The sequence below is a fragment of the Cyclopterus lumpus genome, chromosome 23, assembly GCF_009769545.1.
Source record: "Cyclopterus lumpus isolate fCycLum1 chromosome 23, fCycLum1.pri, whole genome shotgun sequence".
In the NCBI taxonomy this organism is placed as follows: domain Eukaryota; kingdom Metazoa; phylum Chordata; class Actinopteri; order Perciformes; family Cyclopteridae; genus Cyclopterus; species Cyclopterus lumpus.
The window spans coordinates 4,575,967-4,648,055 of NC_046988.1; the positions used below are offsets into that span (position 1 = coordinate 4,575,967).

General features: G+C 42.7%; 1 protein-coding gene across 2 annotated transcripts; it reads left to right on the top strand.

The window, feature by feature from the left end:
- The first annotated feature begins 3,505 nt into the window (after positions 1-3,505).
- LOC117726250 (monocarboxylate transporter 2-like) lies at positions 3,506-25,812 on the top strand. Of its 2 annotated transcripts, none has more exons than XM_034526421.1 (5): positions 3,506-3,722; positions 12,337-12,582; positions 17,631-17,774; positions 18,809-19,612; positions 20,043-25,812. In XM_034526421.1, the coding sequence occupies exons 2-5, from the start codon at positions 12,366-12,368 to the stop codon at positions 20,321-20,323; spliced, it is 1,446 nt and encodes a 481-aa protein (XP_034382312.1). In that variant the 5' UTR covers positions 3,506-3,722; positions 12,337-12,365; the 3' UTR covers positions 20,324-25,812. The 2 variants fall into 2 exon arrangements, with proteins under 2 accessions (XP_034382312.1, XP_034382313.1); XM_034526422.1 differs by lacking the exon at positions 3,506-3,722 and adding an exon at positions 6,559-6,660.
- The last annotated feature ends 46,277 nt before the right edge of the window (positions 25,813-72,089 follow it).

A 72,089-nucleotide genomic window follows, 5' to 3' on the forward strand; every position in this document is an offset into this window, starting at 1 on the left:
GTGTTAATCTGAAAGGATAACCACCAAGAGACGTAGACTGTGTACATCTAAAATAAAACGGAGCAGGCTTTGGTACCTTGGCTTTAAACTCACTTATGCACTTTTATACAAATCCCTATTAGGTTATAACAATATATATATATATATATATATATATATATATATATATATATATATATATATATATATATATATATATATACTACCTTTGTAGTGGCCTATCAGACAAGTCAAACATATAACTGAATACATCTATATTTTTAAAGTTATACAATTAAACAATTGTGGCTAAACACACCTACCACGATAGCATTGTACCTAGCTGAGGCTAACTCCATAAAGCTACACTCCTGCATGTGGCCTCATGGTAATCGTACAAATTGTAGATGTGTGCCATTTGTTCTCTCTTTTCTCAATAATGTCAAACAAACTAGGAGCAGTATAAAGCATTATCTTCCATATTAATCATTAATTATTGATGTAATCGGTTATATTTTGTACTTGTCTAACCCTATATGACATTCTGCCAGATCCAGGAGTCCATGCAGGCTGGCTATACCAAGAAGAGTTACATATGAAATATTTTAGAATAAAAACATGCTGTGATGATGACATTTCCACCGGTAAACACACAGGTATCTGTTTAAACTGGCAGTGTACTGTAACTAACAGATATCTGTCACGTTCATCAACGTTAAAGACACAGACTGGACGTTCCCATGCAAGTTTTTTTCCTTCACTCAAGTCATGAATGCAGACTATATGTTAAACTCCTCCGAGAGTTATTAACAATACTGTTACTACGGTGGCCTTATTGCACTGGTTGACGACAAGCATCCTTTGTCCGAAGTAAAAAAAGAAATAAGCAAGAAGCACTATTGTTGTGTTTTGATGAAATGTGTGTCTCATAGATGTGTCATTCTTCTCAATGTGGAAACGTCTCTGAAACAACATCGAGGCCGCCATGAGACACTCTCGACTGGAACCAGCGTGACCAAAGGATTGTTGTGCGAAGAGCTGTTTTAGGGCAGGGTGGTGCGCCATGTGAGACACAGTGTGTTTACATGGCGGAAGAAATCAAGAACATAACCACTGAGACATAGAACATGCACAAAGAAATTAAAATGTCACTGCGGGTTTTCCAGCCTGGTTGGTCGCTCCATAATGAGAGATGAACACATGAACTCTTTTTTTGTTCATGTAATATCTAGTAAAACTCCATCAGGGAGTTAAACTTCCGCGTTTATAGGTTTGCAGGTAAAATGCTGACGCAGCAACTGGCATCCATGGCAGATTTTGAGTTACTATTGACCATGGCACTCTTATAGTCATTACATTTTTAAAAATGCATTAAAAAAAAATCCCTTTTAGATCCTATCTCTGCTCATAATGTGCACATATTTAACAATATATGCAATGCGGTATAACATTTCTTGATGCGTAACGTGACACCTTGGATTGCAGGATATATTTCCTGGTGCAGGTAATCCATTGTGTGATTTGGCCATGATTCCCTGTACACACTGCACTGTGTGTTCACGCGTCGAATGTAATGCCAAATATTCCTGACAGGATGGAGGAAGAGAGAGAGCATACCACTAAAGTTATATTCAGCAACTTTGCCATACTGAAGCACTTTTTTAGGGATGAAAATTTAATGATCAACCTCCGGGGCTAACGGCCAGCAAAAAAACTGCAGCGTCCTCCTTTAGTTTGGTTCATCTGTCCGAGTGAAAGGGATGCGACCCACAAGGTATTGTGGGTAAAAGGGAGATGCAAACCGTGCTCACATTGATGCTCAAATTCTGTATTCTGAACTTCATGGAGGAAGAGTTCATTCCAAAGTTACAGTTATTTTGTCTGAACCCAAACAATTAAAAGACTGATGATGATGTCTTATCATTTACATGAGTGAGACACTCCCAAAACCTCGAATACCAGTTGGATTGCTTCTGTATATATGCACCCTAGCCAAGTAACAGCTCCATTGCCTTCTTAATTTTTGTATCAGATTTCTTTCTATATTGGTGACTTCATATGACACCCGTTGTGTTATTTTGTGCGTGCAGTTGTTCCTAAATGTCTTCTTCTTCTTCACATTCGTCAAGTCCCTCTCACCACATGCACAGGCTTCACGGTGACCTCTTCACATTAATCCAACGGGATTGAGCTCAAATGACCCAGATTGAGTTTTCCGCCATGGGATGCCAGCGGCTTTACGCACGCAAAGGACATCTGACGGCGAAAGAGTGAAAGTCAACGTACAGAAAATCAACCTGAGCGACGTTTCAATCGCTTTCAGTGCCTGAAGTTCAGCTGAACGTTTGACTTGTTTCAGCACGTTCACCCCAACATGTTCAACTTCCAGCTCCACCATTTAAACTGATTTTTTTTCATTATTGTATTATTATTATAATAATAATAATTATTGTTATTATTATTATTATATTATTATTATTAGGCCATTGTAATCAGAATAATAACATTACAACCCTTTAATTTAATTTGAGACTTTTGATACTCTTTATTCCTGCTGTGTATTTGTGCGAGATTTATGTTTTGGATATTTTCTGTATATCTTAACATATTGACATAATGGTGTTTTTAAAATATTTTCTTTCCATCTTTAACCGATACTTCAATCGCTTTTATCTCTTACTCTTTAACTGACAGCGCACCTATACTTTCAGGAGATACATGCCAACTTAATCAGCTCCTTCTGCTTATTTCCTATTATTACTAGTATTCAGAATGATAAATAATAATAATACAGAAATGTCATGTCCTGTTTGATGACATCTATCAGATAAGTGCCAGTGTTGTCATTGACTTGACACGTCAGAACTATGGGGGTAAAACAGTACCGGTGAGGCCTGCACGGGAGTAGGGTTGAGGAACCGTGCATGTACCGAGTACCGAGTACCGAGTACCGGGTAACGAGTACCGGGTAACGAGTACCGAGTACCGAGTACCGGGTACCGACTACCGGGTACCGACTACCGAGTACCAGGTACCGAGTACCGACTACCGGGTACCGAGTACCGACTACCGAGTAACGAGTACCGAGTAACGAATACCGAGTAACGACTACCGAGTAACGAGTACCGAGTAACGAATACCGAGTAACGACTACCGAGTACCGAGTAACGACTACCGAGTACCGACTACCGAGTACCGACTACCGAGTAACGAGTACCGAGTACCGAGTAACGAATACCGAGTAACGACTACCGAGTAATGAGTACCGGGTAACGAGTACCGGGTAACGAGTACCGGGTAACGAGTACCAGGTAACGAGTACCGACTACCGAGTACCGACTACCGGGTACCGACTACCGAGTACCGAGTACCGACTACCGACTACCGACTACCGACTACCGGGTACCGAGTACCGAGTAACGACTACCGAGTACCGAGTAACGACTACCGAGTAACGAGTACCGAGTAACGAGTACCGACTACCGAGTATCGAGTAACGAGTACCGAGTACCGAGTAACGAGTACTGAATGCCGCTCCGGTCTGAAGTAGACGCGCACGCGGGCAGCGCCGCCCTCCACAGCCTGTGGGAGCGTCGCGTCACGCAGCGGCTCACTCAGGAAATTCAAAACACGAGAGCCTTCCACAACAGACACGCATCTCTCTGATCCAAGGTCACGACGAGCCGGCAGCCTGCACGGGACGCACGCACGCGCCTCTTCATCACAGCCGCCACACAAAAAAGGTAAAGTAACATTTTAATGTCTTTGTTTATCGCTGATGCCGCGGAAAGACGAGCCGCCGCTGCCGGTGATCGGCAGGATTAACCGGGGCTTTCCGCGTTGTCGCGACGCAGAGATGAGCTGCGATGAATGAGAAAAATAAATAATTAAATATGTATATAAATATAAAACGAAAGGGCTTGGTGTGCTGCGTGAGTGGATGTTTGAGTACATTCTGTGATGCGTTCAGGAGTATTTTGGAGAGATGTGTAAATCCTCCTCCACGCTGCCATGCCGTCTATTAACGGAGGAAATCATTGGAATAAGATCTTCTTCTTCTTACTAATTATTTACAGTAACTTAGTCTGTGGGCGCCCGGGTCGGTCCATGTAGGCCTCGGGCACTCCGACTGGCTTCATCCGGTCCTTACATCAGCAGCATCATCGGGCTGCAGCGCTGAGGAGACACTCTGCTGTTGCATCCCGGCCTTGCCGACGAGTTTCTATGATGGGAGTCCAACTTTTACAGGTTTCCTTCAAATGCCAGCAAATAGTGAGTTTATCTTAAAAAAAAAAGAAAAAAAAAAGAGGAAGAGAGTTTTTTTGAGTCCAGGTCAGGTGGTGAGCTCTAAGAATGAGTCCACATCACTGTTTTCCACTGGAACATGTATCACTGCTCTCTGGAAGGCGAGTCAGATAATGAAATAAACCATCAGCTTTTCATCAGCCTCTGCTGCTTCTCACCTAGTTGGCTGTGGAAGAGCATCTTACTTTAGGCGAGCTAAGCCAAAGTCCTTTTTTTACCAAAAGTAACCATGATATGATGTGAGTTTGGGCTAAATGCTAAAACAGAATGTAGAAAACAAAAGAGTCTTTAAGTCAGAGGACCCGACTCGGTAATGTTAGCAGAACTGTGTCATCGACCTACATTTAGCTAACGTCTACTATCAGCCTCCATAAGCTATTGGTCAATCTGTATCACCAACATGCTGGAGTATATTGATATTAGTTTTATTTTCTCTCTCAAATGTGACACAATTTAGCTTTATAAAGTAGCCTAAACACTTTTTTTAAAGAAAAGATATACTCCTCTCATGTCTGTACGCAACATACGAGGCTACAGCCAGCAGCTGGTTAGCCTAGCTTAGCACAAAGACAGGAAACGAGTAGCGTTACAAACGGACCTAAGCTAACATGATCCACGTGCCAGCACCTAACCTCCCAAATGACCACGTTGTATCTCCTTTGTTTACCCTGTACACAAGCTGAACTGTAAAGACGACACTGTGTGGTTTTATGGGTTTACGTGCAGGACTGTTTCCTGGCCAGGTGCAGTCGCTTCCTCGAGCTCAGCCGACCTGCTCGGTGGCAGCTTCATGATAACCGCACACACGTGGTGCCGATCTTCTCATCTCTGGGAAATGTCTGTTTGTGTATATTCATGGTTAGGGGTTGCTCCTGGTGACCTCCAGGTTTTCCAGTATCTGGCTTTTGGCCCAAAGATGAGATGGTTTGCATGTTGTCCTTCTTTTGTTTATGCCCTGTTCTCCTTGTTATTTATGTACTTTCAGTCTGCAGGTGACCGGCACATTCTTTGGTTGTGTTGGTCCACACTGTGTATTTCCTTCAAAAGCAGTGGCCTCTCTGACCTTAGCGTCAAACACATTTGTTTTCCTTCATGTTTCATCACTCGGGTGTTAAAGGTCCACATTTTTGCTATATTTTTCTGGTGAAGTTGTACACACATCGTATATATAATGAATGATACTGACAGGGTTGTGCTCCTGTGTACCTTGAGGATATGAATACATTTCTGTGGGTGGTGTTTTTAATGTTTGTATCAGGTTTCAAGTCCAGGACCTCCTTCCATGGTCTCTGGGGGACGTTTGTTGTGGACGCAAACGTGCTGAGGCGTGCAAACTAAATCTGATCCAGAACAAGGCATTGCACTCCACTTTAAGAACAAGTTACTCACTTAATGACCAGGAAAGTGTAAAAGAACTAAACATCCAAATTAGGTTATTAATGATTTATGCATCTTAATTGAATTATTGTAATGAATAAGTCCATGGGTGAGATGCTTGTCAACCTTTAGTGCACTCATAAAGGTTGTCCAACAATCTCCCAACTAACTAACCTTTCTAGCTTTGTTTGCTCTAGACGAACAGCGCCGTCATCCTGTTGTGTAACATTCAACAGATTTCCTTCCAAATTGGAAATTTGAAGCTATATGTCTAACACACGAGTAGATACAAAGACTGATAGACGTGCATTTCCAATACGTGCTTTGTTTTTAATAGAAGTTACAGTGATGTCTCAAAATGAACATGATGTAACATGCTACATATATAAGCTCATCTGTCATCATTAGGATTTCAGCCAAGGAAATGAGAACATAAAGGGCCTAGTGTTTGTTTTTTACTAAATGATTTCTATACTCTTTCTTTTGCCAATGTTGCCTTTATTCAACAGTTGACTGTAAAGAGGCAGGCAGGAAACAAGGAGAGAGAGAGAGAGAGAGAGTGAGATAGATAAGGGGGGGTCTGACATGACATGTCATGACAAAGCTCTAACTTTTGATTGACTATTTTGAAGCTTGGATCTTATCAAAGAAGAAGAGCTACCGGCCATATAGATATATCTTTGAACGTTTGCTTCTTGGCGATAACTACAAATAATTTGCAGTACAGAAATGCCAAACTAGGGTTTTTTTTTTTTATAACCCGTTTTTGTGTCATTCAGCACTTCAGTTTAATCTCCATAATCTGAAGGTGCTCTGTTAAATACCAGATGTATGGCATTTGATTTCCTACATAAGCACTCGTGCTCAAAGTGTTGAAACGAAGATGTAACAGAGACCAGCGCCTCTGACCTTCATGGTGCGTTCAGAGGCGGGGAGAGAAGCGGGAGCTTTGGATTGGATGTTGAATGTAGATGTTGGCAGGCCCACATGGAAAAAGTGGTAAGGATGGACTGAATCCCAGCATGCTGTTGTGTCCACAGTGGAGGTGATGTAAGGGTCCTTGGTTGTTTTTTTTGTTTTTTTTTTAAACGGCCAAGGAGCACCGCGCTCCATAAAAGTGCTTTTTTTATGTCAGTAAATCACAGGTTGGGAGAATTATTTCGTTCCGGCTTGCCATCCAATTTTAATGGTCAGGTTTTAATGCTTTGCGGAAATTTATCAGACCATTTTAAATTTTTTTTTCTAATCAAGGTTTCGTCTCCATCAAGGTTTAGGGCCTGACAAAAAAAGTTGAAATATTATAGTCTTCGTATATTTCAAGGGAAGACCCGCTGTGTGTGGCCTTTTTTCTTCTTCTTCTATTTCGTTTCAGAAGCCATTGTTTCGGTGGCATTTGCTGGTGCTCAAGATCAAGGGCAAGTGTGTTCACGGGGGGTCACGGGGGGCCGTGAGTTTAGATGCTGATAAGAGGAATGGAGCGTGTGGTTCAGTCAACACCCAGAGTTTTCCTCGTTGGGTTAATGATGAATCATTTGTACAACAACGTGAGTAGTGTTACTCCAAGGTTACCTTCAAGCTATTCCTGCGTTGCCATAACTTGAAGACTCAAGTGCTCTCCTGGTGGTGTGTGGGGGGGGTGGGGGGGGGGGGGGGCAGGTGCGGTGTGAGGGTCATGCTGGTGGCAGTAGAGGTCATTACATCACCCGTGTTGATCTGATAGGCAATTAACTGGAACCGTTGAATACTTTACTTCTGTTCAAGGTCTCAAAGAAGTAATTTCAAAGATGCATATCGTAAAACGTACGTTCTTGCCCCTCTGACTCTGGTTGAGTCGTGTTCTCACCTCAGCACCTGTCCATCAGCTAACCTTCGGTCCCAGGGAGCTTGACAAAAGGCCACATCAAGACCTTATTACTGAGCAATCACTGGCCAACTATCAGTGAAAGTAGAAACAAGTGAGTCCAAATAGCAGCTCAGAAGTCAAAAGGAAGCTTTAATCAGTGTGGAAAATGGAGGGGAGGAGTTTTTCTGCCTCTGAATGGTACCTTTGCAGCTCTTTTCTTCCCGTCTTAATTGCAGTCTCCAAAAAGTCTTAACTATATTGAAAACTCTGTGTAAATGTCCCAATTTCTCTACAAAGTTAGTTAATCATTTAGCACCTTCATCTCAACCGCTTATCCCATTGATTACTTACTCATTTACTTAGTTAAGTTTTATTCTCATGAATTTTAACCCGGAGCAAAGGAAGCTTTCAAGTGATAGCACGTCCGTGAAGTGAAGCCAAAGGCAAATATCCACAGGGTTGGGTGGATATTTAAAGATGTCTAATCTCATCTAATCCTCAGGTAAACCCACATATACAAAACAGAAACAGTCAAACTTAGGGACTGCCTTTGGAACAGAGTCTTTGCAGTCTGCATCTTTGGGGGCTTACAAGGAAACTATAGGCATGCCGTGTTTGGACACACGCTGATTGGTGCTGTTGTTTACAGGTTGTTGTTTACAGGTTGCCGGTCCAGCGTCAGCTCCACCCTGGCTTCCAAATGTGACAAAAACGGAAGTAGAACAAACATGAAACCTAAATGTACGTTTCATAAGAACCAATCGGTGACTTAACATATCTTGGTTGCCTCCGGCCTCTCACCTTGACAGCCACACCCGTGAGCGCCTCTTTTCCTTAAACTCACTGGAAAGCGAACACTGAGCCCTTGTGAATTAAACCCGAGACCCTGTGCCGGTCTACGCTAAGAATGCAGTCTTTCAGGCTCTGCCAAGGTACTTACAGATGTCCTTGGAGGTCACACACACACACACACACACACACACACACACCTTTAATGTCTTGCTGTGAAGCGCAGCCTGATTAGCTTTTGCCAGTTGGGATGATTTGATAATAGAAACACTATGTTGGTCCCTGAACTCGCGCCGTCTCTTTGCCGCTCGCTCAGCTTGAGTAGGCTCAACAATATGAAGCCCAGCAGTCATCTCAAGTACATGCAGGGGACGCCGGACCAAACAAAACAAACTCGTGCTCGACCCAGCAACACACACGGATAAGCCTTTAATGTGTGTGTGTGTGTGTGTGTGTTTATTGGCGCGTCATGGTGGCTCGCTCAGTCTCACGGGAGAGACACTCCTTCCTTTCCTAAGAAACGTCTTGTATACATGTAAATCTCCATTGTTTCTCCTCTCCTCTGAGATAGAAGGGTTTCCTGATATTCTTGTCGTCTCAGACGATCCCTTTGAAAGGAACAGTGTGTATTAATTCGCCGCAATGGAATATCATATTCATACCTATGTTTTAAGCAGTGTATAATCACCTGAGACTCGTCGTGTTTTCCTGAGCTTAGAACAAGTCATTGATCTCTACATGGGCAGTGTGTCCTCTTCCACAATGATTCTAGCCCAGAACACTTTACACTGGCTCTAGTTAGAGCCTTTATGCATCTTTACGTCATCCGAAGGTAATAAACGGGCAAAATGATTGAAGACCAGAGACAGATGGAAGCTTTTATTTTATTTCGTGGGTCGGCTGTAGCTCAGTGGGGAGAGTGGTCATGAGAGTGGTCGTGAGAGTGGTCGTCTCGTAACCACAAGGTACCCGGTTCGATACCCGCTCTCCCCATAGTTGCATGTTGAAGTGCCCTTGAGCAAGATACTGAACCACCCAGTTGCTCCCCAGGCACTTCACTGAAGCCCGCTGCTTCTTAATAACTAAGGATGATCAAATGCAAAGAAGAAGTTCCGCACGGGGATAAATAAAAGTTGACTTTTCTTTAATCAATGAAGCTGTCTGCACAGGGCGCGTCCCGTGTCACGCGTCCCAAGGCGTAGCCTCTAGTCTATTTTCTTACATTTTCATGTGGAAGAAAATAAAAATTCAATTGACAAGGTTGAATAATCTCGACGAACAAGTGTTGCTGGTTTCATATTTAGAAGCCAATAGTGGGCGTGGACAGATGAGTGGCTCCCAACAAACCAGGCCGCAGATGATGGATATCTCCGGGCCCCTCGGTGTCACCGGAGTTCAGGGTTTTAATACACCTGTGGGGTGATCGCAGCCTGTCAGCCACTCCTCAGTCCGGGGGTGTCAGGTGAAGGACACGGAGGCCCATGGTGAGGATCTGGGTTTTCTCAAACAAAGAGGAAGTGTTGACATTGTAGAAACTTGTAGAAAGGGCGACTTTGCTCCGTTTGACTTCTTACGTACTTATATGTGGTCGGTCGCAAACCGAATACGTCAAGCTTGAGTGAAAGTGCGCCTCGTCCCCTCTCCTTCGCTGCTATTTTATGGTCAATCTGTTTTGGAGCTTCATATTCCAGCCCATCAACTTAAGCTGCTTATGAGTTCTGAGGTTTGTCCGTGCATTGTCGTCACGTTGAATCAATCAAAACCAGTATCTACACGACGAGTGCTGCTGCGGGACAGCCTGTAATCTGATTAGCGTGGATTAGGCCCACTGTATGGAAAGGCATAATCTCCAACTTTGATTAAAGGGGCAATGCAACGCATGTCCACAGAGTATTATATTTCCATTCACCAGGCCCGTTTCAGTTTAGTTTAGTTGGTATTTAGTCATAATAAAGATACAACCAGGTATAATAACTAATACTATTGTTCCAACGCAACATTTACTATAATGTGTAGGCAATCACAACATCAGAGAACCAGACATTATTTTTGTTTGCCAAGCACTTATTGATGGTTTGTAGGAATTAATAATAAAAAAAATGTCATTCATCGCGTTAATTTCTTCTGTCCCATTTCTCCCAGTGTGTCCATGCATACATTCATAGATGTCTGGGTGACTCGATTCTAATGAATTTCTATGTAAATAAACATCCCAAAAATGACAGCACAACGTTTAAAAGATTAGCAGTAATAATGAATATTTGTATAATTACAATAGATCAACTGTGTAATGTGAAAGAGGTCAAACACAGAACACAGTTCCTCTCCGAAATGTCAAAGTGAATGACTCAAACCCACGGTTTCACGGTTGCCCTTTCCAGCCTCCATACGGGCCAGCGACTGCTCTTCATTTCCTGTGTTTCTTCAAGCCGGGTAAAACTCTCGAGTAACAAGTTTAGTGAGTGTGTCATCCCGCCGATGGCTTCCCGTTGACATGTCCGGATCATTTATTGATGTCGGTGGCTGGTGTTCATGAGTCAGTTAAGGGTCCATTTTCCTTAAATGAAGCTTGCTGCTGGAGGCTTCCACCAACATGTGTTGGCTCCTGTTTGTCAGGAGCCCCAAAGCAGCTTAGCTTTACAGTCCTTTACATTACATTATTGTCTTATCAGCCTTACATGATAGCAAAAGGATACGAATAAAACAAGCAATCTCCTCGGGCTGTGGGACATTTTAACATAATCCAGACCACCTTTAGCCAATAAATCACATCCCATAGTCATTTTTCATCAGCCACACTGCAGCCCCACACTGACATTGTATCCCCTCTGATTTGGAGCCCAGAAGAGAAGGAAAGATGCCTTTTAAAATGTAGCCACATGAGCATGGATAAGGAATTCTGATCTATATTGTTGCAAATGAAAAAATAAACTATTTAAAAGGGGTGCTCCAGTGATTTGGTTTTTTTTTTTTACGAGAGCACTTTCATGGAGTTGGAAGACACAAATTGTTTAACGGCAAAAAAATTGAAGCAGCAGAGGCTGAGATTTCCTGATTTATAGGTTGAGATTAAAAAAAAGGACAGGTCTTTAAATTCCCATCATGCAACTCTAATGACATCAGGCTGCAACCATGATTACACAATCGGGGGGGGTGTTTTCAACTTGCTCCACAGCAACACAAAATACTTCATATATTCTAAAGCGAGTAGTATAACCGTAGCGGGCCGACTGAGCTTGATGCGTGAAACCAGCGAACGGCCCCTGTGACCTCCCTGTTCTGCTACAGCTGTTGCAATCAGCAGTGGCGGTTATTAGCGACTGCATCTCGCTCTGGCAATCTCAAAACGATTGTTCACTTGTGATGCTGCAGCGCAAACAGGAGGAAACCTGTTGATTTTTCCACTGGATGTTCCTTCATGTGAAACACACAAACGCTCCGCTGACCACGAAATATGTCTCCCTGCGCATCCGATCACAAAACTGCCATTTAAAAAGACACGTGTAGCCACGGCCTCAGTATGCACCACGAGAGCTAATTATACAGCTGATTGGAAAGGTGACGCTAATGAGGTTCGAAAGAGCTAAAACACAACTGCTACACATGTTGTCCTATGATGTGTGTGTGTGTGTGTTTCTCTCCTTGAGTTAGCTTGTACAAAAAAGAAAGTATTCTCCACGTGTAATTAGTGTGTGTTTTCATTGTACACAGCAGCAGCACCTGACAGCCTCTGCCTTGTTTCCATGACTTAAAGGTGAATGCTGGGTGGGGCTGGTATGGTCTCTTAGTGCACGCGCCCTGAAAGCAATTATTAAGAACTGTGCAGGATACGGACCTGTGGAATGTCCTTCTCTCTCATGTCGTATTACTGCTGTCAGTTCATCTAAATGAAGGCGCGTCAGTATTTACTACCTCCTGTAGCAGCCGTCATGTGTACTGTCAATATGAGCCGCACCTGGTGGTCTGACGTGCGTTGTCAAAGACAAACAGCATGCTGCTGGTAATGCTGGTTTCCTCTCTCCCTTTCCTGTCTGTCGTTGCAGTGAATAGTCAGCGCTGAGGTGGGCCAGTGATGCCACCCCCGTCCGCAAGTCCCCCCGCCGTGCCCCCACCAGACGGCGGCTGGGGCTGGGCTGTGGTGTTGGCATCTTTCATCTCCATCGGCTTCTCGTACGCCTTCCCCAAGGCCATCACCGTCTACTTCAAGGACATCCAGATCATCTTCGATGCCTCCTACAGCCAGATCGCGTGGATCTCCTCCATCATGCTCGCGGTCATGTATGCTGCAGGTGAGTCATTGGTTGGTGTTCACTTTATGGTATTTTTAAAGTTACTGACTCTTTTTTTTTGTGGAAGCAAATCTAATCTAACTTCATACTGCAGTTATTTGTTGACATCTCTTAAGCCCCGCCCCCCGCTGCTACTTTATCAAGCCATCAGAGCAGCCATGGAACCCACACTGTCACTAACAGCGCTCACTAATAAATATGATCTGAAGTAATATCAGAAAGAAGCAGACAGCATGATCCACAATATGCGTTTGAAGGGTAACTCCAGGATGTCCACGCTGTGAAAACAGGTTTAAAAACCACCACATCGCCTGTCAATCAAGACCGAAGGCAATGTAATTAAGGAACAAAATCCTAGTCGGCCTTTATTCACCGTTACAACCATTAAAAAGCAAAAGCACCGTGTCTACATTCAGTGTATGAATATATTTATAGCCTCAGCTCTCAATGGATTCTTTTTTTTTAGGGGAATCTCTTGAAGATTTCATTTCGCTGCACATGTCGTTGGGGATTATTTCTGTTGCAGGGAGGTGGTGCGTCGTTTCCCCGAGCAGACGCTGTTGTGATTTACTCAACAGATCTCGCTGCACTCACACACTCTGTGTGTTGTTAGAGGGATAGAGGCGGGAGGCGGTCGTGACCTGGATTACAAAGCGCCGCGTCACAAGATGCAGACGCAGCGACGCAGGCTGAGCCTCCTCCGGAGGGCCAGAAAAACCACCGTGTTGCTGGAGCAACACATGGCAATTCATATCGCTATCAAAAACAACCTGTTGGTAGGCTGGAGATCAAATGGGAAATTGGCATTTATTATAAATGCATGCAAAACAAAAGATCAGCGCCTTTTGTATGAATTCAGAGGGGATTTTAAATGTTATCGCGACAGCTGGTCTCGCGTTGTCGAATAAGAACCTTTTGAAGGCCCAGAATGTGTTTTTTCCGGCGGTCATTTTCTCCACCGTGTCGCTCCATCACCTGCTGTATTTCACGCTGTTGGCTTCAGCCGCGCAGCCGTCTGCTCGGCGTTGCCGCGGCCGCCATCTGTCCACGCTGTAATCCTCCTGTCACTCGATCTCGTCCCCATCTGTACCGGTCCAGCGCAGTACTGGAAAGCTCAATTCCCGCGTTTTGGAGCGCAGCAAAAGCAATTAAGTAAATGCTTCACTCTTATCTATCTTTCAGTTGTACTTGTCAGTATGTTGACTAGCTGTGAACAACAACAAGCATCCAGCTGAACATCCTCTGTTGCATCAGACATTGTAACATCGCCTGTCGCGGAATTTCTTTCTCTCATCCTCTTAATTTTATCTTTCAAATGATCTTTTAGTTGGGGACCACCACTCCACTTCAGCAAGATGTTTTCTTGGCATGTCACTTCATTCAAGCCATTCCTTGTTTATTTATACACAGCACAGCTCCGCAAAGACAGCTATTGTAATATTTGTGTCCTGCTGTTGCTGTTATTTATATATATATATAACAGATTATTCTCAAGTTGAGAGCGCTCAGACTTAATATTCTCTTTTTGGAGACGGCAACAGTATCTTGTGTGTGTGTGTGTGTGTGTGTGTGTGGGCCGTGTCACGGTTCTGTGAAAGTCCTGCTACAGCCTTCAATGGCCGCGTGTCATTTATCGTGTGGTGACGGCGTCAATATGCGCACTCACTGAGCGAGCGGCTCTTGTTACTCATTCATTCATATCGATTGCACTCATCAGCTATTCATTAAAACATTCGCTCTCTCGTTCTGCCTCTTACGCTGATGAAGCAATCACTGTTTGAATGTTTACCACCTCTCGAATTCCCCACCGTGTGCGTGTGCGTGTGTGTGTGTGTGTGTGTGCGTGTGTGTGTGTGCGTTTACACAGCTCAGTCACAATTTGTGAACCTGCCTGATAACGACCCACAGCCTCAGACACGCAGTAATATTAATTCCATCTAAATTGCAGAAAGTAACTTTTATTTCTCACGTGTGTCCAGTACAAACCTTGTGACTACAACCTTTCACACAGATTGACTGACAGAGATTCATAAGATTCATAAATCAAATAAAAGGGGTATGGCATCTTTTAATCTCAAATTTAAGATGAAAAATGATGAGGCAAGTTTTTCAATCAACAATCAGGCAATTGGCTTGAAGTCGTCTTATGAGACCTTTTAGACAATCTTCCCAAAAACTCGCCATCGGGGCAAACGGATGTACTCATAACTGGCCACCCAAAAATATTAAGACCGATTGCTGCAGCAGGATGTGAGATTAGCTGTGGACAGACGTAGGAGTGCACACTCACATCACATCGCACGCACACGCATGCAAACTAGCAGCTCGAGTGCGTGATCATTAGCCACAGCTTCATCTCCTGCACGGTTGGTTCAGTTCCCGGACCACGATTCAAATTTCAGAGGTTTGAGAGCCGTTGTGTAGTTTTAGTGTTTAGCGTGACGGCCTCTACAGGCAATGGAGTCTTTATTCCCTAACGATGTCAACAAACTGATTCCCCAGACTCTAAACGGTTGCTTAAGATCAATAATCCATAATAGCTATATGACTTAATGATATATGATAATGTGCTCCTACTATCGTAAAAGAAGTTGGGTATAAGCTCATGAGTGAAGCGAGAGGAGGCGGTTTCTGAACTGATTCAGTATCACTTTCAGTAAAGCAGGCTCGGGCGCGTTTCACTTCGACCCTTCGGCGCGCCGCAACCGACCGCAGCAACCGACCGCAGCAACCGACCGCAGCAACCGACCGCCGCAACCGACCGCAGCAACCGACCGCAGCAACCGACCGCAGCAACCGACCGCAGCAACCGCCGCTCGTTCCTTCCGGCAGCGCAGCGAGCGGCGCTCTGTCATGACGTGTTTTAAGCTGCAGGCGGCGTTGGATCAGCGCCACTAATCCAGAGAGCGAGAGAGAGACCATAGAGACAGAGAGAGAGGGACTTGACCTTGGGCGAGGCAGCGTGAAAACACCTGCGTTCCATTCACTGTCATAAACACAGGTAGAATGCTGAGTGTCAGTATTTTTACATTACCGTGTGATTTAAATGATTACGTGTCTTATGAAGTGACACACCCACAGAGAATGATCACGTGTGATTTAGGTCTGAACTCCACCTCAAAGCCTCATGTCGACTTGTCTCAACTCGTATGAACTCTCACCACGATGTCTGTAATGGGCCGGCTTGTCGCCGCGTCGTCTCGCTGCAGAGCGCCTTTCAGAAGGAGTTTGCTTCCATTGCTGTCGACTTTATCCTATTTGAAGTGTGATGGATAGCCGGTTTCCTCGCGTCATCCCGAGCTGCGGTGGCCTCGTGGCTGCGGCTCGCATTAAAGGGATAGAACCGGTTCGACACATTTCTATATGTGTCGTTCCCTTTTGGGATCCAGGTGGTTATATTTAGTTTGGGGTTTTGTCCACTGTGTAATGAAGTCTGGCCAGGAGATGATAAGCCTTTTTCAAGGGAGGTAATGTGCAGGCTCAGGGGCTTCCTCATCCCGAGCCCGCGAGAATACCGAGCGCTGCGGCGGATGCAAATGAGGGGAACTTTCCTCCAAGGTCGGAACAAAAGATTCACGCGGAGCAAATTAAGTCAGTTGACTCGTCGCCCCGTTGTGGCTCTTCAAATTGCACTGGGCCCGGCAGAAATATGATACATCTTCTGGCTGGTAATGAAAGTATTATTTCTGAAAAAATACATCTTTCATTACTTTTCTCCCTCCCTGTTCCATTTACACCTCCTGTGTCAATTATAAGATGCAGATAAGTGCTTCGACCAGCCACAGTATTCATATGTAATGTACAAACTGATCAAATGTTCTCACACACCGCAAATGGAGAGATTTATTAAACAATGTAACGCGGCACAAATATGATATAAAACCCTTTTCTCTCAAAGGATTCAGTCAGCCGAGTCAAACCTGAATGGGTTTGGTCTTTCTGCACATCATGTGTTCTGTGGCTGTAGTTCTCATCCCCACCAGTAATGCCAACATGTTACAGCTGCACGCTCATTTCTTTATTTTTATTTGCCAAGCAGGCTGCAAGCAAAGCAACTCTGATGTACGCGACTTAACAGTGACTGAGTTAGTTAGTTATCCACCAGCTGCTGCACCGTGTCGCTGCTAAAGAGACACACTTTGTGATCAGTTTCGTTGCCCCATAGTTCATGAAACTGCACACAACCATAACAATCTAGATTGATAAATAGCATTATAAGTAAGAGGAAAAATATATATATTTTTTGATTTTGGGGTGAAATGCCCCATTTTAAATACGGATTCAGAAATGTGATCATTTGAATGGGTTGTAAACAAACCCTGATTTCTACAGATAATCAAAACCGCCCTTTATGAATACCCTCCTAATGAATTTATAGCACGCAGTCCAACAATTACGGTTCACAATTTAGTAAAAGCATATGCGCGAACACCTCTGGTACAACCTGTCAAAGTTGAACCAGGTGGCAGTTTGGCTAATAATATTACAGTTGACCTTTTTGTTTTCACTTCAAATGAAGTCATTTAGATAATATAGTTAAACTGGGGATCTGGTCACAATCTAATTAACCTCATTCAAGACCTTTTCTGCCGGCTCGCTGTGACAGAGACATCTCTGGCCCAGCTTTGCAGCTTGAATACAAATGCGACGAGCTACAGAAAGAATAAAGTGCTTTGTCATGTGCTCTTTTTCTTGGCTTGTTTGTGAAATGTATGAGATGCAGGTTGCACTTTTACACATCATCTCCAAACACAGACTTAGAGATTGACCTAAATGTTTTTTTTCTTCCAACAGAGGCATGTTAAACCACATAGAATAGAAACTGACAGCCTCGTGTGAAAGTCTGTCCGTCACTTCCCTGAAATTAATTTGGCACGAGACGATGGGAGTGCCGTGTTCAAAAATTGAAACCGCTTAGCTGCTGCTATTAATAGAAGCGGGGCTCCCGCTGGCGTGCAGCACTAACCAGATTAAATCATTACGCACTCACTTTCAGTTATCCTGCCTACTGTAAACATCCGACATCTCATCTTTTCCCTTTTCTCCAGGTCCCATCAGCAGTATACTGGTCAACACATACGGCTGCAGGCCCATCGTCATGATGGGGGGCTGTCTCTCTGCCACTGGCATGATCCTAGCTTCCTTCTCTAACAGCGTGGTGCAGCTTTACATCTGCATAGGAGTTATCGGTGGTAAGTCCATCTAAGTCCACTTAAATCCATTTCAAGTTAATTTGATGAGCCGCTACTTCTGAGTAGCAGGTTAAAAATAAAAGTGTTGTTGCAGGAATAACTTTTCACTTGCTTATTCAATATATTCTGTTCTTGGCTTAATTGTATGATACTGTGTTTTAACATGATTATAAATGCTACTTAAAACTTACCTTTAGTCGGGCTTGGCGAATGGCAGGCTTCCTCCACCAAAATATGTTTGTTAAAACGCTGAAACGTGTCATCTTTTAGGCATATTTCAGATATTTACTGTAGATACAGCACAACTATTATTCAACAGCCCATTTAAATCCAAATGATATTACTTTAATCTACCATTTAATTATCAATACTCACATGTAGAGAGCAAATGCCATGTTTGGCACCAAGGCTCTTAAGTAGGGCAAAAATAATTAAATAATAATATATACAAATATTGCTTAAAGAAGCCTTTATGGCATTTAATTTGAAAGAGGTAACGTAGGCACAAAGGCAAAGCCTCTGGCTGAAGCCTATTCAATAGAAAGCTACTTTCAGATTTACTCCAATTTATTGTTGGAACAATTCTTTGCATTACAAATTCTGAATCTTATTCAGCCAACTTTGTATAAGTGAGAGTGGCTCTGTTGTGAGGCTGCATTGAGGAATAGTGGTGCTTTGAGCTAAATGCTATCACTAGCATACTCACAAGGGCAATGCTAGCATGTATAGCGGGTATCATCTTTTTCAGCATCGTAATTTTGCGTTTAACATTTTCAAATAAAGTGCCTGCTGATGGCAACCTCATTAGTTTTGCAGGCACTTTATCATAAATCAAAGTGTTGGACAATATTTAGAGCCGTGGTGCTCGCAAGGCTAATCAACCTAGTTAGTTCTTACAGCAACTACGTCAGAGGTTCTAAGTTACTTGAATTATTTCATAGGTAAGTAGGAAGTCAAATCTATCCTTTTTAGCATTGGTACACTAACAGTTGCATCATTAATTAAGTCTAATGCTCTGTCATCTTTGCTAATAGGACTTGGACTAGCCTTCAACCTGCAGCCAGCACTGACTATGATTGGCAGATACTTCTGTCTTAAGCGCCCCATTGCTAACGGGCTGGCGATGGCAGGCAGTCCAGTGTTCCTCAGCACCCTGGCTCCTCTCAACCAGTACCTCTTCAACCAGTTTGGTTGGAGAGGCAGCTTCCTCATCCTGGGTGGCCTGCTATTGAACTGCTGTGTGGCCGGGTCCCTCATGAGGCCTCTGAGACCGCCGCCCAGCAAGCTCAAGAAGGATGAGGAGGTAGCCGCCATTGCCACCACAACAAAAGAGAAGCACACTGCCTGGCAAACATTCAACAAGTACCTGGACTTGTCGCTCTTCAAGCATCGCGGCTTCCTCATTTACTTGTCAGGCAATGTCATCATGTTCCTGGGCTTCTTTGCACCTATTGTCTTCCTTGCGGCCTACGCTAAGGACATGGGCGTGGATGAGTACTCGGCTGCCTTCCTGCTCTCAATTCTGGCTTTTGTTGACATGTTTGCGAGGCCCTCCATGGGGCTACTGGCCAACTCGCGCTGGGTCCGGCCCAGGATCCAGTACTTCTTCAGCTTTGCTGTGCTCTACAATGGAGTGTGCCACATCCTTTGCCCACTGGTGGAAAACTACACCGGTCTTGTGGTGTATGCCATGTTCTTTGGCTTTGCTTTTGGCATGGTCAGCTCAGTGCTCTTTGAAACTCTGATGGACATTGTTGGCCCTCAGAGGTTCTCCAGTGCAGTGGGACTTACCACCATTGTGGAGTGCTGCCCGGTCCTCCTTGGTCCACCTCTTGCAGGTACGATCACTCTGTCTGAGAGCATATTTCATTCCATTACATGCACAGTTTTTACTGCCTGTACTTTCAAGTGTTTTTAGCTCTTCTAGTTGGTTCACAAGAGTAAAAAGCCCAGTCAAACCAAAAAAAGGTAGTGTTTTAGGAGCCTTGGTTGTGACTATTCGCAGTAGCTTGACTATCAATATATATACAAGTATGCGTATATATATATACGCATACTTGTCAGTCACAAAAGCTCACGAAGATAGTTTGGTTGCTAATTGGACAATATGAAATTATGAACAGGCCTTCTCTCAAATGGGTAGAATTAATAATAGTTGACATTTAGCCATGTTTTTAATCAATGACATCTCAGTTCTACGTGGTAATACTTAAAATGTTATAACTGTGCAGATACTTCAACATCTTAAAACCTTATGTTGTCTTGCAGGGAAACTGGTCGATGTCACAAAAAACTACAAGTACATGTATTTTTCCTGTGGAATCATTGTGATTTTGGCCAGTATTTGGCTGTTCATTGGGAACTTCATCAACTACAGACTCTTGGAGCGTGAGCGCAAGTGTGCAGAGAAGTACAAACGGACTGAGACAGAAGATCCAGACAGGGTTCTGGATCCGAAGGAGGCTGACGAGGAAGCCGAGGCGTCGGAGGAGCTGGTCGGCAAAAGTGAGAAGGACGACGAAGCTGTGCAGCGGGAAACCAACATCTAGATCCCTCTGCTCTGCCAACAGCTCACCCCCACCCACGCAGCACCCTCCCTCACGATCAAACGGAGCTCCAAGCCAAGAGGGGCCTCTCGGTGTTCCACCAGGCTCCATTCGGGGTCCCCTGACCTTCTTTGAAACTAACTGCCAAAGCAAACACTGGAGGAGGTTGGGAGGCTCAATATCTGTTTGTCAAAAAGTATCAGCTGCGACTGACAGAAATGTTAACCCCAGAGAAAAGTATAAGATTTTGCATGAGACAAAAAGTCACAAAACTGAAGGGAACAGTGTAACACTAACTGTAATATGTTTTTTTTGCCACGTTCACCTCATATCGGATTTACTGTGAATACAAGACACCAGACAACTAGTGTCCGTAACAATCAGGCTGTGGGTTTTTAGTTTCTGTAGAAACTAAACAAAATGGTGCCAACTGAGAGCTAACATAGCAGCGAATCCACAGATGTTGCAGATGCAGATAATTAGAAAATTAGTTATATTCACAGTAAAAAAATCTACTATGCTAAAAAAGAAAAAAAAGAAGAGTATTCTATATTATTGCAATTTGTTCATGGCTGATTTTAGTTATTGCCATATGCCCCAGCAAGTTCAATATTCCAAGCTGTAGCAACAAGCATCATTCCTTTCTTCCTGCTGCGTCTTCCGATATGATGTGAATGCGGCATCAGCGTGTCGCCTTTGTTCCAACAGCACCAGCAAACTGTCTGAATAGCCTCTCTTCTTCATAACACACAGAAGTCTTGGTAATCAAGGACAGGTTAAAGGAACAAGAGGAAGCAGTGAACTGATTTCTCGGTGGTTAGAAGGACCTTGCTCAACGGTTTGATGCCGACAGCAGCAGGTTTTCAGCAACACTGATCCCCATCTGTGCATTCAAAGCACGGGTGACTTGGTCCAAGCGCATTTTTGACAAATTGTGGACAGTTGGAGGCTCTGAATGGCCGGTAGCCTTTCACATCAAAGTTGCTGCTCTGAACGATGGGAATCAAACGTCACGATTTCAGGCTAACGTTCGCAAAATCACATCTGCCTTCATGGTGTCAGCTGTTGAGCCTCAAAAGTTTGTCTGATTTCCCTCGGTCGGTCAGCTCCGTGATGTGAAAAACTCCTGACGACTTGTTGATTGTGTTGCCCGCAGTGTGACTGCAGCGTTGGCAATCCCAGACACGGTTGATCCATCTGGTGATGTGTGTCAAGCAAGAGCTCAAAATCCTAATTGCACTGTGTTTTTAAAATGGCATTTGGGTGCCATAAAATTCCCTACTTCCAAAAAATAATGAACAGATGTGTTCACAGCTGGCAATGCTGGTGCCCGTGTATTATGCTGCCCGCCTTCACACTGTTACGTGGTGTAGTAAAACCTGCGCAAATGTCCAACTTTAATACTTTCGATCAAGTCATAAAATGCTTCCTGTACGTCGCCGAGTGGTCCGTATTGCACCCGAGCTCAGGACGCTGTGGAGCAATGGCCCCAAACCGCATTTTAGAAAAATGCTGCAATTAAACGAGTTTAATTATGGTTGAATGTAATTTCCTCTGTGGGCCTTAACAAGGTATTAATGACCAAAAACCATCTGCATAATAGTGGCATTTCTACACACACATACACACACAGAGCCCATGAGCAATATCATTTCTCATATTTGAATGCCGATATGCAGGGAAACGTGTTTCTTGTGGACAGCGGCGTCGCTCCATTCTGTGATACATTGCCTTAAATGTGATGTAAAGAATGCCGGGGAGTTGACCAGTGAATGGTATTCTACGCAGCTGATAAAGCTTTGTGTTAAATGTGACCCACTTATTCTGAGAAACTCACAGGAAACCAGTGTTGTGTGCTCCATTTGTCTCCTAACGTGTCCGTCTAAATGTTAAAGCTGTGAGATGTGCGTCATGTTGTTCTGTAACTAATTCACTATGCTAATGCGTTTCAAGGAATGCGACTGATGCTACTAATAACCCAATGCTAATGAAGTATACCAGTGTTTTGAATCGTTTCGTGTGCAAACAAGTGAACATATCATGGAAACAATTGAATTGTTGCTGTGACTGTCAACGTTGTCCAATATTCTGTCCATTCCAGGTGTTTCGTAGATGTCACCCTGTTGATGGGTTTTCAGCAGCTTTGGTCTCAGACGTTGACCTAATGGTGTCCGGTGCCATAGCAAAGCCAACACGTTTTAATAACAAATGTCATTTTTCAAAAGTGATCATGAACAACAACAAAAAAAAAAGGTGCAATTGTCCCTTTCCGCCCCCCGAGCTTTGAATATATGAATGTGAATTCTGAATAATGAAACTAGATGTTCAGCTGTGGCTCTCCCCGGTGTGTCCTCACCTGGTTTATTTCAACCAAGCGCTTTGTGACTGTGAAATTCCCTCTGGTTTATGCTGGTTTATGGGGGTTAATGCTGGTTATGCTGGTATATGCTGGTTTATGCTGGTATATGCTGGTTTATGCTGGTATATGCTGGTATATGCTGGTTTATGCTGGTTAATGTTGGTTAATGGGGGTTAATGCTGGTTATGCTGGTATATGCTGGTTTATGCTGGTTAATGCTGGTTATGCTGGTTAATGCTGGTTATGCTGGTTAATGTTGGTTTATGCTGGTTAATGCTGGTATATGCTGGTTTATGCTGGTATATGCTGGTTTATGCTGGTTTATGCTGGTTAATGGGGGTTAATGTTGGTTTATGCTGGTTAATGCTGGTATATGCTGGTTTATGCTGGTTATGCTGGTTAATGCTGGTATATGCTGGTTTATGCTGGTTTATGCTGGTATATGCTGGTTTATGCTGGTTTATGCTGGTTAATGGGGGTTAATGTTGGTTTATGCTGGTTAATGCTGGTATATGCTGGTTTATGCTGGTTATGCTGGTTAATGCTGGTATATGCTGGTTTATGCTGGTTTATGCTGGTATATGCTGGTTTATGCTGGTTTATGCTGGTTAATGGGGGTTAATGTTGGTTTATGCTGGTTAATGCTGGTATATGCTGGTTTATGCTGGTTAATGTTGGTATATGCTGGTTTATGCTGGTTAATGTTGGTTTATGCTGGTTAATGCTCGTTTATGCTGGTTAATGTTGGTTTATGCTGGTTAATGCTGGTTAATGTTGGTTTATGCTGGTTAATGGGTGTTAATGCTGGTTATGCTGGTATATGCTGGTTTATGCTGGTTAATGCTGGTATATGCTGGTATATGCTGGTTTATGCTGGTATATGCTGGTTTATGCTAGTTAATGCTTGGTTTTGGCTGGATGCGTTCTGAGGGTGGAACATTGTCCAGATTATCTGCCAGGACATTTATTGTAATATAAGATCCTTTCTGAAGGATTTGCACACTTCCCGTCTGGAGATGAGCTAGTCTTGATTTTGACTGCGTCTCCAGCTTGTCTGTTAGGTCAGCTACTCAGATTCATTCTCCCATAATGCACCAGTATCTCATGCCGATATTAGACATTATTTTTATATTGGCGTGTCTGTAACTTCCTTCTAGCTTTAGTTAATGACTAACATGGGAACCTTATGAATGTTAACTTCTCCTGCTTGCACTTCACTATGGATATATGCTCATTGTTCTTGATGACTCTCACTGAGGGAGATAGACTGCTGTACAATCACTTTCTACCAAATAACACTGCCCCCTGCTGGTGTCAAGCCGAGCTTCCTTTTGAAACAGAACACACTCATGTTCATAAATGAGTGTTTTTATGATGCACAAACAAGGTTTCAGTTGTATGGTTGATGCATGTGCATCAGTAGCAGTGTCTATGTGATCATAGTTTCTTGGTGTTTATTTGCTCAGTATACAAATAGAACAAAACACACAACCTTGTAATGGTTTGATGAAACTAAGGGGAATACCATTGAGTTTTGACATTGCATTACTCCCCCCTCTATGTAGACCTTATGTATTATGCTCTATAATCATCTGCAGTTCCCACGTTGACAACACGATGGGAAGGAATCAAAAAACATGATCAGTGACACAAAGTTTATGTTTAAGTACTTGAGGGTGTAATGATATAGATATATATATATATATATATATATATATATATATATATATATATATATATATAAATCATGTGGGCTCACATGATTCATTTAAGACACAGGCAACGCAAACCTGAAGCTTGATGGTATTCCCTTTACTGTACTTGATATTTGTTCCAACTTAAGCAATTCATTTCTATGTGTTTTGGTTCATAACATTTATTCAAAGAACAAAAGGAAAATTGTAATAATTGAAACCAAATGGAGATAATTGATTTGTTTGAAATGCACCGAGAGCCTTATGAATTATTATTGCATAGCAGCTTGGATATGTTATGTTTCATTTTGTGTGTACGTGTAGAAAACAGAGGTATATTTTGAGGTTCAATTGAAATGAATAGAACATACTTTCACCCCTCTTGGATTATTTCCGTACACTCGCGCGTTTGTTTAGAGGAAAATATTTAAATGTTCACTTTAGGAAAAGCTCTGGCTGAAAACTGTTTTATTAAACGCTATATAGTTCGATTTTTCTCCTGATGTGTGGGAGCAATACGCATATAGTGTAAAGGCGTCACGGTTTCCTGTTGGATTTCATGCAGTTGTCAGGTACCGCAGTGTTTATCTGATAGGAATGATTGGTTTCAAACATTCATGTCTTGGTCACAGGGCGGAGTCCAGGAAGCAGGTTGTAGCGGACGTCTCTCCGAATTTCTGTATTGTTATGAAACTGGATGTTTAAAAAAAAAAATTCTATCACAACTTCATTTCGGATTTTGAAATCAGGAATTTCCACATTCAAAAATCCATTTGGAAAAAAGCTGATTTTATTTTCTTCAATAAGCTAATCTCTGCCCCCTTAGCCAATGGGACACAAATTCCAATTTGCAGAGGAAAACGACCAGCGTGTTATTGGCACGTGTTATTGGTGGGGATTGTAGACACGGCGGTTTGCTACGGGGAGGCTGAAGGACTGTGGATAACATCTCTGTGCCTTATTGAGCTACACTGGCCATTCAAATCTGTCACTTTGTGTCACTCAAACTACGACTATTTAAGTTGAAGTCTGTCCTTTCCTCTTACCGATTGTATGATCACAGTCTTTCACTTTATGTCCATAATCTTCTGGAACTACTTCTCCAAAATGTACACGTGTAACACACGTGAACACCAGATGTAGTCTAAGTCGTTTTTATTCGCTATATATTGTGTTTTATGGGACAGGTTTGAGGTCGGCGCTGTGTACTACTGGTAGTTTGTGTCAGTCCATCACGTCCTTCCAGGAGCAGGCGCTCTGTCCCCACGGCAACCCCACTGTACGGCACTGCCTCTCCACTACCTCTGCGGCCGTCGGGTCAGAGTGAGGAGAAGCACCTCATGGGTATAGAAAACAGATTTATTTATATAGAATATGAATTCTAAGAATGGTGTCACCTATCACTGTAGCTAAATGAAATAAAGTATATATCCAAATAAGCCTTTTGCCTCATGACTGTTTTTTTCTGAACGCACGGTTTGACTGATGTTTTATGAAACATGCTGCGGGGGGGGGGCAGCTGCTTTCGCCATGTGCGCTAAAAGGTTTTCATCCATCCGCTTCCTGTCATGACGAAGCAGAAATCAGGATTTCAGATTTTCAAAATTCATGATGGGGGGAGGGGGGGTGGGGGGGGGGGGGGAATGGAGGCGTCACATTGACAGAAGTCATCAGACCCTTTCGCTGCATGTGATGCTTTGAATTCCTCTCAGGGGGCCTCCCGTTTCTACGCGATCATCTTTGAGATGTTCCTCCAGCTCGACTGGACGGAGCACACCTGTGGTCGGTCCGATTGATTGGACGCGATCGGAAAACGGCCCTTCGCTGCGTGAGGCCTCAGCTGGCAGTGCAGCACACCGAGCCAGGGAGGGTGGAGTGTGTCTGACCTTCCACATTATTCCAGACTGAGCGATAAGCTAATAAACCACCAGGCGAAAGCAGAGCCGCCATATGGTCGAGGTATAATAATCCCTTTAGCATGTCGGCACAAGGAATAACAATATCTGTGTGTGTGTATCTCCATTTGCAGTCGGCACACAAGATCACCTGGAGGGGACCGGCGGCTCTCATTACACTCAAAGTGGAACTCCTCCCGCTCTCGTACTGCTTCAGACCCGCCCGATAATGAATTCTGCCTGGTAACCAATCCCAACTCCCGGTCCCGGTGTCTGTCTCCCCCCCCCCCCCCCCCCCCCCCCTCCCCCTCCCCCTTTGCCTCATTAGCATGTGTTGCTTCGAGAGGCTGCGCGTGTCGATGATGGCTGGAGACCCTCAGGCAGAGTTTCAGGCTAGATTTTAATGGGGAGGTAAGGGTCAACAGGAGATGAGAGAACAATAAGCTCCAGTTCTCTGTGATAGACGTTTCAGTGTGTGTGTGTGTGTGGGGGGGGGGGGGACGACCTGTTGGGGTTTGAATGCAGAAGAAGTTGACCTTCAAAACGGCGTTGCGTCGTATTCCCCGTCGCGCTGCGGAGTTTCAGGTCGGCTGCCTTTGAGTCGTGTCTGTTGGCTCTCACGCGGGCGCACAGGCCAACCGCACCTCGCTAACAATGAAGTGATAACAGGGTGCATGCTGGGGGGGGATGTGGGCGAGCCCAGTGGACATGTTAGCATGCGTCTGATGATGCCGTACATCCACCTGCCCCCCCCCTCAGCCCTCAGCTCTCTGATCTCCTTCCTTTGATGAGCAGGAACATGAAACAGGACTGCCTTTGTTGGCGTCCATTGTGAGTCTCGCTGCTTGAGATTCTTCTGCCGCACACAAATGTACATTGTTTGTGTTTCCGCTGACGGTCAATTCACTTGTGGACGTTTTCCAAGATGAGGATGAAATACACGGAGCGGTCCTGCTTTCATTAGCTGATTGGCATCGGCTGTCTCATTCATGCTTTACAATCACTGGCTCATGCACAGCTGCGTCGCTATCAGCTGACTTGTGAATCACGCTGACTTGTGAATCACGCTTCTGCAAGTCCCTCAACCACCTCCTGAAGTGCAAATTGGACCTCAGTTGATTTAGCTGGGGTCCAATTTGTTCATTTAGCACTCCCTGAAAGAGGAGAGCCTCCAACAAAGTTCATCATTTGCTACAGACTGCGTCTCAACACCCGTCTCCCACATCTTTCCAACTTTGGGATTGGGCGAGCTGCGTCCAAAAGTTTCTGTAGAATTTCAAAAAAAAATCCAATCTGCCAAAAAGGATGCCCGATTCACACGGGGAATTGGCCAGGTGTGTGTAGGCGAGGAAGTCAGCAGGGTCAGGACTTCTTTCAGGCTTTTCTCCTTTTTCTCATCCTGCCCACAGCTACTTCCGTTGCTTTTTGTATGCGTACCAATGAGTGCAACACCGCAACCTCAGGACCCAATGGGCTACCGGTCCCGACTGCGGATAAGCCTCTTGGGGCTCATTGACTACGGTCCGATTAGCAACTTGAGTTGCGAGACGGGAGTTGGACTCCACATTTTAAACCACTACAAAGTTTTAAACCACTACAAAGTGAAATGATTGGTTGTTTCCACCAATGGGGTTCTGTTCTGTGGATCCCCTTCTTTTGCACTCCACACTGTTTACCTGCATTCAACCAAAGGCTGCTCCATCGTGATTGGTCAATATTACAAACGGAAACCAGAACTCTTCCAATCCCATATAGCGACCAGTTGCCCGTTCTGCATTCATATTTAGAATCTGTTAAGATTAGCAACAGAATGAATGCCCTTTAGCATGTTAGAAATCACGCTTTTCTGCAGCATTTCCACGCTGTTTCTTTGTATCTGTATCCATCATATCAAAAGGTGGACAATTCTTAGTGGCGGATGCCCGTCTGGTACAAAGCCAATGGTGTCTGTCGGCGCTGGAGGAAAACTGCTCACATAAGCATCATTTAAAACCCTCTCATCGCACTGCGCACATCGGCTGTGTGAGTCCAACCAATAAACAGCGGCCCCAAGGCGTTCTGACCCAAACTGGACCTCAAACCGTGATGCCCAACAGCTACAAGCTGCTCCGGTGTCTCAACAAGACACGCATTAACCTTCCCTGCGTTATGTTTTCCGTGGAGATCTCCCACTTTGAAGTGCTTCCATTTAACCTTCATTTAACTTTTGTGTCACGCACTCCCAGGCGCCCCAATTTGACAGCGGAAGCCTTTAGAAGTCGGGGAAAGGCCCGCGGCTATCGGTGGCATATCAGCACATCTGTCTGCTAACCCAGGTTGTGCAGTGAAGAACTGGCTGTTCGTGCTCCTGCAGAGTGTTTCTGCCACTCGCCGACTGCATGGCGCTGTGGCTCAGTGTCAGGAAGACGCTTTGAAAAGACACGGGCCAATTGTCTCATTTTGACCGGGTGTTTTTCAGCCCAGAAAGAGAGCGGAGATTCCCTCTGAAATGTGAACGATTCTTTGGGTTCCACCACCAACTAAAGGGGATTTATTTAGCTGCTAATGCTAAGCTACGTCCACCAGTAGTTGCTAACAGTCTGTTTAGTGCTGGACAGGTAGAGTATAGAGCTTTTTTGATGAATCCAGCAGCAAAATGATGCTGATTACGGCAGCGAAAATGTATACACACATTAAGATGTAAAAAATAAAGAATGCTGCTTGAGGTTGGGTAAAGCTTTCCAGATTATACAGCAAAAAGTGGACAGATTGAACAGTCAGATGATATCTTTTTGTTTGTTTGAACTTGCCGCATCACCGTTAATTAAAGGCAGAAAAAAACCTATTTTCGCAATCATCATCTTTAATTAGCTAAGGGATTTGAGACAAATTACAAAAAAAAATTGTTTGGGAGATTTCTGTACTTTTTGTCCACGCTGTTCTTAGTACTTTCAAGTGGGTGTGGCTTGGATGGGAAAAAAAGGTAATGTAGCCTCCTCCCGCTCAGTTAAATCTAAATTCTGAATGGCATTTTTGTTTGAACAAAAAAATTTAATTTAAGTTTTCACTACAATGTGTTTCCTTGTTGTTGCTCTTACTTTCCCCCCATTTTACTTCTACATTGATGTCAGCTATAGGCCAGCGTACGCTTTGCCAGAAATGTGTCAGGTTGAGAAAATTCAGTTAATTGACAATTTCATAAATGCCCTTACCGCTTACATGGCTTTCCAAACATTTTGATCATTCCTGTTTTATGGCTTTGAAAGAATTGGGCCTTCCTCATGCTTCGCTGTGTGATTAAAACATTATTTTGCGTGTGTGTGTGTGTGTGTGTGTGTGTGGTTGCTGCACTTCTGTTTTGCACCTCTTACTTTTTATTTGACATTATTAAATTCCTCGTTGTAAAACTGTACCACAAGAATCCCTTAGGGTAATATGAAGTTGCCATGTAGCATGTCGCTGGGATTTTAAAACTGACTCCAGATTTTCCATCTAATTGCAGCTTTTTTAGCTCTGTAATAGACTTATTACCCAAACAAGTCTACAAACGGAGCCCTTTGATTTGGGTTACACAAGCGTGACTGCTGTGTGTAGCATCATCGGGCCCTGGGTGGGGAAGGGGGGGGGGGCGGGAAGGAAGGAAAATCTTTTTTTGAGCATCTGAGGTTGTGACAGGATTTTCTCTGGCTTTAGCAGAGATGAAGTCAGACAGTGAAGATGTGCTTTGCTACTTTGATCTGGCCTTGCCTTCCCACTTAACTTCTGATGACACTGAACTTAGAGAGGGCACCGGGTGCGTCGAGCCTCGCCTCTGACTTTTACCTCAGGCGCTCTTAATATTGAGCCAATATGGGGGGGGGGGGGGGGGGGGGGGAATTAAGCTGCTTTAAGAGGCAGGTGAAAGGGAAAATGTTTTAGCGATCAACACATCCGGGAGTGCAGAAGCAGCTGCAGCTCAATATTCTGTATATTCAGCGCATGCCCCGAGTGTTGCTGCACACTCTCAGTCACAGAGCTTCAGCCGGCACGTAGAGGGCACTCTTTACTCGGTTTTCTGTAAGAGCACTGGGGAGTTATTTATAGAGGCGGGCTTCAAAAGAGGAGAGAGCAGGTTGTGTTGAGGTGTTTCTTTTTCCCTGTTGTGCGACAGAGAGGACAGAGAGGTGTCTTTTTGTCTTCAACTTTACAGGCCTCACATTTGACAATTCTATGAGGTCTGAAATGTCTCACTGGGTTTCAGAGCCACTGAAGGAGTTTCACGCTGGACAGTCGGGTTCTGATTCAGAAGAGACTCCATGATGAGACTCTCTGGCTTTAATGACAGTGAGCGGGAGGCCACAGTTGTGGACTCTTGTCGGTGCTGAAGGTGACATTTCTGGTTCCTGTGCAGATTGTGTGATGCACAACTCTCCGCCTGACTATGAAATAATAAGTCTTTTGATTTCAGCCTCGGTAAAGCTGTCTGGTTTCCAGTCACTGATTATCATGTTTGATTCCGGTTGATCAATTTAAGAAAGCGCCATCGTTCCTGATTAAGTTTGCCATGAATAAATAAAAATATAGAGTCCAGCACAACATCACAAACACACAAGGCCGTCGCCAAGAAGACTGGCAGCTCCCAGCGAAACTCCCCAAAACATGCCGTTCCTTGGCAGCGTGTCCTTGTTTTGTCCTCGGCGTGTGTGGTTTATCTGCATTCAGAAGGAAATTACAGCTTAATAACTAACAAGCAGGCTCTACACGTTTCCCTGAAAGTCAAGGTTTCTTGTGTTGTGAGAAATTAAGATAACAAATTAGTTTGATCTCATGTAATTATGCAAAAAAAACGCTTTTCTTTGTAGTCAAATTAAATTATTTTTCTTCAAGAGCTTGCACCCATAACTATACTCATAATTTTAGCCAGGGGTGGAAAGTAAAGTGCGTTTACTGAAGCGCTGTATACAGTGAGTACATCTTGTATACTTGCACTGTGCTGCCGTTTCAATTAATAGCAGACATAATAAAAAGAAAAATATCTGATAATATTGAAGGAGGCAGTGAGGTAGCACAGGCAGGACACACAGCAGGAAGTGTAAGGAGCAAACAGCATAACACATAACACCCGAAACAACAAGGACGCCACAAACACACCGTTAAGCACAAGAGCTACAGTATCTGCTGACACCACAGCATCAGGAAGCGGAGCAGTGGCAAGTTCATTTTCAAACACACTGACACTGCATCACACTCACAGAGACTTAAATAAATAAAGAAAAATGTGCTCAACCTTTATTTTTTCTGTTAGGAGCTCTAAAATTTCACCAAAAAAAATCCCGTTCCTAAAATTGATTATAGACCATATGTGCAACACACGCACACACACACACACACACACACACACACACACACATACACAAACACATTTAGTCTGGCTAGGAGCTTAAAAAAAACAACAAATAAAATCCCTTCCCTAAAATTAATTAGAGACCATATGTGCAAGACACGCACACACACACACCTACACACACACACGCACACACACACACACACAGAGGAGGGAAAAGAAAACAATAGATGACACACCGGTGTCATTAATCATGTCCTTCAACCCGCCGGTGCTCGGCTGCCAAAGCTGGACAAAAGTAGGGCACCAGTCTTTTGGTCTTTAATTGCAATTAAAGTGCTGACACCCAAACTCATGTCGCTGCGAGTCGCAGCAGTTACTCTGACGCCCCGCCCCCGCCCCGCCCCTCGGGGAAACGCCCCGCAAAAGGTCCGTCTCTGCCTGTCTTATTACGCCATTCTCTGCGGCTCGGCCCCTCTTCGCACGCGATTATGCACACTTTTAATTGGGAGGCGGCGTGTACACGTATTGGAAGACTTGGGGAGACGTGCGCGGCTCTGAGCTGAATTCTGATCGCGTCATTAAAGTCGTCTCCGCCCCGCAGCCGCAGTCACGACGGGGGGGAGAGTTCGCCTCGGGCTCGGGGTTGACATGCCACGTCTCCGGCCCTCTTCTCTCTATCTCTCTCTCTCTCCCAGCTTCACTTAACGTCACATCACATCATCGGTGAATTCAGGATGCTTTTTTTTCTTCTTCTTTTCCCCCCCAAAAAGCATCTCACAGGTTTGAGTTTGAGGCTCATGAGCGCCGCCTCCTGACCTGTCGCACCGCAGGAAGGCTATACTTAGGCACGTCCTGTCCACGGGGCAAGGTTACACAGGATTCATCCAGCAGCAAGTTGCATCTTTCATGCCACGACGCGAGGTCAAAAGGTCACCCGTCTGGGCACCAAGTCAGATTGTGGATGAGCAAACTGTGAGGCGAAACTGCACCGGAGACTAATGGAGCTCTGAGCTCGTAATTCATCATCACAGGGATGGTGGTGTGGGTTGTTTCAAATCTGAAGTATTTCTGTTTAACCCTTAATATTCGTGCCATGATTTTGGATTGCTGTTCAGCTTGTTTTCTGTTTTTAATTTGAAGTTCTTTGCTTCTTGTGTCCTGTGTTTTGTTTTGCCTCATTAGTTTCACCTGTTCCCACTTCTGTTCTTCACCAGTGTTTCTGGGAGGTTTGTACCAGTTTGCCGAATGCTTCCTGCTGTTATGTTGAATTAATGCTTGTAAGTTGTCTTTTGAATTAAAACATTACATCGTTTCTGCTGCGGGGATACAGCAGAAAAGATGTAATTATTTATTTTAATTCATTAATGTCCAAAAGGGCGCAACAATTAGAGTTAAAGTTCCGTATTATTTATGAAGAGTTAATGAAACACAGCTGACCTGCTTCATCAGGACTGTGGGTCAGGTTTGAGGAGATTTGAGTGACAGTCGCCTGGCCACAAATAGGCAAACGTTTTCAACTGAGTCCCGCCCACTTTAACCCACTGAGAAGAGCAGATGTTTCGGAACAACAACAAAAAGCTCTTGTGAAATAACCAAAACTGTTCTTATTTCGGTAGAAGAATGTGTTCTTATCAGAAAGCAATTGTGTCACATTGATTCAGCAAACCTTGGATAATATTCAGAGGCAGTATCGTTTAATGTTTAATAATGATTTGTTTAACCACAGGCATGGCGTGAGCAGAAATTATATTGCTATTAATTCTCTTGTTGTCTTGAAATAAGTAAAATTATTAATTTTATTGAAAATTCATTATTATAGGCAGCACCATGGTTGTGGACATTGCAAATGCATGGTTAAAGTCGGACAACTAAAACACTTAGTTAAGGTTAGGGAAAGGTTGCGGGTTATACAGTAATTACAAAAGCAAACATTAATTGCAGATTTGTGACGTGAGTTCCGGTCTCCCACATGAACCTCTGCACGTTTACTTTGTGCCTCTTTACATAAAGGCGTCCTGACATGCCACCTTCACAATAGCGGGCTAGCAGTCGAGAAAGGACAACAAAGCAAAGGCCTCAGGGAAAGCGGTTTAGCTCCGCCTCCTGGGTAAAATAAATGACATCAAGGATAAATGTTGGTGCGGTACTCGAACAGAAGGGGTGGTCGATCCCATCGACCACCCCTTCTGTGGTCGATGGGACCACAGAAGGGGTGGTCAATTCACTTCCTGTCTCAAAGAGAATTGGATTTGCCATTCCAGCATATGTCTTTGCTAATCATCCACCCCTAATTGGCAGGAGGTAGAAGCTATTCCACTGTAATGAACACCTCTCTGCTCATTATATAAATAACAATAGAGCATAGAACTTGCTGTGTGTTTGCCCAAATTACTTTGTGGACCGAACACCACTCTGCTGCTACACTGAATCTTCCAGCTCCACCAACTCTGAACGATATTCCTGGCTGAGAGCATGTGTCAACTTTACGGACTGGCCTGGTTGGTGGTGACGATCCCAATATCGACTGCCACTGTCGAGCGGAGATTTTCAGCCCTAAACGCGTCAAAACCTCTTCTAGAAACGCATTTTCATTTCTATGACGACAATAAATTGACTACGTGTCTAGCTGTCGTTGTATGACAGACTAGCTTTGCCCCAAAAGAAGGGGACGTTGGGTGCTTCCGTCTCTCCTCGACAATAGAAAAAAGAAAAGTAGCACTAAATGGACGGTGATTAGCTTCTTACAGCTGTCGGTAGCCAAGCTAGCCAAGCTAGCAAAGCAACGGAAACGCAGGATAACGATGCCCTCTGACTTGCCTTGCAGGAAGCCGTCCCTTGAGAGTCTCATGCTCTACTGGGACTTTAAGAGGACACTGCGGCCTGTGTAAAAATCAAATACTGTAAATAAAATGCTGTCAGATACAGTTTGACCAACTGGTGAAACTGGAAAAAAGAAGAACTACATAACAGCTCGAGACAATTGCGATATATATTTGGTGTGGACGAGCCCAGAGAGGGACAGCATGTTCACGGTTCCATTACTTGATCTGGAGCTATCCGCCGTGTCACTGTCGGGTTTTAACCATTTTCTCTCTTGATTCAAACCGTCCAAACAGCCTTGTTAGCGGATGCAGTCCTTTGGAGATTAATCCCAATAATCTCTGCATCTCCTGTGACTCAATAGCTCAAAGTAATTTTTTGGGGGTAACCAACGTATTGGCACTCTGGTGCTGACCGCCTCGCTGCAGTGAGGTAAACACAGCGGGACCAGGGACCAGCAGGGAGCCTTGTTAGTGCTGTAGCCCGCGGACTCGCGGCAAACTCAAAGGACCGGCACAACACAGAAGGTGAGAGAAGACGTTTAAAATATGCCGTTTGAGAGGCGCCTCTCGCTCCCCTCGAATGAGTCTCCTTTTGTTGTGGCAGAACTCCACGTGTCCACGGGCCAGAATAACATTACACTACAAACGGGCTCCCCGCAGCAAGCGAAAGCTGAGGTCTCGGAAAATCTTTTCTCTGCTCTGAAAGGCTCCGCGTGGAACACGGTAAACAGACTTTCCTCACTCCTTTTCTCTTCCATCTCACTGAAAGATGGTCACCCAGAGCTCCCTCTTCTCAGCTCTATTCTTCCCAAAGTCCGACCCTCACAGACAAACTATGGACAACTATCCTCTTATTATATCTCATGACTGGGGAGAGGGATCCTCCTCTGTTGCTTTCCTGAATGTTTCTTCCCTTTTTTCCCTGTCAAAGGTTATTTTTGGGGAGTTTTTCCTGATTCGATGTGAGGTCCTGGGACAGGGATGTCGTATGTGTACAGATTGTAAAGCCCTCTGAGGCAAATTTGTAATTTGTAATATTGGGCTATGCAAAATAAACTGAATTGAATGAATAATTTAGGCCCAACTGCTTTGTTTCCAACACACAACTGTTGTTGTGCAGCTGTGCAATAAATCATCTTTCAGAGCTGATTCATGCTAATGTTATGCTGGTGTTGTTCAAGCAAGATTTGTGTCTGGACGAACTTAACATGCATCCACACTTCTGTAAGTTTGATCTGATGGATGACTTTATCGCTCCAACAAATCAGATTTAATATATTCCTTTTCATGGCTTTCCATGCGAGGAGAGGCCGCACAGCAGGATTACTTGATGTAAATAGAGATAGATGTAGATAGAGGCGGGTAATTGTGTGTTATCTTACACACTAGAATCGTACATGACGTTTGCCATGTTTATCCTCTTGATTTAGCCATTCCTTATTAGCTCTAAACACAAAGTAATAATAATAATAATAATCCATTTCATTTATATAGTGCTTTCAAGATACTCAAAGACACTTTACATGTTACATTATACACCGTAGACACAGCTACGGGGAGCAATGCAGGGTTAAGTGTCTTGCTCAAGGACACATCGACTAGGGCGTGGATTGAACTGCCAACCCCCCTGATTGAAAGACGGGCATGCTAACCACTGACCCATAGTCGCCCCACAAAGTACAGCTGAAGTATTAGACAAATTCACATTTTGACCCGATGGTGCTGGATGAGAAGTTATTACCAAAGTGAATTAAAATTCATCCCGAGCCGAATGTGAAAGTCTGCACCAAATTTCATGACGACCCGTCGACTAGTTGTCAAGAAGCTTCACCCAAAACTAAGGTCAACCTCGACAATCACATCATAGGTCATTAGGATACACTGTCTGACCAAAGTGTCCTTCCAATCCATCAACAGATGCTGAAATACTTCAATGTGGACCCAAGTGATGGACCGACTGACATGGCTATCGCTATACCCACGCCACTGGCATGGCTAAATATATACCATCTACCAAATAAACTTAAAACTGGGAGTTTTAACGCCTTTTTTATTTTTTTTCACCTCTGATCATTTGCTTTGTCAAGTTAAGAGAAAGTACTGGCTAAAGTACATAGAGAAAGTACTGGCTAAAGTACATAGAGAAAGTACTGGCTAAAGTACATAGAGAAAGTACTGGCTAAAGTACATAGAGAAAGTAATGGCTAAAGTACATAGAGAAAGTACTGGCTAAAGTACATAGAGAAAGTACTGGCTAAAGTACATAGAGAAAGTAATGGCTAAAGTACATAGAGAAAGTATTGGCTAAAGTACATAGAATTCCTGAGATCTTAAAAGAAAAAAACCTGAGTCATGGTCTATTTACTCTAAATGGGGCCATCATTTACTAAATCATGCTGTATTAAAGAAGACCTGAAACTAGCCAACGTTTACTGAAATCAAGTGAGAAGTTGTCATGTTCTCATAGATTCAATTCAATCGGACTGAGTCGCCCCCTGATGGCCATTAGAAAGAATGCAAGTTGTAATCACTCAAGCAGCCTACATATTATACATAGCCATGTGACAACTCATGTTGTGTGCACCTTAACCTAAAGCACATGCTTCAAATCTATTTTCTTCCATGTTTTTTGCACATTTTGAATCAGTTTTGGTAACTCCACAACCTGACTGTAGTTTACTTGATTAAAACGACAGAAACGTTCCTCTCTAACTGAGAGGCTGTAGATTCATGAATCCAATGCAGGTGTCGTTAAGGACCGTATCGGCTCCCATAATGCTAACTGGTGAATCACTTCATAATTAGTTGAGACGGTGACAGCACGTCTTTGTCTTTTACTTTATAATAGTAGCTTTATTTTCACACGGTGTTCTTGTAGCTTCAACTGTTTGCAGTGTTCCTGGTGTTGATGAACCGACGAGCTACAGTAAAAGTACCAGATGCCACGCCAAGATCATTATAACTGAACATATCGCACGGCATGGGTTTGCACAAACACGATCACGCACAGGTGCAGACAGCCCACCACCCACCCACCCACACACACACACGCGCGCACGCACTCCTGAGGCATCATTTAATAGCATTACCCCTAGCGGAACTTCATCTGGCGTTCCGCTTTGTCTGCTCCATGTTTTCCATGCAGCGTCAGCCGCCTTCGCTGCTGTTTCCCTGTTGTGACCGCTAAAGCAGGCATCAATCAACGCAATGCAACAGCACGCTGAAAGAACTCCTCTTAATTAAGTGAGTCAATTTGAACTGTGAACATTGGTTTCACTGAAGGGCTCGCGAAGCAATCACATAAACAAGGTGGCATATTCACGTAATCATAGTAATTAGTTTAGTTCCGAGCCTTTGTAATAAAATGTTACCTCATCACGGAGAATGTTTTTCGCCCCCCCTGCGCTCGAGTCGGCTCGTGATGTCGAGCGGCCGATCTGCTTCATCTTCGTCTTCATTTATAAAGCAGCGTTGCATTTGTGTTGCCGGTAAAAGTTTGTGTTTGTATCACTCGTGAAACTGGTTCCATCTTCTGTGGAGAGGAACGTAGAGCTCGACTGCAGGCTGCAGGAACGCCCTTGACGAGCTAATGCGACAGCTTTCCTCGCGACTGGAACAGAGCAGTGAGGGGGGCTGAACGGCTAATATAGAGGAACAGCTGGCCATAACACTAACTGCATGTATTAGCCAGGTGGGTACGATCGACCTGACAGGTTACATTTACTTTATTATTCTGTCTGTGTTTTATCCGAGCAAAGGACAAATGTGTTATTTCTTCTTCTTTAAGTTACATAGTCTCCTTTTTAATGTAAGTTTTACCATCCAGATCGGGACCTATTGACTCTACTTGGTTAGCATTGAACGAATGGCTCTACATGGGAGTTACTTGAGAGCCCCGTGCGTCCATTGTTATTAAATATGACCGAGTCTACAGCTACGCTCGTGGAACTGCGAGGCATTGGCAGCTTAAATTGGAGCGACATACCAACGCTGGCGCGCTAACCTGCTCACAGTGACAATGTTTAATAGGGGATGTCCATGTTTACCATATTATTTGACGGTGTTGGCATGCTACTATTTGCTAATTAGCACTAAACACAAAGTACAACAAACAGTCAATATTTGGACATATTAGAGACATTGTGTTACTGGTTACTGTGAAAAAAACAAACAACCTGTCCTTCTGGTTTTTGTTGACGCACTTCCTTTGTGGCGTAAATCAAGACTTTGTTTTTAGCCTTTACGTTGGGCAGTCAACATTTACTTCACAATAAGTTGAAGCAAAGAAAGGTCACTGAGATTCATCGTCTGCGTCCACATGTATTTGAAATAATGTCCCGATCCAGCTAATAGATGCTGAGAGAGTTCACTGGGTGAGGGAACACGTTGACCGTGCTGGTGGCGCGAGTAAGTAGTAAGTAGTAAGTATGTAGGTTCCTCCTCTGGAGAGCATGACAATTTATACCAAATGTCATGGCAACCATCCAATACAATAATCGTTGCTAGAGGAAAAATAAGTCCCAAATGTCATGGTGTATATGTTGGAGCTTATGTTAAGACGTCTGGTAGCTGGACAGTCTTGCACATATTTTCTTTTTTAGAAATCTCACCAAGTGAAAATCACTGCACACACAGCCAAAATGTTTTCACTTCAACTTGAGAGGGTATTTTTGCAGTGGCGGACATTTCCAACTGTTCTTTTTAAGATGGTAGTTCCCTGTGATGGAAGACCAAAGGATTTGTCGAAGGTCAAATGATGGTGATTCGTCCCTCAGTGAATTCTCAACTGCTGTTTGGTTGAAATCTGCCTGTCAACCAATCAGCGCGTGATGGGCGCTGGCAAGGTCACGGGCTCCTGTCGGTAACCGAATCCGGCGCGGCCTTCAGTGCAGTAAGACGCACGCTCAGCCCGTCCATTAACGGCGCTGCGTCTCGTAACCCGATCGAGTCACAACTTAACATGTCAAGACAAATTGGCGTCTCGCTCATTCACCGGGCCGGCTGCGATGTACAGGTGGCTCCGTCTCAGGAATCCGAGAAGCTAACGAGAAGAACGTCTACGTGCTTCTTAAAGCGTTTCTTAAAACATGGTGACACATGTGGAGTGAACCAATAAGTTGAGCCTGGTCAAAAATACTGTACTTCTCACCTCGCTACATTTATCTTCTAGCTATGACTACTGGTTACTTTGTTACATTAAAAAAGAAAAGTGACCTTTTCTACAGTTGGTGACGCACTTTAAAACTAATTACATTAATAATCAACCTAACACCATATACAATTTGAGCTTTAACAATTAGTTGAGCAATCAATTAGTTTATGTTTAATTTCTCACCTTTCCAGTTTACAAATCAAAAATAAATGAACAAACCAAACAAAGCAAACAAACAATTGAAAGTAGAAGATAGATGGACCTTTGATAGAAGAAGGGAGGAAAAGAAATGCTGATTCTTATCTTACAAACAGAGAAATCGACAATCTGAAGAAGTCTTGTTCTCTGATTCAGTCGGTGTGGCAGCAGAGTTCTTTTCTTCTTATGTGTGGAGATACAGTCTGTTTTTTTTTTTTTTTTACAGACGCAGAGACCAAAGAAGAAGAAGAAAGATGCATAAAGAGAAACATGCAATTCATATTCTTGAGAAGGAACAAATGTGTGTTACATTCAAATAGACAAACAGAGCAGCACAACAAAGAGATTATTACTTTTAGATCAAAGCAGCACACATCGTGATATTACACCCTGCAGTGGAGCTGAAAAACGAGAACGGCGACGCCAACTGATCGGGCGCCCTCCCCCAGTATCTGCTGTCCACTACAGAGAATAACCTCTCTTTCTCTGGCTCACACACACCCAGATGTAAACTCAGGGACACTGATCGAGAATACGGACACAAACTGAAATAAATTGCACACATGCTCAAGTTGTTACCCGTCCTATTTGTCCTCTCTCATTTTTCCTTTTCACATACTGTACTATCGCTCTTCTCACACACACACACACACACACATGCACATAAAAAAGCACTGCAGCGCTCTCCCCGCCGCCTCTGACAAGATACATGATGAACGCATCCACAGTGATTTATAATAACTCACTTCAGAGCGATGCCATTGCAGAGGAGGAAATTGAACAAACAGGCCGTGTTATCTGTCACCAGATGACCCAGTTCAAGTTCAAGAAGCTGCCTGTCAAGTACAATTGACTGCACAACTGATATATTAGACCTTAATGGCAGCAGGGAAAAGAAGAAGCTCTTAACGATTGCCTTTGCTGGGCATGTGAAGGTCCTACGAAGGGGTGGATTGCAAAAAGGAAACAAATGATTTCTTGAAGCGGCATCCCCCCCCCCAAAATATAAAAATGAATCCGATACAGATGCTGGCATTGCACTTTGAAGGGAGTGGTGTGATGGTGAGTTAGCTTTTAGGGAATTAAAGGACAGCTGTTAATGAGAGGAATAGGCGTTTATTTTTGAAACTCTGTACATATTTAGACATTAGCATTCGTTAAAAGCACGATTAATGTGAATCACATGTCCAGGCTCTTGTATACCACAGTTTGCTCCTTATGCAGAACACTTGTCACTGACAATTCCCCATGTGCCGAGAATAAGGGGCTGCCCGGTAAGATGACAGCGGCAAAACAAAAAAATGCCTGTGAAACATATGGCCCAGAGAGGAGATCGGGATCTGATTGGCCGTCAGACGCTTAAGAACTAAAAGGAGAGGAGAGGGAGTGAAGGCAAATGACTTTTTTCGTCACATTGAACCTAATCATACACAAGCATAACCACAGTGGGGGCCATCTGCAGCAGCCTACAATTGCATGGGAGGTAAAATTGCAGTCAATCGATGTGGCAGGAGATCCCCGAGGGTCAGTTTACAGTTTCATTAGAAGAGGAGCAGCTCAAAAGCTCCACAGTGACCCGGTGGACTGCGAATCTCACACCACTAAATTATCTCCTGTTTAGCTGACAAAACATACTCTGGGCTCTCACTGGCTGAGCGTTAGCTTCTGTTTGCTATCAGTGCACTTAGCACAGACACTCACCGCTCTGTGGGACTTCAAGCTGTTGACGCGCACCCCACTGAGTCAGTGTCAGCTCACGTTGAGGCCCCTGACAGTGTCTGCAACAGTGGAGCGCTTTGGGGCTCAGTAATGTTAAATCAAGTGAAAATCATATTTTTTTAAGTAAAAATGATTAATTTATCTGATTTGAGAGTTTAAACAAAAGTTATTTCACGGAAAGAATGTTAACTAAGAACTTTGATTAATTTAATTTATTTTTAACATTGTGTTTCCAGCTTAAAAAATGATTTATTTTATCATGAATTTATATTTTTTTAAGCTGGAAACACAATATTGACATTTTATCACCGTACAAAGACATTGAGATGAATTCACATATTGGGTAAGGTGAGCAATGGGCCATACTCCTACCAGGGATAGATATTGTTCATTAATAAAGTCTTGTTTTAGTTTTTTCTTCACAAGTTTTCAGCTTCTTAACACCTCAACTGTCAATGTGTAGCCGAATATTTATAAAACTTTAACGTGGGGTAATTTATCGTCACCATATCAAGATAAAAGCCTATAATTAATGATAACTGCACTCTGTTTGCGTATTAGCAGAGCTGCGATTTAACACGGTTAATCAAGTCTTTTTAGGGATGTGTGAACATGAGTCACCAAGGCCATGTTTTCTACACTTCTAAAAGACAGTGTTTTTTTTCCTAAGTTGAATCAATAATACGCTCTGCAGTCAGCTCTCATCTCTTCTGTGGCACATTATTCTGTAAGCTGTTAAGGAAATAAACACACAAGACTGATGTTGGGATGTTGGAAACACATGCCATAGGCAAATGATATCCCACTTACATTGTTTTACAGAAACCCTGCTATTATTGCAGTCATTAGTCTAAATTATTGACTCATAACGCAGCGTTTCTGTGCAGCCATCGCTGGGTTTAAGGTTTAATTTATATGTAAATGCATTTGTACCCTGAGTATTATTTGTCAGCAAATCATTTGCTGAAATGAGATGTGGGATGTTTGGTTTGGTGGGATGTTGATTACAGCTCAGATGGTCGAACTCCAGAGAATAAGTCCAATTTTCTTTAACTCACAACACAGTTTTTGGTGGAATCAAGCGAAGATTTCTTTGCTGGCTTGGAACAAAATGGGTTTATATATATATTCTTACAGTGGTACCTGTGGAGATGGCCTAGAAATAGGAAAATGCCTTGACAGCAATAACGGAATGATAAATGTAATATATGAAAAAGGATACATTAATAAAGACTGTATATAACAAGTCGGTAGCCAAGAAAACATTTATTTATACATTATGGTAATCAATTATTTCCAGCTGTAAGGTGAGCAAGAAATATGTATTTAAAGTTTGAATACTCAATCAAATCCCTAATTAAGCCATTTTGTAACTTGCAATTTAAAGAGTCCCAAGAGGCAGTGATTACACAAATTAATCATTAGCACCCTCAAACATAACGTGTGACAGCCCTGTTGCTGGAGGCCATTAAGAATGTTTGAGATAGAGTCCTTCAGAACTCAGTATTGAAGAACGTCCAAACAAAGAAAACAAAGCTGTCAAAGCATCCCCAGCTCAATAAAAGAGACCTGAATCATTTATTGGTAGAATTGCTCAGATTTCATTCATGGTCAAACAGCAACTTTTGGGTGACTTGGTGCCACCTGAAGCCCAAAAAAGAATAATTATGTAGAACGAGATTTCGTTGTGAATCAATAGTTGTGAGTTTCGAGAAAAACTTATTTTGTTGTTGATTGCCTTCTATTGAGGTATCACAAATAGGATTTCAAATGAAACCACACAGGGAGAAGAAGGGAAAAACCTAGTTCTCGAGCTCCGAGTATAGTTTACAATCGTTAACCACGTGTTTCAATTTGTTTGAATCCGCGACTGAAACCAAGAGAAAATATGTTTACCTCGTGATTGAGAGTGGAGTTATGTTGTTTAGGAACGGAACGACAGGATTCTTCACAAAGTGGACAGAAATTATAATAAAATTACACTCATCTGGTCCCCACCATGTAGAAATTGCAGGAAATATTTGTTTTAAATGTGAATGCAGAGATCAAAGGCTTGTATAATACTATGACAGAGCAGTGACCGTTATGGACTCTGCTCTTGTGTGAACAAGCAGTACCAAATGTTGTTTGTCCACGACTCACTCTGGTATGAATATTTTGAAGCAGGTTGAACGTGTGCTTGTTGTTGTTGTGTGAAAGTGTTGAAAGGGAAGGTGGACATGCAGGTGAAAGTAGTTCACAATAATACAAAAACACAATATGACCATTCAAATGTCATAGATAAGCACTTTCCAGACATGCGCCTCATTACGCAGCCGCAACTTTGGGGTTAGCTTAGTCTTCTGTCGTAGTTAGCTAGTTTAAGGCCGAGCCCAGAGGGCCAGGATGTTAGCATCTACCAAAAGAGGAGAAATGTGGCTCCAGTTAATTGTCCAAAGTGGTCTAACTAATGTGCGGTGTCCTCTTATCTGGCATGCTAACGTTAGCCACTGGTCAGAGAACAGTCAGAGAAACCTGGCTTGGTCGGAGGGTGCTAAGCTAGCTAACGTTGGTTGTTGACGTCCAGCAATAATTCCTCAAAACGGCTGCTTGTTATACGCAACGTATACTTTTAAATTTCTACACATGCAAATAAAATACACAAAATGTAACAAGTGAGTGTGGCGTTGTTTGAGGGCACTAACAGAGCTGATGACTGAGTAGGCTAAAGAAAGTAATGTAACATGCGTGTAATTACTTTAGCTAGTGATTAATTAGCAATATACAGTAATTACTTTTTTAAACTAGTAATAGTGACACAGATCATTAAAGCTCTGGAGGAAAATCGATTGCTATAATAATGCTGGGGGCAGTCAAGGGTGTACGCACGTAATAATTGAAGGGCTGCACTGAATTTGTTTTTTTTCCCCCCCAGAAATGTGAGGGGTGTGATTATTGATATGGGCTGTCAATTGATTCACAATAAAGAAAAGCCCTCTAACAGCAAACTGCCACTGCTCGGCTGCTCCAAAGTAGCCCGCTGGCAGCGAACCAAACCTGGCAGTCGGCTGTAATCTGCACTGACTGCGCAGCTGCACCTCCGGTCGTCTTTGAGCTCAGACAGAGCAAACACTCCGGAGAGCACCTAATGCAAAAGTTGTGGATCTCACGTGTGCATGTTAGAGTTCACCTAATGTATTCTTAAAGACATTTTCCGACCCACTGTGTACAATGGCTCATATAGAACTGACTTTCACTGTAATCATTCCTTACAGTACCAGTATAATATAAAACAAACAGACAGTGGCTTATAAGGAACTTCAGAACCATAAAGCAAAAGATGAAAATCAAATTGAGATGACTATGAGGAAACAACCATTAATGTGAAAAACACAAAGCATTAAAAGTGGGAATATAGGTTGTTCCATTTCAATAAATGAATCAGGGACAATAAAAGATAAAACATTAAAAAAAATCCAATATCTTGAGGTTGAAGTAATTAGCCTCTGCAGAAACATAATCTCTAAAACAACAGCAATCATGTTGGTACACTGAAGCTTTCCATTAAAACCAAATGGAAGCATTTTATTTATAGCATCTCTTTCATGATGAAGGGCCCACCAAATCTATACAATTACTGCCTTTTATAATAATAATTCATTTACACACACACAAACAACAAACATTCAACAAAACAGCACACGACTGCGGGCCTGCTCTAATTTGGCTGTAATCATGCAAGGATTTCCTGCATCAGTAGAGACTGGTGCACAATATTATGCATGCATGCATTTTATATTCTGTGTGGGAGCAACTGGGCAATAAAAACGGCGTGACATTCTCACCCAGACAAGTAAACATGAAGGGAAGCCTTGCCCGCCGGCTGCCTTCCATTCTTCCTTCTTCCAGCCTTGTTACCCAGCTTTTTCACTTGTCTGCGAGGCTCAATATTCTAAGCTCAGATGTAACCTTTTACATGTCGATAAATGTTGAGGGCAGCCAGATGAAGACCGAGAGCACAGAGGGATACAGTTGACCCTGCACTTGCCCAGAAAGCTGTGGGCCACCTTATTTTCAGCTTACGTCGTTAACCTTCACAAAACTTCGCAAATCTTTTTGCTTCACGAACTACGGTCGAGCGGCCCCCACAAACAAACTTGTTGCCCTATAATGAAACTTACACGATTAGCTGAACTTAAAAAGGGTCTAAGGGCCTTCCATAATCAATTCCTAATTGTTACCTCCCTGACATAAAATCGATGGATGGCCTATCATGAGAGCTGGGCCACCGTTATGTCGGCCACCAGGTGAACGACCTTCGGGAGATGTTTTTTTAACTTAAGCCTCCTAAAGACTGAAAGGGTGAGAATGCAGTGTGTGGAGCGTGCAGAGCGTGATCTAAGAGGTTGAATTGACCCTTCGCTAAACAACATTAGCTGCTAGTTATAGTCACGGTACGTACCCCCACCAACCTTGCTCTTCCCCCTCTCCTCCCTCTCGTCCACATGTGGTCACTTCTGGTTACAAATAAAACAAGATGTCGGCGTCCGAAAACATAAGGGTGACGTCACAGAGACTGCATCCATATTTCATACAGTCTATCTATGGTGTCAATTGTTGTTTGACACCCACTTTGATGGTATGTTTCGACCATAAATGAGTACACATAGTGTGTTCCCAACCAACCGCTGAAAACAATGCTTTGAAAACAGTAGGAGAAAGATGCAACTGCTCCTGTAAGAATCATACAGAACAACAATCTTGCTGGGTTTTTTTTAATATCAAACCCGCAGGATGAAGGGTTACCACAGCTGCTTGTGATCGATGCCCGCAGGCCAGACTCTTACCGAGGATTTTTCAGGACTTCTCAGCTACGTGCGTGACGTTTGCAAACCCAGAATACAACAAAAGCCAACTTTTCCCTCTGTGGATCAGACTGAAGTTATCCAACTGTGCTGGAAGTGTGACTGCAGCCTAAATTGCTCTTTCCACACTTGTGCTGGCCTGTTACTGAAAACCACTGGCCCAGTTTATTCTTCTCTTCAACAATCAAACTGGTGGAGTTTGAGCTTGAAAGGGTGCCGCCGCTCCACTCTGTTTAGGCTGGTTTGGGTTTACTCAGACAGAAAAAAAAAGTAAAAAACCTTTATCCGTCCTCCATTGCGTCCAGACAGTCCCTGACTGTCCATGACCTGCATGAGGCTCTTGTCACATCTCTCTTTCAGCCCAGAGAAATGGAGTTTGACTCGGGCTGTTCTTGCCCTGAATCCTCCAGGGACTGTATTAAAAAGGCATCGCAGCAATGTTGACAGGAATACATTTATCGGGATTGTGTCTCCTTTCAACAGGCGGCTGGGGGTGGCGCTGGCTGCCACAGGTCGCCTTGGCTGGCTGGCAGGCCATTTGATCTCCATATCACCTGCACTGGATAGTCCCGCATCGGGCAGGCGCTTCAGACGGAGCCTCGCATCATGGAGTAGATGGAGATCAGATGGCTTCTCCTTTCAATTTCTTTTTTCAGATCATTGTGCACAAAGCTCTCTTTTTTTTCAGCAAATAAATCCGCGAGCAGCAGGTTCTGTTTCTCTTCTCATCTTGCGTTTTTGTCAAGCTTGGCAGTAATTGCCCTGCTGTGAGGCATTCGGGATATGAATGCAGAAGCTAACGACAGCAGTGGCTTTATGCTTCATGCACCGAAATGCTGCGCTGTGTTTTAAAGCAGTGAAAACCTCTATGTGGGATGCCATTTTAGCTTTCTGCATTGATTCACTTCAGTCAGCAGGGGGACATTTCTTTCCTGTGTATATTGGCACCACAAAACTTGCGAAATCCCATAATATGTACTGTAAGAAACGTTATTGTGACAGTACATCTGTCAATCTTTGTTTTTCACCAAAGAGTCTACGGGACTAAGCAAGAGCAGAAGTCATGTCCTTCACATGGTCACATGTGTAACACACACATCTCGATGGCATACATGTACAGTCTGCATAGGAATGAGTTGGCAATTACTGTGTTAGCATGCTAACATTAGCATATCACAAAATAGAGCTGATGCTGTTGGGAATTAATTGGTTTTGCAGGTGTCTGTTGATAAACCAAAGTATTAGATACATTGTAAATGTCAACTTCATGGTAACACCAGAATAAATGTCAGAGGTTCTCCAAAGTCACTTGAGTCTGGGTAAAGAAAAAGTCAAAAAGTGATCTGAGTTCATCACCCCACTGAAAGAAGCCTAATTTAAATAAAGAATATAAAATGAGGTTTCTAAATCATAAGTAGTATGTGGGGACTTGTCCGCTGAAGGTTTCTGCTGTATTTGAAAAGTAATTACCATGTCACTGAAACCCCTGAGAGTGGATTTGGGTGTTATTATCATCATAATAATAATAATACATTTATTTATATAGCACCTTTAAACATAACATAACATCAATACAAGTAAACATTTCAGAAAATACATGAGGCAATGAACACAATAGAGGAATAGAAAATTACAAATACAAAATAAAGCAGAACAGACAAACTACAATAGGGGAAACAAGGGGAAACTGCATAAAAGGACGACATCACTTAAAAGCAATTCTATAAAAATGTTTTTTAAGAAGTGATTTAAAAGAAGCTACTGATTCTGTTAGTCTTATCCCCTCAGGTAGGTCGTTCCAAAGTCGAGGGGCTTTTATCATAATTAGTGATCGGTAGCTACGAGCCGCCGGATCAGGTGTCGCCATGTTGAGAGCCAATCAAAATGCTCCCAATCAAGAAACTACCTTTTTAAACTATGCATCTTCAATGCAAAGAATCACTGATTGCACTGATTGATAATCAAATGCAAACATGGCAGTCTGAATACTCGACACTAAAAACGCATGCAGTGGGAACATGCCACCACAGGGATGGCACCGTTGCTGGAAAAAATATATTTCTTTTGGTTCATCATATGAAACCATTAATAAATAAATCCCTGCTTTTTCAGGTGTGGTTGCCACTGGAGTGTAAATGTCTGCTGGTGTCATCCACACAAACATAACTGAACAGGAAAACCCAGCAGGATTCCAGTAAACAGCTTAGAACCTGCTGGGTGCGATGCACCATAAGTCATTCCTTAAACAATGTGATTTTAGAGGGGATTTTGCAATTAAGAGCATGTTGGCTCTTTTGCGATTGCATTTCATCTTAAAGGCCCTGCAGCATTATGCAAACATGGTTCGGCTGAAATCTGACTCTGACACCTATTCTGACAGCAAAGTCATTACGAAGAGATTATGAATCAAACATTTAGTCCACAGTCAGATTTATGAGATGGATTGCTCAGGACTCCTGGACTCTTTTGCATTCAAATAACCTCCTGTGGCACACTCAAACACTCCGCTTTATTAACGCTCAGCCCGACTAATGATGTAGAACATCCTATTAATTGCTAAAAACGTCGGCTTCGGATCCCCGTGTCGCTTTTCCCTCCTACCTTTTATATATATCGGTTGACATGGTGATCAAAGCCGAGCACTGATGGCACGACTTCAGTGCGAGTCGACGCGGAAGGTTAGGCTCAGAAGGATCAAGGGTCTTTATCACAGAGGAAGCCTCTGAATTCAAAGCAATGAATGCGCCGAGCTTCTTCTCTCTGGTTCTGCTCAGTGTTTGGTTTTGAATCAAATATCCAAACACGACGTGGGATCCAATAAAAATGCATTGATCCCTGTTGGGGGACAGTCATGCTATTCAGCCAAAGACAAAGAATATGAACACAAAAATAACGCCTTTTTTTCCACAACAAATGCATGTAATAAGCAACGAAACAGAACACAGGCAGCTTTATGGTAGGATAACATGACAATATGATATTTCGTCTCACCTTAAGAACAACTCAAAATAAACATACAGGAACTATTTTATATGGATGTCTAAACTGTTCAATATTCAAGAAATAAAACGTGAGGAAATAAACACTATAAAAACGCTATAAATACATTGTGTACATACAACATATAGAGAATTGAATAAATTATAAAGTGAATATAGAAATGATTAAAATGTAACTCATTATATAGAACTGTAATTTCATTATTTGTACCATATTTTTTAATTTAATTGACATCTTTTTTTCTTCTTGCAATTGCCTATTTTCAAAAATGTATTTTTAAGTTTACATTGGCATTTTCCCCAATGATTATTCCATAATTTCATGACAGTGGAGTTGTCAAAAGTCACCACCTCCCTACCTTTCAACCAACCTCTCGTAGGACAGCAACGGCATACAAATGGAACCTGTTGGCTGCTTTAGAAAAAATTTAAAAAACTTTATCAATCAACTATAGAGGCTGCTTTTGTAAAATCCACACAGTCCACTGTAACAAATCTCTCTTTATATTTAGCTTAACAAGGCTGCACATGCTACTACCTAGCCGGTTAACTCGGCCAAGAAGATCCAGCTAGCTAGCAAGATTACGAATCCAAGCCTCTCATTGGCTTACCCCAATATACTTACCCTCATCCATAACCAATGGCACTCCTTGTGGGAGGGGTGGTCACTGAACAACCCAGGTGACATGAATGAAGTGATTTTATAGAATAAAAAGTACCATTGGGAAAAAATCATTTTTGTAAATGGGCATGTAGAAGGAAAAAAAAAGAAAATGAACACCAATACGATAATGAAATAATAATTAGACTGTTAATAAGGTGTTATAAAATGGTGTAAAATACATTGATGAACAAATAAAAAAGTTAATTATTGGTTTATTTAGTATTGACCGCTCAGGGTATCCATACCACTAAAACTGTCCCAAACCATATCAGATACCATCTGAAGCTGTGACCTGGTCGAACATTTGAAATCCATATGAAGGAGAAAATGTTGCTGAGGTGCCGTATGATCTCAGTCTGCATCCTGATCAATATTACATCCTCGTTAGCGAGACAAATTATCCCCGGTCTCAGTGTACGGCTGTGCCGCTGCTGGAATGCTCAGCCTCTCTCCTTCGCCCAGCTCATTTTCTAATCACACCTAAAAGGGGAATTTTGATCGAGATTAATTGCATCCCTTGAAACCCTGGCTCCCACCTGCCAGTTTGGGCCCTCGCCACCCATCCGGCCCCCTGAGAGTATCAGTTTAACCCGAGTAAAACACCGAGACGGCTGCCAGGGAGGAGGAAGGGAACTCTGGACTCAGGCACCAGTGGTGGAGCAGTAATGCAGGAAGGGAAGTATCGCTGATGGATTTGGGGAATTTGAGTGAACATGTGTGTGTGTGTGTGTGTGTGTGTGTGTGTGTGTGGTGCTCTTTTTGGCTACCTCATACTACGCCTGAGTGGCTGCCGGATCTGACAGCCCAGCTTCCCAGGATTCCCACGTGGCTGACCTCTTGAGGTTGGAGAGTCTTGTTGCCATGTGAACCGCGCCGACCGGGATGCGCCACTTCCGGGGTGCGCCTCACCGGGGTGCGCCTCACCGGGAGCCTTTGTCCCATCAGAGCAGCGAGGGTGCAATCACACCTGCTGTTCGTTCACTTTGGTCCAGACCCGACGGTATAAAAGTTCACTTTGGTGTGTTTTTTGCTTTTTGCGATCGTTTCGTTTTGAAGATCTTCAAAGTTTTATTTCAGACTCAAGGTCCAGATAGTACAAAACATTAAATAGAATGAAGAGAAGAGGGCTCGTGAGCAACATGACGCCAGCTTGTTTATTGGACCGCTTTAGTGGCAGATGGGCTGTGTTTTAATTAAATAAACTTGAAATTAATTTCTTACATTTGCATATTGTGTAATTCTAGCAGAAAGACGCAGAGAAGTAGGCTGATCAGATTTCTGTTTCAGAAATGTATCGCTTTCTTTTGGCCTCTGAAGTGTGATGATGCACTGCCAAGAAGCAAATCCTGAAAGCGAGCTAATTAAGTCCTGAAGTGACAGTAAACTTTGACAAATAAAGCTTTAATTTTTTGATTTCTTTGGGTTGTTTATTTTCTTGGCATGTTTGTGTTTGGCATTATTTTTAATGTTTTTATTTTTATTTGGTTTGATCACTTTTATTTATTTAGTTTTTTAGTTTAGTATTTTCAGTCTCCGACATATCACATGTCCCCATTTCAAAAATAGTTTTTCTTGTTTAACCAACTCATTTTGTGTTTCAGGATTTCCTGCGAGTGGAGCTTCAGACCTCCAGAGGGAAGACTCTTCAGCATCGTTGTGTCTCTGATGAACATGTCGACAATTACAACATGCCCGTTCATTTCCTCAGCCAAACACTCATTCACTCTGCACCATATAATCCAACGTCCAATTACACGTTAATGGATTCACTCCTTTCCAGTATTTTGATTGTATTTGGAGTTATGTTTGTTGTTACTTTAGTTATTATGTTTCCAATATTCATTCTCATCTTAGCTCTGTTTCTTTTGGTCTCCGTCGACTACAAAAACAGAAAAGGGTCCTTTGTTCCCCCTCATTTGCAAGACAAATGAAAATGGTATGACCCGTGCTCCCCACTGAACTATTTTGTTCAGACACACGTGAAGCTAAATATCATCATTTCTGCCGGAGCTTGAAGACGACAATGCTGACAAATTGCGTTGAAAATTAAAATATAACACTATTTTTGTAGTTTAAGGCCTTCGAGCTCCGAGATGTCCTCCGGACAAAGTAAAGTAGGGAGGCCTGCAGAGTTCAGACGACATCCTGTGAACGCTCACCAACTCAAATGGACTTGCTGACCCCCGACTGAGGCTTACAAACGTGTTCTCCAACGGCGATAAAGGGGAAACTAATATGAGACGTATCCCCGCTCAGATTGTTGTCCGTGTCTCAGTTACTTGTCCCAGTCTTTGTGACATCTGAACGACATAATCTTTTAATATCTGAAGACGCCGTGGTGAAACATCGGGTCGGTCCCACTGTGATGGACATTTTGCACAATTCCTTCTTGCAGTCTCATCACCGGCCTCAGCTCACCCTAAAGAAAAAGAAGGAAGACACACAGCTGCACATATAATGGTGCACGTCAAGTGCTAAAAAAACAACATGTTTTTAATTTTACTATTTTCTTTCATTTTACTAATGAAACTAAAGTGCTCCTGAACGTACAAAGTAATTTGCATGTAAAGTGTCTTGACTTCCAAACCCCCACTGCGTTTTTATTTTGCCTGCAGTGTAAGTGGACGATATCTCTCCCTCCCTCTCTCACACGGAGATGAATGACATTGCTCGTCTGGAAATTCAGACGGCTTCTTGAAATTCGCACATGTTTCTGTCAAATCTCGGGTGTGGGACGGCGAGGAGATAGCAAGGCGAGGGGTTTTTTGGAGGCTAATGCAGCTCCCCGGAAGCCTTTATTCACACCTTTCATAACTATTCTGGGAGGAAACCAGCATGTATGCACTGAACAATGAATCCTATTAGCACGGTTTTGGTCTAAATGCTTTGGGGCTGGGCAGATGGTGCGCACAAAAAAGCAAAACATTGAGCTGAAAGACGCTAAAAATGCTCCTTAGAGCTGAGAGGAACTGCACAATAAGTAAATCTCATGCGATTCACCCAAGACGGAGGTGGCATCAAGCTGAGCAGATAAGGCGAGAACCATCGCCTTTCCCATTTTTCTTCTTCTTCTGCACCATCATAAACTGCTGCAGTCATTATCACATTTTCATTAAAGGAGCGGAGGCCCACAGCACGGCCCAGTCAGGATTTCAGAGGAAACCGCGTGAGAGCAGGAACGTTACGTAGTGTCTGCTGTTTTTCTCCGGGTCTGCAAAGATTTAAAGGGCAGAATAAGCAGGTTCTCATCCCTCTGTATCCGTCTCTTTAATGAAGAAAGATCAAATCCAATCCATGCCTGTGACACTTAGTCGGAGCATGAACTCGCACCACAACAAATGTATTTTTACATTCCCAAGCTGTGGATTAAAGTCCGAGGCCCGAGGTCTTGTTGACTGAGATGGAAATGCGTTGGCGACAGGCGGGACGCCGTTCCGTTGAACTCGCCGACATTTGTTAGCGAGACGATATTCACACTTCTGGGAAAGAAAGAAAGCCCCCTTCCCTCCATCACTTATTTAGATTTAAGCCTCCCCCGTGCTTTCTCTCCACCTCGCATGGCTAACCCATTCGTCAGCAAAAAAGCACATTTCATCACTCGCAGGGCTTTGCTTGGAAATCAGTCACCTATATAATTACCAAATCGACAAAAGGCAATTTGTACAGTATCTGATTGCAGGTGAAAGACGCAGAGGAATCAATATCCTCTATCCATCTTTTCTTGTGGAATTAAGGTCTTAGGTGTTCTTTGTCCCAGCTCAGACACCCATATGTTACTATCTTCTCACTCATCACACTTTTTTTCATTCTGTATTTGGTTATATTTTGTCCTGCTTTCAATTTATTCTGCTTGTTCATCTGATTCTCACTCTGCCCCCCACTCTATATTTCATTCCCTCAACCGAACCCAACAGATTAAGAAATGGTGATTGAGCTAACTGAAGGGAAGCTGGTCAATTATAATACCAAAAAAATATCACTGGCTGTGACTGTAAATTCTTAGGATCAATAACATTGTTTTCTGTCTTACTTCAAATGAATTTTATTGCCATTATTTACCTCTCTAGAGTAAAAAAATCCCCAAATCTGTCTTTAAGAAAATGACCCGACCTCTCACTTGTAAATATTGTGAACATGAGTTTGGGATCTCTGTCGCTAGTTTCAAGTCTCCTTCAATGCATTACGATGTTCATTTAGTCAATTATGGACCCATTTAGAGCAAAAACTGACGTTAAAGCAAGGTATGCTTTAGGGCGGGGCTACTTTGTGATTGACAAGTTGCTACCAGAGCTTTCATTTCCATCACTTGACCATATATTTACTTCATAAGAATGAAGCAGAAGCTATATAAAGTATAATTTAAGCTCTAGCTGAGTTTAAATGGTCTACTTTTGGTGATTTATTAAGTCTTGATAGGAACAAACTTGGTGGCAGCATGTCTCCCGTTGTAAATAGGAGACATGGCGTTTTGATGCAGTGCATGTCTGAAATTGTTTGTACATTGTGTCGTGTACGCTTAGGAGTGAGTTCAGTTCCACAGGGCAGAGCAGAATATTGCTGCTACTGAACTTGGCAACCTTGAATACAGTATGTGTGATTGTGCCTTTACATTGTATTTGGGTGCAGAGTTATTTTGTGATTCGTGGAACTACAAAAGCAGACACACCACATCTCTTTTTCTTTGTCGGGATAAATTGCAGTTTGATCTTTTATTAGAAGAGAAAAGTGCTTCTCCTGGGCCTGGAGTTGCACTCGATTTGTAACAATAACTTCTCAGTTATGTGAGACTTTTGAAGAAATTACTAGTTACAGAGTGTTTCTGAGAAAGAGACACACAGATTATACAAAATAAACTACCTCTGTCTTCGTATCAAATTTACATGCCCACAAGCACTTTGCAGTATATGCAATTAGATTTGAAATTACCTGCTTCCGTTTCTTTACGTGGGTGTCAGGTGATTGATACCAAGCAGAAAGACACAATATGCAGCAGCAAAATAGGCATAAAACTAACTTTCTTTGCGTTTACCGTGATGGATTATCTCATTTTGTTGAAGCAGGGATGTTTAACAGCAGCAAAGGGCTTTTCCTAAAGGAGGAAAACACGCACTCATAAAAAAGTGTAGACTACATCGTAGACTACAGTGTAGACTACGGTGTCTCCTACGTTGCTGACTGTGTGCAGAATCCAAAAGGCTGTAGTCAGGCATTGCTTCCAGACACCATAGTGGTGTTATCCTCAAAACAAAAGCATGCCTGTGTTTTCACTTGTTTGCGTTCTGACTTCTGCAAGTGCAATAAAGTAGGATGTTGTTTAGCTAATTTACTGAGAGAAAATGGGTCTGCAGCTGCTGCTAATCACTCCGTTGTCACGGTGAAGCAGAGCAACCGAGCAGCGAGAATAAACGATGGCAGCATTTGGTGAGAAAAAAACTCAGCCCAGAAATGTACTACTTGGTAGCAAAGACTGAGATATTCTATACGATATAGAGCTGAAATAAAGCTTGACACTAAGTTCAGTTATGTGGGCGTTCACACACCAAGTTCTTCACCAGTCACACACGTGTACACACACTCCTGGCTCGAATCTCACTTCATGTCCTTTTCTTTTCCTCATCTGAAGATGAATCTAAAACCACTTTGAGAAAATATCATATCCTCACCTTTCCCACGGTCATGACTGGCACGCCTGAACTATTTCTCAGTCGCAAATGAATAGATGCACAATACATAATGTTCAGAAAATAAAGTCACGCTGTAATCCGTATCTTTTTTTATTCGTAGGAAAGCACACAAGCTAGTTTATAAGTGCTATTGTTTTTTACAAAAGTGCATAGAAAGAGCCGAGCTAGCCACTTCTTGTCTTTTTGTAAGCTAAACTAATAGCGTCTTGACACTAGCTTCATACTTAGCGAATGCACATGAGAGTAGTGTCCATCCTTTTCCTCTAACTCGAGGCAAGTATATGCATATTTCTCAAACTATTCCTCTTAGTGCTATGACGTGGATCCATAGCACCTACCTTCCACTTCCAGGTAAACACTGTTAGCTCTGTCGGCACGTTTTCGGTTGTTAGCGCCGTGACCTGCTAGCCGTCGGCTCAGCCGTCGCCATATTGAGAGCCGTTGAGAGGCAATAGAAATGTTCCCAAACCTGTATAAAGCACCTTTAACTACATTAATTTTCTTTCCATATATTGTAAACCCTTTTTCAAGCTGTGAAAAAGGGCAGTGAGTGCTTTTTCAAAGCAGGGGTTAAAAGGTCAGTTCACGCTGGAGGTCCATAGAATTTCTACTGCCAGAAACTTTTCAGGAACAGCATCCTGGCTACTCAAGATAATAATAATAATACAAAATAGCTCACTGTGGATAGATTCCTTTGGTAGAACATCCAGTAATGCCAATGAACACTGTTGGTAATGTCTGTTGGTTTTATTTTATCATCCAAAAACCAATTAAAACCAATATCTGCATGGATACCACTAACGAAATTTCAGAAAATATGTTGATTTTCCAAATTAGGTGACCCAAACCTTGAAATAAATATGAAATGTGTGCTATTTCTAGGAAATGGAAATACTTGGAAGTATATATAGTACATGATTCAATCGTCCTATTTGTTCATTCATGCACTATCAGAGACAGAAGGCACATTTTAGCTTCTCATTCCTCTTGCATTATAATGATATCATTTGTGTGTCTGTGTGTGTGCATTTGTGTGTGCGTGTGTGTGTGTGTGTGTACATGCAATTTCCCTCTGCGTATCCAAGCTGTGAATATATGGAATGGGATGTGTCTCTGGCTGACGATAAGAGCTGCAGCTCTACCTGTGGCCGGCCGCCTGTCATGGCTCTGTTCTGCTATCGGCCGGCATGAAGGTGACTGAGGATGACAGGCAGCCAAATGCCTTTTCACCTGCAGCTGATTTCTGAACGCAAACGCCCCGGTTTAGACAATTGGGGAACGGGACGCAGCAATTACGTCTCGGCTGACCTTCAGCATGTGCGACGGTGCTCTGTGATGGAGCTGTCACACGCTTCATGCTTGGCCCCTTTTACCTTATCGCAGTCACACTGTCTGAGCAAACGATTTGGTTGGATTTTTAGTTACTTAAAGTATTTTTTTGCCTGATAATTATTTTTTTTATTTTTTTTATTGTGTTCATTTATTGTAGGGAGAAAGGCTCTTCATCACTCTGCACTTCATGGGAACATTTACTGGGAACATTTCCTAGACAGACAAGGGGAAATGCAGCTAATAAATTCTGCATGTAATGATTAAATTTAAATACAGAGGTCAAGAGCCCTCATTATTTGCACTAAAATATTAAAACACAGTTAATATTTTATGCGGCCAAATATGCAGCACTGAATTCATTTCAAAAGAGAAATGTTTGCACAGAATGAAGTGCTTTTGGGGCCAAGCATGTAAGTGAGAAACTTTTATCCCGAAGCTGAATTCTTAATTTGTCCGTGCAGAGCCATGTTGTGTCTCCAGGATATTCCTCTGCCTCGGTCTCAATGACTGACTCATTGAATCATGGGAACAAAACGAACAGATTACTCACCTGAAATACTCCTACATACACTGATTTCAATATTACTCCCTATCTATTAAGCACATTAAATGCACTTTAAGTAAAAATCAATGTTTTCCTAGAAATGTTGCTCCTCTCATCTCTCACAATAATGATCAAATTTAACTCAGATTAATGCTGACACATTTCCATAGTGTGTGAAGAGGAAATTTAATTATCCTCACATTGTATGGAAGGAAACGTAAACTATTATGATATTGCATCTGTTGTGACAATTTTATTCCATTTTTCAAAAAGGATAAAAACCTTTTTGTGAGTTTTTAGCTGGCCAGGCCTCCACTCAGAAAAAGGAAGATCGCTACTTTAAGGACTGATCCCTGCTACATGTTACTTTTGCCACATTCAGTTTGTATTGTTCAAACCTAATTACAAGCAAGGGAGGGGGAAAAAAAGAATTCACTTCAACCAGATGTACAAGTCAGAGGTTTTGGCAATTTCTGGCAGATGAAAGAGTAACATGGAGCTTTCACCCCACCTCACAACCCTCAGTGCAGCCCGTTCTCTGGATCATTCACATGAACAGAGGAAGGTGAATAACTCAGCTAATGATGCATGTTACAACTGTTAGGACCTAATGATTTAAATAAGGGCTATTTAAGTGTTTGGATATTGATTTACCTTAAAAAAATGTCCGCTGAGATACAGACGTCTCTTTTTAAGTTTATGGGAAAAGCCATGTGCATGGACCCAATGGAACTATGAAATTGTTATTCCATTTGGCCACTATGTAAAATGTGTTTCGAAAGCCTGGGGCCTTTCCTGGGGCCTTTCCTGGGGCCTTTCCTGGGGGATTAGGTCTAACTAGCATTAACGGTCTAGTTGTTGCTCAAATGACCAGCAACAGGTGACCTCAGCACTCTCCAATTCCACCACGGAGTGACCAGCGTACGTAATCACAATGCTTAAGCCATGGATGGTACCAAGTGACGGCTAACTGCATGGGCCCCCAGCTGGTTAACACTGTGTTTGGCCTTTGGAATTGGGGGGATCATGAATTGTACAGCACACAGATATTATTTTATATTATATTGCACCAATCTAATAATGAACAACTCTTAATTAGTTTTCGAGGGAAAAGAAACCGTTTGAAACAAAACAGAAAACAAATTGTTCAAAATTACTTTGTTTGATTTCCTAAAAAAACATCATGGTTTGGCTTCAAATGACTACGAAATTTAAACAAAATGAAACAAAAGTGCTTAGTTGGGTTAAGGCAATTAAACTATTACTTGGTTATGTTTCGACAAACGCTATACACAAAAAATAAGATTCTCTCAAATTGTAATTGACAGTGCTGTTTTGTTGGATGGGAACATAATTTGTCGGAGACAGGGCTGGTTATCACAGCAGAAACATAAATGCAACTTAATTTGTTGGGGTTATTGCAATTTTGACTGAATAAATCAGAACTAAAACTGAGGATATGCTGATTTCTTAGGAAAACTAATTCACAAAAATCAATAGAGACTGTTTCCAGACAGCTTTTCCCCCATCATATCAGACAACATGGCTGGCTGACAGTCAGTATCTAATAGACTATTACATCAGTCTAAACCTGTTAATGACTATATAATCACCTCTTGACACACTCACTCACTCTCGCTGATCAATTACACAGACGACAGATGAACTCCACGTGTCTCTCGCAGCGCAACAGATCGGCCTCCCCTCAGCACACCGGAGAGAGTCCGCATATGAAATCCCATTTTGCTGTGCTTCTGTTCATGGCTTGCACACATTGGTAGGACAAGTCACGCATGGACAGCAGTGGGGCAAGACTCTTCTCCAGCCTGATTAGTTCTGCTCCAGAAATGTGGAGAGTGACAAGCTAATCGCGGCTGTGGCGGCGGTGAACGGAGGCCTCCGAGGCTCTGGAGAGACAGATCGATGATCCGCGGGCTCGGCGACAGGCGGGAGATGCACGGCTTCATCCAGCACAATGTTGACATGAGGCATGCGAGACAGACGCCGATGAGGACAGGTTGTCATGCTGGGAGTTTGGACCTGCTTCTGTATCCAACGACATGATGAAGATGCAATAGTCTTGTTACTTTCGGAAACGTAAACCCCTTCACTTCCATCCACGTTCACTCCAGATGTTGTTTCATACGGAGCACGGTGTTTTAATCCACATGTGGAGAAAATGTTCCGAATGTACCAGTGTATGTGGAAAATAGAAATATATAGGATATTTTTTTTTAAGTTGTGCTGTATAATTCAATTCAATTCAGTTTATTTTGTGTAGCCCAAAATCACAAATTTGCTTCAGAGGGCTTTACAATCTGTACACATACGACATCCCTGTCCCAGGACCTCACATCGAATCAGGAAAAACTCCCTAAAAATAACCTTTCACAGGGAAAAAAAGGGAAGACACCTTCAGGAGAGCAACAGAGGAGGATCCCTCTCCCCGGATGGACAGAAGCAATAGATGTCATGTGTACAGAATGAACAGCATTACAGAGTTACATAAACACATTAAATGAATATGACAATGTATTAATGGACCTCCACAATCCATGTGGATTGTGCATAAACCACATCACCAGATAATTAATCTCTGAGGTGTTCTGGGCCCAGTAAAATAACTTCAGTTTTGTCTGAGTTTAACATCAGGAATTTGCAGGTCATCCAGGTTTTTATGTCTCTAAGACATGCTTGAATTTTAGCGAGCTGGTTGGTTTCTTCTGGCTTGATTGATAGATATAATTGAGTATCATCTGCATAACAATGTTTATGTTTATGAAGTGTTTCCTGATAATGTTGCCTAAAGAAAGCATATATAAGGTAAATAAAAGTGGTCCAAAGGAGTCAGCTGAGGTGGTTCGGGCATCTAGTCAGGATGCCTCCTGGACGCCTCCCATTAGAGGTTTTCCGGGCACGTCCAACTGGTAGGAGGCCCCGGGGAAGACCGAGGACACGCTGGAGGGATTATATCTCCCGGCTGGCCTTGGAACGCCTCGGGATCCCCCAGAATGAGCTGGAAAGTGCTGCGGGTGAGAGGGAAGCCTGGGTCGGCCTGCTGAACCTGCTGCCACCGCGACCCGACCCCGGATAAGCGGGTGATAATGGATGGATGGATGGAAAAGTGGTCCAAGCACAGAACCTTGTGGAACTCCGCGATTAACGTTGGTGGTCATTGAGGCTTCATCCTTTACAAATATAAATTGAGATCAATCTGATAAATAGGATTTAAACCAACTTAGTGCGGTACCTGAAATGCCAATCGACTGATCCAATCTCTGTAATAGGATGTCATGATCAATGGTGTCGAACGCAGCACTAAGGTCTAACAAAACAAGTACAGAGATGAGTCCCCTAACTGATGCAATTAGGAGGTCATTAGTGATTTTCACCAGTGCTGTCTCTGTGCTGTGGTGTTTTCTAAATCCTGACTGAAACTCCTCAAATAAACTATTCTGATGTAGGAAGTCGCACAACTGATTTGCGACTACTTTCTCAAGGATCTTAGAGAGGAAGGGAAGGTTAGAGATCGGTCTGTAGTTAGCCAACACCTCTGGATTAAGAGTGGGCTTCTTCTGGAGAGGTTTAATTACAGCTACTTTGAAGGAATGTGGTACATGGCCTGTTAGCAAAGATACATTAACAATATCCAACAGAGAGGTGCCAATTAAAGGCAACACGTCTTTAAGCAGCCTTGTTGGGATGGGGTCTGAGACAGGTAGACGGTTTAGAAGTAGAAACCGTTGAGGACCATTGGTCTAGGTTAATGGGAGAAAAGCCATCCAAATATACACCAGGGCATACAGCCGTTTCCAAGGCCACTCCTCTTGATGACAGATCGGCAGTAGTTGAGGGCAAGAGATGATCAATCTTGCCTCTAATAGTTAAAATCTTTTTATTGAAGAAGTTCATGAAGTCATACCACTGAGGTTTATAGGAATACACCTGGCTACAGTGCTAAAGAGAAACCTGGGGTTGTTCTAATTTTTCTCTATTAATGATGAGTAATAGGCTGCTCTGGCATTACGGAGGGCCTTCTTGTTTTTTTTAAGTATGTATATTAAGTCATTAGCTGGCATAAGACTATGTATTTGATACATGCATGGATACTTTTTCCTGCGGACATAACTTTTAAATCTGCTTTTTGTTTTCAGTTTTTTAGTATTCAGTAGTCTACTGATTGCTACCTCTAAGCTTTGTAGTCCTGTATAATATGTTAGTATGGTAAGAAGATAAATAAGAAACGTCATGAATTATGTGCATTGTATGATATGACATCTTTAAGTTTAAATATTGACAGGTATGTAGGAGCAGTAGAAATCTGGAGACGAGTTATTCTGACTTACCCATCAAATAGGCCATATTGGTCCCAGTCTGGTCCTTGAGGTTTAAACGGACCTTAACTACCACAGACCACACAGTTAGACTTATTCCCAGCAGTTATGTAGCAGAATCGAAAAACAGGGGATCTCTTAGACGAAAGAAGAAACTGTATCGCGTATTATCACCTGAAACTGAGAATTGTTTTTGCAAGCTTAGAATGAGCCGTTTATACCTGCGAGGGGAGCGGCTCCTCTTCCAACAGACCGCTGTGTTGCGCCGCCATGTTTCTACGGTAGCCTTGAATGGACAAAAGCAAAGAAGAAAAAACAGATGTTCATTCCTTCATGGCGCTCTGGTCTTAGCTGTTTGAAAAGTCTGGGCATGCTCTACCCCAAACATGACAATTTCCCAAGAATATACATTCATTTTTCCAATAGTACATGTCAGCTCGTACCGTGGCTGAGACTACTGAATGCTGCAGGATTCTGCAGCATTGTAGCAACTGTTAAGACGTAGTTCCTGTTGTGAAGCAGAGACATACTTGATGTGAGGCGCTACCTTGTCCTTCCCTGCCCGTCCTGCTTCAGATGAATTTACATGCTCCGAGTGATTTCCACACTAAACTCTTTTTCGCCTCATGTCAGGACCGATTTAGACAATGTTCCCGCGACCATATTCATTTCTTTCTAATCGTCTTTCCCCACCTGTCCTTGCATCACCTGTCCCCTACCCATCTCTCCCTCCTCCTCTCTCTCTCTCTCTCACCCCTCCCCCCTCCCTCCCTCCCTCCCTCTCGGCTGAGTGACTCGTTGAGATGGACGTAATGAGACGGGTGCATGCAGGGAGGGAGATAGAGGCAGTGCCGCTGTAAACAAGGTGAAAAATAATCAGGTGAGGGTGGACTGCGGCTCTCTGAGGGCCCGCTGCAGCCACCGGCGCAGCAGCCAGCACAGCCATGCAACAATACATCACCTAGAAAATGACTTCTTTACCTTCAGTCAGCTCTCATTAGCTCGCTCACAGTTCAGCTTTTTCGTTTATTTGCTTTCATGCCTGTCTTGATTTAGCGCGGACTCGCCTTATTACTTGTTTGCGCACAGCCAATTTGATTATCCCTATAAATCATTTCTTTGACCTTTGCAAGTGCAAGTGTAAATTTCGGGTTTAGTGTTTAAGATGGCAAGGTAATAAGTTGCTTTTGTTGTTTCGATGGCTGAAAATGCATTCCAATTCGTCTAAGATTGAGGGATGTATCTGTATCTAAATTAGCCATCTTTAAACATTTAAGGTGGATTACAAACTTGGACTCATCGGATCTTAGCGTTCATTTGAAGCTGTGAGGAACGTAAGTCTTACACAACATATATATATATATATATTCACTCCCATTTGAATGACGACAACGATGATAATAATTATGATAATAAACTTTATTTCTGCAGCCCAATTCATGCTTAAAATGCAACACAAAACTCCTCAGGGAAATATCTGTCTCCGCCATGTTCCCCAGCAAACACTAACTTCTGGCTGTCTGCACTTTGGTTCTCAGCAGGTCGTGTTCACCGTCTTCAGGTGAGCTTTTTTGCTGAAAACAGCTGCCTGCTTCCAATTGTAAATTCCCCTAATGAGAGCCAAGACGGTGCAGTCGGGGGGAAAAACACACCAAGCTGAAAACTTGTTCTTGGAAAAGTAACTATAGCTGTCTGACAAATGTAGTGAAGTAGAAAGCACAATATTTGCCTCTGAGATGTAGTGAAGTAGAAGTATACAGTTGAATAAAATGCTGTTAAATACAGTTCATACACATTTCACCACTGCATACTAGAATATGAATAAGCTTTAATAATGCAACACAATAATACACTAAAAATAAGAATGTACTCGCCGCGTGAGTCTGAAAGGTAACGGCGTGGAACGTTATCAAATGTGTCCACAGTTAAGGCATCAACTTAAAGTCACAGTTTTGATTTGATCAGATTATTGTGTTGGTATTATTTACATATGCATCAACACAAAACTGTTTTTCTTGACCTACTTTATTAATGAAACCTACTTTGGGTCAAGATTTTTTTTTTTGGGGGGGGGGGGGGTATTTATTACTTGACTTGTATGCCAGTTAGCTATAATAAAGTCAAGTCTGAGGGAAGACTGTGAACCCTAAATGGCTCACGATTGGTGCTTTATTGGCGTATGAAAGGGTGTGAGTGTGAATAGATTCACCTATAAATAGGCTTGGAATGGTGAATGTCACGGGGTGTGCAGCTTCATGGGTTTTAGGAAGACTAGAGAGGCACTACACAAAAGCAAGTCCATTTAGCATTTGAGAGCAGTGGTGGTCTGACCATGTGGTACAAATCAGATGGTTTGACCCCTCAGCGAGGCCTGCAGATGTAGCCCTGAACCGCAGTGACTGATGACCTGCCCCAATGGCCCCCGAAGGCAATTAAAAGTGTCTGTTGGGCAGCCTTTCAACTAAGAAACCAATGGAAATATTAGACTTCAGAAAGGCCTCCCAGAGACTGTGAAGGTGGGAAGCTGTGTACAAAGAGGCTGGAGGATCCTCTGATGAGCCATGAAGGCCTTAACTTTAACTTCAGAGTATTTGTCCTCATTTAAATTATCATCATTTCTTATTCAAGTTATCTAGAAAAAGATCCAAGAGGACTTTCATATAAAACTCATGGGAACAAACTTTCTTTCGCAAACTTTGTGAGCACATACTTGTTAGGTTTTCCCATTAGACTGTTAGATGAAACCCACAGGATGAAGATGACTTCATTTCAAAGAACTGTCCCTGTCCGGGGAAAAGGTTAGAGGAAGTTGTTTTAAGGTCAGGGTACGGTTATATTTTATCATTTTGTAAAATGTAAACACGATAGTGGTTGTGGAGAGAGGCAAGGAGGAGTTCTGAGGAAAGGATTTGTAACATTCTTATATTTCGTGACGCAGATTAGTCTCAAACGATCGACTCTATCTCTGAATTGGCCTTGCAAGATAAGGGCTGATTCAATACATTAGATGGCGCTTTTTTATCAAATATGAAGTCAATATCGACACCAGCATTGATGCGTTTCATCACAGTCCCTTGAACGTTTACAGTGTACTTTTACTCTTTAATCTTACTGCCACTTCTTTGATAATTTATATTTATTTGACAGTCATGAATAATGTACGTTCTTATATACAGGCAGTAGGTGTTGGGATATGTTGTTAGGGTCTTTGTGGATTTGTCGACCAATCAGGCATTGGTTTGTGCTGAATATTTCGAAGAAACTTATTGGTGCATCTCTGATAAACACAAGATTTAAAGTGGTGCTTTTGAATGATTCTTTTAATTTAATGAACTGATTATTTAGTTGACAAACAATTCCTTTGGTCGTGTTGTTGCTGCACTAACTACAAATAAGTTATTTGGCTAACACAGGCACATTTCGATTGATTTCTAAGAGTGACAGATTTGATAAACGGTCCTTAGACATTTGTGTTGCTTGGTTTGTCCTTAGTGTGTGTTTCAGGAGACTGTGACATGGAAATCAAGTTTTTTTGCATTATAGGTGTAACCTAGTGGGAAAGACGTTGTCACCACTAAAGCCACTAGAGGGCACTGTACTTTAGATGAAGCCAGTAGCAAAGAGCGAAGAAGGAAGTAAACTCCGCTGTATCAAGTGACGAACTGGTGACGGGTTGGTTGTTTTCCGTGTGAGTGAATATGTTTTAAATATTATTTCTATACTAAACAATCGAAAGATGTTCATTTATATGAGGGTATAGAAGTCGGGAAATGTATTGTGTGACGCTAAATGCACCGTTAGTGAGTTAATTGGTCCGATGTTTACAGATTGTATTTACATGTGCTGAGCGTTCATGAGGAGAATGTAAAGATAATAATGTGTGTCATCTTAAGACCATCCTACAGGGATACATTCTGTTATTATCCATGTTCGAGCACATTTACTGCATGTCCATTGTACTGAAAATAATGTTTATTTTCGTTATGTAGTGCTGTATGGGATGAGTGTCTGTAGCCACCGCATGTGCATTTAAGCTAGCAGCAAGATAAAACGTAGTGAGTATATTGTTATATACTGCATAATTTCTCTTTATTAATGGACCAAATGTTTCATGTTAAGTTCAGAGCTAACTGTTTTGTATTGTTTGTTGTCTTTTATTTCTGTGTTAACAGAAGAACTACCTCTACAGTTATTTTTGCACTGTATTTATGCACTGAATGTATGCACTTGAATTATACACAGATTATTTGCACTTTGAGTTAGTTAGGTTTTCAAGTGAGATTCTATGTGCACCGTGTAAATGTACTGGACCATCTTTGTTAAATCTATTCTAAATTGAACATTCGAAATTAATTTAATACTACTCTTAATTCCTTAAGAGTAGTCGAGAAATAAAGATCCCTGAAGATAGTGTTGTGTCTGGTGTCTCAGTTCAAGTTTCACCTGCCTACACAGGATTACAATCTCTGTAGAAATGTTTAGTCATCAAAGGTTTATTTCAGTCCGAACAACACTCCTTTGAATGTTTGCATAAATGATCAATACAGGAACAGATCAAATTCAAGGGATGAACCTGAACCCCTCTCATTTGAAATGAATCATCCTCCACTGAAGTTCAATGTCTTGTGTTGAGGTGAGACTACACAATATTTGTCTTTTGAGATGATCAGATTGCGCTATTGTAGTCATAAATGATTAGACCAATCACAGCGGGCCATTCCAGCTGATAGCACCAGCACCTAATGTTGTCATATCTAAACACCGTTTTATGAATCAAGCTGAAGGTGGGCGTTGTTTAGTTTTCTCAGTGTTAGAAAGAAAGGGGAGTGTTTTGGTACAGAGTAGTCATTGTACATTAAACAATGCAGGATGCAGGAAGCAGAGCGATGTGACGCCATTAGAACCAATTATTATTTTCTCGACTTTGCGCATACGTGATGTTTTCTCATCACGGATGCTGATGGAGGGCACCGCAGCGTGAATCTCCACCACGTTTAGACCTCTTTGCTCCAGTGGCCAGTTGTTATCATGCTCGGTGCCTGATGGCAAAAATGATTCTGACATGTTTGTCTTTTGGCCAGGTTTTTGGAAGGCGTCCCATATGCAGCGTCACTTTTCCCCAACTAGGGTCAGAGGCAGAATCAAACCGGCATTTGTCTCATCCAGTGCTCATTTAGCAACCTGATGCCCAACATCTGTGGGGTTGGGCCATTATCAGGCTGATATTGTGGAGTCTGCATTTGGCATTGAGGTGTGCTCTTGGAATGAGCCCTAAAACCCAAGAATGAGTCAGCATTTTTTGCACTTCTGGTTCCCCGGAAGTTTTTGACGTTTTCATTTCTACGATATAAAATCCGTCAGTAGATGCCCCCGTCGCGAAGCTTTTACGTGCAAAAAGGCGGTTGCTAACAAGTGCTAACAGATCAGTGACGGGGACTCTTGTGACTATTGTCATAGAATTCCAATTGCACTTGATTTTCATTCATATTTATTTACTCCAGTGTTGCAAAATCTACTGTAAGTGCACGGTCTCTTCACCGTGCTGCTGTGCAACACTTTGTCGTCGACAATAAAGGTGAGCCCAACCAATCGCGTCTTCTGGCTCGTCCCGCTGCTACACTGCTTCTCTTTTTTTTACATCCCAACTCGTGCTGTAATCAAGGTTGCAGAGGCTGAATCGATCCAGTCTTGCAGTTCTGCTGTAAAACCATTTATTAAAACATCAAATACTCCACCCTGGTGGATGTGTGCCCAGTGATTACCTTTGCAAATCAATTAAGCTACCGGGTAATTGATTGGATACGAGTCCGCGGTTCCAGGATCTTGTGTTTTTGGAGTGAGTGAAGGTCAGCGCGGTTGTACCAGCTTTCCTTTGGATCCCTCTCTTTCTATTGAAGGAAGTAGAGTTGGACATGGCAAGTGGAATCAATAGAGTAGAGATTGGATTTATGTTTTGGGCTCTCTGTGGGTAAAGGAATAGACTGTAAGGCTGTAATCAGTAAATGGACTTTCACTTAAAGTGAACATTTCTACAACGTGAGATTAAGATCTCGGTTAGAGAGAAACATTTCTTTCATGCATTATGCATTATAAGAAAAGAAAATACATAAAAAATCTTCTGCAGCTCAAAAAGATTCCACCCCAATATGTGACAGATGTGGATTTCTGCGGTTGTAGAAATAAGTTTGACTCATAAATGTCACGCACAGAATGGAACTCGGCCTTACAGGCTTTACTAAAACATGTGTTCGGCTCTCTATCAAATACTGATGGGAGTTTGTGGTCGGTGGCCTCTCTCGGGCTGGGAACACATTAAGGCAGGCGGTCAATGAGCCTCCTTCATCCTCCGCCGTCTGAATCGGAAAAAATAAAAGCACCGGGGAGTCCGGACAACCTGCTTTACAAGAGCCGAACTCCCCGCAGCATGAAGATGTGAACGTCAATGCAATTAAAACCAGTTCATCCTCACGCCGCCGCCACGAGCTCCATTTAAAACAGGTAGCAGTCGGAGCTCCGGTTGAGCTTGGCTCCACATTAGAGGCCGTATCCTCCGAGGCCTTGGCCATTATACTAGAAGAGGCAGGTTTTGTAGAAGGCAATTATTCATTAAATTAGTGTGTAAATGAGGTTCTGGTGGTTGTGTACTGATGAATTACAGCGGCCAGTAATTTGCGCGGTAATTAAAGATTTGAGCTCCTCACCGCACCGTAAGCATAAATCACATTTGCAAAGATGTCGGCCAGAATCTGTGGAGCACTCCACCTCGTTAGAGCCGAACTCTTGAGTTCGAGCAGTGTTTGAACTTAAACCTTTATCACAAAGACTTTTCCACAAGCCGACATGGTTGGCAGCGCTGTGTTAAGAACATAGATCGACTAACATATCAGAGTTTGCCCAAATGCGTCAGTCTTGGACAGTTTTATGCAGACACGATGCCAACCGTTCGTGAACTCTGGATTGATTCAGGAGAACAACGATCCTTATGTGTTATGATTAAGAAGTGTCAAGCAATCAATGTTATTATTACTCTACCTTCGAAACACTGTATGTAACATCTGTGATAATATCTAATGGGACAACATGGTGTGATATACGGCGTAATATAGTCACATTTGCATTTTTTTGGGGTGGCTTCTAACATGCTCTTACCCGAATGCTTAGTAGACATGTAGAAAAACAAATTGTGGGCTAATGTGAACATCCTTTCCTTAGTGGAGGCTGGCATCTTCCATCACCGTTTCCATAGCACGTATAAACTCTGTGTTGCTTCACTTCTTTCACTCTCTCCAGGCTCTTTCCCTGTTCCCTGCTTCCCCCCGGATATTAAAAAAAGCACGTGCGCCATACGCACGTGTTTGCTCATATGCCACACACACTCTCCCAGGAGATTAAGTGTAGGAGAGAGGGGACAGTCTCGGGAGAAGCAGAAAAGCCAAAGAGAGTCTCAGGCCGGCATATTAAAATAATGGCGTGACGATTCATATTTGTACTTAATGTTCACGATAATAATAATAATGCATTTAATTTTATATAGCGCTTTTCGTGGTACTCAAAGACACTTGATATGGTCATTTACTACATCCCGAGTAAGACAAGCCACAAAACAATGAGTATATTACGAATATTTAGAATCTAGTTTTAGATTTCAACTCAACCTTTTTTGTACAGTAAACAAACACTTTCAAAAAGTGTGTCATCACTAGACGAAGGAATCTGGGGTGTTACGTTTACAAAGCTAACTGCATGGCACTGTGCTACTGTGGAGGGGAAAGTAGACCACGACATAATTTCAATAAAAAGTGGTTCATTAAAAAGATCACATCACTTTGAACTGCGCAGTGTTCAAACACTGTAAACAAAACATTGCCTTGAGCACACAGTGTGCGTGGGTGTGAATGTAGTTTTCTAGGATTACCCCGATTAAAAAAGTAATTCCTCCCCTCAGTGTGTTCGGACGGATCCTCTCTGGAGGACTTTGTGCACGGCCTTTTTCTTGAGTAGCATGGTGCTTCATATAAACTGGGGTATATATTCCATACTTGGACCAAAGGATGCTGGGAAACATGAAAGCTAAAGAAAAGACACCATGTTGAAATGATGTATTCACTTGAAATAGAGTCAAAGCAAGACTTGAACCAATGAGAGGCGACACGCCAAGTACAATGAGCTCAGTGCAGCTTTCTCTACTTAATGAACTTACATCCTGCGGTATTAGCTCAGACTCTTTTCTATTTTCCCTTCAACAGACGGATCATTTCCACAGTCTGTGTCAAACAATGTTTTCAGTGCTTGCCGTTGTTTAATTAAGAGGAGGTGTGCAACACGCACACTCAGGCTGGATGAAGGAACTCCTCCGCTGGGACTCCATTCGTTTTGAGAGACTCGCGTGGGTGGAAGAGAGGAGATACGCTTCCCAGAGAAACGTACAGTACTCCACCAACACACTGAGCGCCCTGAGGGAGTTCAGGCAAAGAATTCCTCCTGGATTTTTCTCTCTCGCTTTCTCTCTCTCTCTCTCTCCCACTCCGTCTCTCTCCTTCTCATTTGGTTGTGGTAATTCATCATGGAAAATCAAAACCATTCAAGGCTCCAGCACAGAAATGAAGGCTTCGGCGCCCGCATATAATTGGTTTCCGTGAGGTGCCACCATCCCTATTGATCCTTCTTGACTTCCTGTCCCTAGCACTGGTATGTGTGATGAAGAGACAAGAAAAACCCCGGGAGACACGGAGATTATGACGACTGCGAGAGGACGCAGAAGCCGGTGCGCGTCAAACATTCATGAAATTACAAGCTTTTGATTTGCTTCCGTTTTAGGCACATACATTCACACGGCATCCTTTTGAACACACACCAGAGGAAACTCAGTCAGAAAGGGGCCCTGGAGGCAGAAGATCCGATGGGGCTCATCTTCCGACTTTCACTATATTTTTCCGACCTGTAAATAAAATAAGTAATTACATCTAACGATACTAATAATAGCAGCAAGAGAAAATTCACTTCAGAGCATAAATTATTAACATAAATCTTTCATGTACCTAATTTTAATTTAGTCCCTCGACATTTGGATCATAGAGACTATCATCCCAAGAAAAAGAGGCTGCATTAGTCGTTTGAGCGACTTTTAAGTGACATAGCCCCCCAGCAGCTAGAATTGACCCGGCGAATGCAAGATTGGCCAATCATACCGTAGCTCCATAGACTCTCATGCAATGGTTTCAATTGTTTGTGAATTTGGAGCTAGTCATGGTTAAACGTTGAGTCATAGTTAAACACGTTACCTGGAGAGGTTGGAAGGAGATACATGTTATTAAAAAGGTACGTTTCTATGTAAAAACCTGCGAAAGCTAACATTAGCAGAGTACGTTAGCACATCATTAGCTGACGTTAGCACTTCTATGCTACGCTAGCTACTGAAAGTATACTGAATGTATACACGTGTTGCTTGAGCTTTTTATTGATTGCAACAGTGAATAAAGACCTACCCGGCTTTACAGGAACAGTGTTGTTCCTTAATTTCCTTGTTTCCTGTCTTAATCACCAGGTGACGTGATGGTTCACTGCTACACTGTTACGATGTGATCTGGAGGCTTTTGCTTCCATCTTTATCTTTTCAACCTGTTTTCATCCTGGGTATATTACATTACATGTCGTTTTTTTTATTTTATTTTTTTAATATCCTTCAAATCCTTCAAAAAGTGTAGTTTCCGTCTAAAAATATTAGATTTGATGTAGTGAGTGAAGTTATACAGTGTGGACTCCATGGTAACGTATATATTTTAAAGCTTAAAGGAGTAGCTTAGGAAAGGAGGTACAACAAAACATTGGCCGCAAGACCGCTTTCCGGTTCCCACACCAACAAGTCAACGTTGTTTTTGTTAACCATGAAGAATATCCATTCTTTATTTATCTTCACCAACTCCGCAAAAGAATCTTCAACTGCTACATTTGCTGACCAGGGGTCTTGTTTATAAAACTGTGCGTAGGATCCCCGCTAAATGTTTGCGTTTGTTCAAAGGAGGAAATGCACATACGCCAAAACATATTCAGACATGAAGCTCAAGCGGAGGTTCAGTCAGGAAGACACTCTTTACACTCTGGTTCATTCACAAGCAGTCTCTTTGTCTTGCAGTGATTACTCCATCAGCTGATTGGTAATCACACGCCCCCCCAATCGGAGGCGGAGCAGTTCTGTAAGCCAATCACAGCGTTGTGGGCAAACTT

Bases quoted from the DNA above. Each gene is read 5' to 3' on its own strand.
- LOC117726250 (XM_034526421.1), top strand. From the start codon at position 12,366: ATGCCACCCCCGTCCGCAAGTCCCCCCGCCGTGCCCCCACCAGACGGC. The intron at 17,775-18,808 runs GTAAGTCCATCT...CTTTGCTAATAG, and splicing joins CTGCATAGGAGTTATCGGTG to GACTTGGACTAGCCTTCAAC. The intron at 19,613-20,042 runs GTACGATCACTC...GTTGTCTTGCAG, and splicing joins CCTTGGTCCACCTCTTGCAG to GGAAACTGGTCGATGTCACA.